Consider the following 72089-nt stretch of genomic DNA (forward strand, 5'->3'; position numbering starts at 1 on the left):
AATATGCCCAAAAACACAAGGGCCTTTCCAAACCAAATTTTAAACAAAGAAAGCCTTAAAATATAGTATCCTATCCCGAAACATCCATCAATAAAACCAAATTCATAACCATTCATTACATGAAATAAAATGTGAAATTTGTAAAACCTACCATCACTGTAAAATCGATTCAACAGAAAAAATGGAATTTGGGATTAGATAACCAGTAACCTGGCTCTAATACCCATTGAAGGAACTCTAACTGAGGAGAGATCTTTGAGCGGAAACAAGACCGACCAAATTTGCATTTTCATTGAATTTAAGTTTTACAAGAAAACAAGAACAAGATATGCATTTACATAACTATAATATGCAATAAATAAAGGAAAACTTAGGGTTTCAGAAACTTTTACCTTTGAAGAACACTTTCTTCAAGAATCCCTTAAACAAATCACGGAAGGATCTCCTTTTCCAAACGGGACACCACCATTTGAGAAGATTTAAGCAAGAGTTGTGAGTTTTACTTGAATTCTTGGAAGAGGGAAGGGTAATGGAGAGGAGGAGAAGGTCTTTTCAGAGAACTTTTCTCTTTTATGTGTTTCTTTTCAGAAAACACTTTTCTCTTAGTAAAAAACCAGGAATGAGAATCCTATCACCATCCATCTATAACCCCACGTACATGGCTGAGAGAAATTAGGGGGAGGGAGTTGTAACTCCCTCTTTTAATTAAATTAAATTAATAATAATTATACATATAATAACAACCTTATTATATGTATATAACCTATATGTCATATCCCATATAACACATAATCTATAGTTATATATTGTATCAAATACAATATAATCTATAGATGTATTTTTTTCTCAACCATACATGACATTTAATATAAATCACATTTATATTAAATTCACGTATATGAATCTCATTCATATAATTGATATTTGGATCATATCCAAATATTTAATTCCTCTCAATATAAATCATATTTATATTAAATTTAATTACATGAATCTCATTCATATAATTAGTATTTGAATCATATTCAAATTCTTTTCATATTAACTTATATTATAATATATCAAATATATTATATTAATTATATTTCATATATAATTAATTCCCTCAATTAATTTGAACACTTCAAATTAATCCAAAAATAATTCTAAATTAAAACCTTGTTGAGCTACAGAGTGGACCTTATAGACCTGTAGATTCAAGCTCCAACGGTACTCAGATAATTAATTAAACTCTTTAATTAAATTACCCAACACCCGTTAACTGCCGGTCATTCCGCTAAAGATCGACACCTGCACTCTTCGCACTACAGATAAATTTCTATGTCCATTGGATACAACCAATCAACAGTGCAATGACCCTTCAAAATTGCTCGTAAGTATAGCTGGCCAAAAATAATGTTTTGCCCCTATAGTGACATCTAACTTCCTTAAATACCACTAATCTCTCTAATGAATAATAAGTCATAGTCCAACTATGACCAAGTTCCTCTAGGGCCAGGAGAGGATGTTGCCACTATGTTCAAGCCCGGAATCAGCCTTTAAGGGAGCAATTTATCTACTTGCTTCTACATTGGGGAAGGAGTGAATTTCGTCTTGTGTAACTGTGTTCTCAGCTCTCCAGTCAAACGAATCCCCAAACTGGTAGGCTTGTTAAATTGACAATTTAGCCACTCTCACCCATACAAATCAAAGGACTGCCTTCATGAGCAGGAGTTCACAACTCACTTAGGATTCAGGTCATATCACCTATGATCATCCTAGTAAAATGTAAGTCTCTATTATTAACGGCGTTACATAAAAAGACTAATCATTTCGTGGTTCAGTCTTATACAAACTCTTTGTATAGGATACGTCTGCTCACATATCTCCACATGAATGATCGGGATTAGATCATTTGTAGCACTTTACAATACTTATAACACCTACAAAGCGGGTTGTATCTATAGTGTCACCAGGATAAAGTACCGAGCCTTATCCATTTACTACAAACCGTTTAGGTTATTATTTAAACAAGAACCACTTGTATGTCTCTACATACTTGTTTAAATTACATGAAATAACCTCAGATTTTAGTTTATTGGATCGAGTATATGCTTATAAAATAACACTTATTTTATTAAAACAATATATTTATACAAAGTTTACAAACTACGAGATTACAAGAGATTTAGGACACCAATCCCAACAATAAGTGTTATAATATATGTTTGCGTGCATATTAACATTGTCGTGCATCATTTATATTATAAGAGTTATAATATATAGTTGGATGTATGTATGAATTTTATTTTATTATTTCATTATTTTCATAAAGTGTTATGTATGTTTAGTAATGAAATGGAGATTGCATGAAGCATGACACTACTTTAGATAATTTTATAATTGTTATAATTTTACTAAGTATGCCAATAAATGTAATGTATGGTTTAAATTTATTTCATTTATTTTATAACAGTGATAATTAAATGAAATAAGAAATTAAAATCAATAAATCAGAATTGCATGTAAACTTAGATTTAAATCATTTTTTAAATAGTTTAAAATATGATTCATATAAACCTAAGTTCATAATATTTCTAGTTTGATTAGAAATTAGTTTAATATTTTTAATCAGTTTAATAAGATTAAATTAGTTTTAATAAAATATTAAAATTGTAGCAAAGGGACCTTTATCTAAGGCTAGTTCTATCTAGGTTGGAGTATTTAAATTGACAGAAACGGAATACCTCTACCTGGGAACTGACCTGAAAGGTGAATTAGATAGATTTACTACAAGCATGCAATAGTTGATTAAAGTTTGTTAAAACGTTTAATGAACATTAATTAAAATTGTTTAACTATCTGAAGTAAGTGTTACTTTTGAGCAAACTTAAACAATCACTTAGTAAAAATAATTAGCCGTATTTTTCTAAGTTAAATTAATCTTAGGTAAAACACTCAGTGGGAGGAAAATGAGGTATATGATACTTCATTTTTCTTTTTCATGTTTCTCTCTCATAGTTCACACCGTGAGATCTATACTCGACCTTGAGACATCTTTTTCTTGTATCCCATACGGGTGGTGTTTTTGTAGGTCAATACCAAGGTGAATGGAGAAAATGTTTATAGTAAATGGGAGCTGGATGTGTGTCAACACATCCCACCGTCTCTCTCATTAGTTTGTAGTAAATTTTCATGCTTGACCTCGAGGCACTTTTGCTTGTGTTGCCCTTTGGATGACATTTACATGACTCTTTACTCAAACTCGGATAGGGCTGCTTTAGTTTTTGTCCCAATTGGTTTTTCCCTACAGTTGGCTCATTGGGGTGTAGCTTTAATCTAAAATGAGGGGTTACACTTACAAGAAAATGTTAAGCTAGTTAACCATTTTTGGACCGAACAATGTTGACTGATATATACAAGTACAAGAAGTTGTTCTGTATATTGGTTGAGATAGTCTTATTTCAGTGAAGGAGTACCTAATCACCCTACAGTGGTTTTTACTTTGCCTTACTAAAACATAATTACAGAATAGATGTCACATAGGATGTATAAAATTATTTTACTAAATTTGATTGGTTTTTCTAACTAGGTAATGCATGAATACTAATATAAATAAATTGTATGTTTTAGCAAATTTTACAAAATGACTTCCGTTACATTAAACATATTGGGCGTCGATAAATTAACAGGCAATAATTACATCACCTAGAAAAACATGATTAATACAGTTATGATCATCGATGATCTAAGTTTTTTTTTTTTTTTTTTTTTTTTTTTTTTTTTTTTGCGGAGGAATGTCCTTCAATCCCAGCTCCAAATGCCGCTCGAAACGTTCGAGAGGCATACGAGTATTGGGTACGGGCAAATGAAAAAGTTCGAGCATATATCTTGGCAAGCATTTCTGAAGTCTTGGCCAAAAAACATGAGTCCATGCTCACTGCTCGTGAGATCATAGAGTCCTTGCGGAGAATGTTCGGACAACTGTCCGCACAACTCAGACACGACACTCTTAAATTCAACTTCAATGCCCGTATGCAAGAAGGGGCATTTGTTCAAGAACATGTTCTTAACATGATGGTTCACTTTAATGTGGCTGAGATGAATGAGTCTGTCATTGATGAGGTCAGTCAGGTTAACTTCATCTTGAAAACTTTACCTGAAAGTTTCCTATAGTTCTGTAGCAATTGGAGATTTAAATTTTTTGAGTCAATTTTTCTACTTGGTTCAAAACATTTCCCCTATCTAACTCAACCAATAAATATACTCACACCCTTCGTTCTTGGGGGCTAATATTAGAATTTAATATATCTTAAAGCAAGTTTAGTTCGATTCATTCACGTTAATTGTAATCTTCTTTTTCTATTTAGTTGTCAAACTTTCAACTTGAGTTTTGTCTCTGAGTAAACAAGCAATAGTAGGATATGGAGATTTGATTATCTTATTTTAAGAAAATAAGTAAATATCAAACTACTCAACTAAGCCCATGTTGCATATTTTGATTAATGAGATGATAATACTTCTATCATATCACCATATATTTGCATTCAAATTAACAATTAATTTGAGCGCCCTCATTAGTAAACCAGTTGCTCGCCATGCTTATTTTTCATGGTAATTGTCACACAATTGTAAGGACTAGTTGCAAGCATGCCAAAATAAATTATAAAAATTAGGCCCATATCTACACAATATAAATTTTTAAAAAACAACAAAATCGATTAACCCAGTCCAATTTAAATGAGACACTGAGAAAAGTAAAAAAAATGTCCTCATTGATTACCGTATAGAAATTGATTGCTATGCGATTGTTATCTGATTGCTACTGATTATTATTTGATTTTTATTTCACTTTCGATTACTTGAGCATTAGTTCTTTTCTTTTTACTTTTACACATTTCACCATTTCTATTACCTTCTACTTTTGTCAATTATTTAGTAATTTCTAATATTGCCATATGATTTTCTTTTGATTGTCATCTGATTATATTATATTTTTTTAAATCACATTTAGCAGTTTCTGATATTATCATTTCATCGACATTTGATTATCTCTATTTTTTATCACATACTTAGTAGTTTATAATAAGAAAATCGCATTGAATAGTAAATTAAATATAGGATTTATCAACCATATCATCAATTTTTCAAAAAATTTCAAATATGGAAAAATATTGATGTTGAAAATAAGAAGATATTTAGGTGGATTTAAAGTTAAGAGCACTTAAAGTTATTAAGTTTGATGGCAATTTTGTAAATATGTGGTTATTCCCCAACTTTAGGGCACCCATTGTGAAATACAAAAGAGAGAAGAAATTAGAGAGAGATCAAAGTTGATGTCGTCCGATTGGGTCTCGGTATAAGGGCTTCGAACGACAGGAGTATTTGACGTTGGTGGTCTCGAGTGAGAGGCATTTTTAACGTGGATGATCTCCAGTTTGTAGAGCGTTTTCAGCCGTATGGGTCTTCAGTGTGGAGGGATTTTGTCTAGCAGTTGGGTCGTTTCGTTTTAGAGACTTTTTCTGACGTTTGATTTTGGAGTTCGATTTTTCTAGTTTTCACTCATTACGTTTGGATTAGTAATCCTTTATTTCTTATTCCTTCTTCTTCTCCTTCTTCTTTTTTTTTTTTTTTTGTTTGAATCGTATATGCCTTAGTAATTTGATAAATCATGAAGTGTTTTCATATAGATTGCGGAAGAAGAAATTGTGTTAATTTTCAATACTAAGATATGAGATATAGTTCCCATGGGTTTTATTCCCATTAACACATATGTTACTATTTCCAAGTGTAAGGCTTTTTGTCCTTTCCCTTTCGCTCTTTATTTTCAGCCTCTTACACAAGATTTTGAAATTTTGAATACTACACAAATGAATATAACTGAAACTAAGTAATTTGTTGAACCTTCTGATATAATGATATAGTAGAAGTTCATATAGAAATTAGATAACAATCAAAAGATAATCAGATGACAATATTAGAAAGAACTATTTGCAAGCATGCCAAAAATAAGTTATAAAAATCAGACACATATCCACACAATATAAAATTTACAAAAATAACAAAATCGGCCAGACTAACCCAATTTAAATGAGGCATTGAAACTGAAAAGTAAAAAAATGTCCTCACTGATTACCATATGGAATTTGATTGCTATCTGATTGCTATGTGATTGCTATCTGATTTTTATTTGATATTGATTGCTATTACGGTTACTATTGATACAAATTGTTATCTGATTACTGTTTCATTAATATTTGATATTAATTACTAATTATATCAATTATTATTTGATTTGATTTAATTTTTATTCTCTTTTACTTTTAACATTTCGTCATTTCTATTACCTTTTATATATATATATTTTGTCACTTAGTAGTTTCTAATATTGTCATCTAATTAACTTTCGATGGTCATTTGATTATTATTATTTTCTCTAATTTTTTCGATGGTCATTTGATTATTATCATTTCTATTAACTTTCGATGGTCATCTAATTAACTTCAATCTCTCTCTCTAATTTTTTCTCTCTTTTGTGTTTCATAATGGGTGCCTAAAGTTGGGGAAGAACCACATATTTACCTAAATCTCATTAAGTTTAAACCCAACTAAATATCTTTCTATTTTCCACATCAATATTTTTCTATATTTGCAAAATTTGACAAATTGATGATATAGTTGCTAAATCCTATATTTAATTTACTATTCAATACAATTTCCCTAATCACAATCCTATTATTCAATTTTGTCCAAGACATCGTATATTAAAAGGCAAAAAATTTCTACTACTATGATAGAGGATATATTCCTTCCCTACAACATTTAATTCGTATTAATAATATATTATTTTATTTTAGAGACTTCATCACTTTTTTAAATACTTATTTCATGACAAATAATAAATTGAGATGGTATGAAATTTACCATAGTATTTTTCCTATATTAATGTATTGCTAAATAAACACTTAATTAGTAGTTAAGAACAATATTATTGTCATCCATAACTCACTTTTAATATGTAATTATTAATTTGTTTAGAATAAAGAGAAAACACTTCTTATGAAAACTTTCCAAACATATCTTTAAGAAATTTTGAACATTGCCTCAAGAAAAAAAAAATCCAAAGCAATTTCTATGCAATAATTAATATTGAAGTCCTTATCCTATCCTAGCAGTACCCCTACCTCTTTAATTGTAATTTACTATTTATAATGGAAAAAATACATAAAATATGGAAGGTGCAATTAAGATATTAAATATTTATGCTAAAATAAAATAAACATAGCTAAGTTGACATGATTTATATTATTGACTTCGAGATTAAGTATTCGATTCTCTCCTCCCACATATTGTCAAAATGATTATATATATTTCAATATATTGATTTTTAATATGTCAAAATGGGTATTACTTAATTGGTATAAAATTTATACTATTGACCTCAAAATTAAAACTTCAAAACTAAAGCTTCGTTTGGTAATCATTTCGTTTTTTTGTTTTTGGTTTTTGAAAAATAAGTATATTTCTCTCTACTTCTTAAAATGATTTGCATCTTTCTCAAGTATAAAAGTTGAATTCTTAGTCAAATTTTAAATTCCTAAAACTATTTTCTAAAAACTATTTTTTTAGGCCCCATTTGGTAACTATTTTATTTTTTTGGTTTTTGTTTTTGAAAATTAAGCATATAGAATTGTGAATACAATGGCCTCTACTTCTTAAATGATTTGCATCTTCCACCTCCAAGTTTCTTCCTTTGTTATCTACTTTTCACCAATGGTTTTAAAAAACCAAGCCAAATTTTGAGAACTAAAAAAAGTAGCTTTCAAAAAGTTGTTTTATTTTTGGAATTTAGCTAAAAATTCAACCATTGTACTTAAGAAAGATACAAATCATTGTAAGAAATATGGATGATATAGACTTAATTTTCAAAAACAAAAACAAAAAATCAAATGGTTACCAAACGACCTTAATTTTCGAAATTTGACCTAATTTTTTAAAACTTGGTAAAGAATAGATAACAGAGTAAGAAATTCAGAGATGAAAATGCTACTTATAGGCTTAATTTTCAAAAACTAAAAACCAAAAATTAAGACACCATTTGATTTTTGGTTTTTGGTTTTTGTTTTTTAAAATTAAGCCTGTAGACACTATCTCTACCTCTAAATTTCTTCATTTATTATCTATTTTTACGATGGTTTAAAAAATCAAGCCAAAATTTGAAAAAAAAAAACTTTTAAAAACGTGTTTTTGTTTTTTAAATTTGACTAAGAATTTGATCATTATACTTAAGAAATATCTAAATCATGTTGTAGATGTCTAGTCTATTTGTTGCACAAGCAAAAATTTATTTTCTTTTAAATTAGTGTTATGTGAGCCCAAAATGTCGGGTATATGTTTAGCCCAACTATGGCTAATTTTTGGGTTGGCTCATCTTGAAAGCCCTAGGTTTTTTATATGAGTATGATCGAAGGAGAAAGAGTGAAAAAAAAAATATAGAAAAACAGAGAGAGAATAGAAGAAGTTCAATTTTTCAGGGACAAAGCTATCGATTCCAAAGTTTTAACAGTTGGATCGTGCTGAATTTTACTCAATCTATTCGGTAGAGTCTTGTTTTGAATGGTTGGATTGTCGTTTGGAGCTATAATTTATTCATAATCACTACCGGATATTATCTATAAAACTAGGTGTTTTTCTTTCTTTTTATCTCTAAGTGTTGATCTCTTATGTACAAAAGTATCAATGAGTAGTAAATTTTTGTATGATTGATTTGGGTTCATTTTCTCTCAATTTTGTTATAATAAGAAAAGTTGACAAGAGCGGAATGTTCACAAGTTCCATGAACTCTTCACATTGAGCTTCACATTAAGAGAGTTTTTCACGTATAATTTGTGTATTATGTGTTTATCTTAAAAAATTTATGGTTTATTGTTGTCAATTATTGGTTGATTGCTTGGTGATAATTTAGTAATTAATTTGTGGTGTATTGGAGTATTATAGTTTGGTTGATTGTCTTGGAGATGATCTAGTGAGTAGTTGATATATTATTTAGGTCCTATTAAATCATTATAAGAAATGGAAAGAAACTAGGCTTAATTTTCAAAAACAAAAAACAAAATGGTTATCAAACGGGGTCTAACTGATTACCAAACATAGGTTTAGAAAATAAATTTTGATATTAGAATATAGCTATTCAAGTGTTTAATTAGGAAGGATAAAAATAATGATAAAGAAGTCGTAATGAAACGCATAAATTTCATAAACTAAAAATGAGAAATGAAAAAATTATCAATAGGCCACATTTTCTCAACCTGTTTGTCTTCTTCAAATGTCATTCTCATCCTTTTCAATATTTCCCATCAAACAAATTAGAGGGGGAAAAAAACCAATCAACCCAATAAAGCCTTCTTCACCCCAATGCAAATTATTGAGACCAATAACGACTTTGGAAGAAAGATGTGAAGCTTCCTCCTTTGTTTTCTAATTTTGTTTGGTTCAATTAATTATTAGTTTTAATCATATACTTATGGTTTTATTTAACGTAAAATTGGAAACTTAAAGCTTTCACTTTTAATAAATTTTTGTTTTCCAAATTAATCAAATAGAAGCTTTTATCATGGCTGAAAAATAAGAATGAACTAGAGGTTGTCTAACATATCTATCAGATGGAGAATTTAGATGGACGTTTATGTAATTTTCTTTGGTGGAAGTGGACTTGGCCATTTGTTAGTCCATACATACATATATATATATATATATATACTCGACCAATCTCATCCACTTGAAAATTTGTGTAAAAGTTGGTAATTCGACTTTCTAATAAAGTCGTTAGTTTCACAGCTCCAAGAGAGAATTCCATGATTTTAAAATGGTTTCGAGTCAAGGGAGAATTTCGCTACTGATAGATCTCGCCCATATCAAGAGTGGGCTTTTTTAGAAAGAATAGAGTGAAAGTAGGAGTTATTGCGGCCCTTGTTCTCTTGACTGTTCAAGATGACATTCAATGAGAAGTCCTTGTCACTTTTAGCCTTGATAACCGAAGCCTCGTCCAATAGCCAGCCCCTACACGGAGAAAGCTCCTCCATCTTTAAGATGATTCTTCTTTGACTCTTAAGAAGCAAGCTTTCTCGAAGAAGAAATGAGAAGTTGTCGCTCCTCCTCCACTTATTTCTTAGGGCGAACTTAATTACATCGACCCTTCCCCTCTCCCTGTTGGTCGAGTTCAATTACATCTCGCTCAGTAAAGCAGTTAAAGCTTCTCTCCTTATCGGTCTACTCAATTACATCTATATCATTCCTCTCCCTCGTAAACTTGGTCGAGTTGCTTTGCTCCTCTCCCTATTAGGGCGTCTTCGAATCTCTCCCAACCTTTCCATTCCATTTTCATTGCCACCATAATGATTCAATTCATAATAGTATCAATGATACAAGTCGGATCTTAGATGTAGAAGGAAGATCCTCTTTCCCATCGAAAGAAATGAGACTTTCGGGGGGATACAACACATACAAAATGAACCAAATTTTCCTGATGTAGAGGCAATCAAGAAAGAAGCATAAATCAATATATAACCTACAGAAAAGTGAGCTAGTCCAACTATTCTTGCTTGCACAATGGAAAGAGCCATTAGTTTATCTCTCCATTGAATCAAATTAGCCAAATGTGTGCATTCGTGAGCTCATGCTAAAGTTTCAATCAATTCTTACCAAGCCAGGAAATCCATAACATAAATCCAGTAGCCCAAACAAAATGTCCAAATAAGAACATCCACGCCCAGGCTGATAAACTATTCATACCAAAAGGATTATATCTATTGATAAGTTGTGAAGAGTTTCACCATAGAGAATCTCTTAACCATCCCATCAAATAAGTGGAAGATTCATTAAACTGTGAAATATTACCCCGCCATAATGTGATGTGCTTCCAGTGCCAATAAAAAGTAACCCATCGAATGGTATTTAACATCTAGAAAACTGCCAAATAAAAGGCGTCCCAAGCTTAAATATCACAAGTACCACCTCGTCCCGGACCGTTGCAAGGAAAACAATAACCAAAATTCTTTTTATCCGGCATGAATTTGGAACCACGTGCATCTAAATCACCTTTTACTAAGATTAATATAGTTGTGTGTAAACCTAAAGAAATAGCATGATGAACCAAGAAGTCTCTGGGCCCTACTGTTAAGGATAGTTAATTACTATTCTCATTATCAACATTTAACCAACCTAGAAACCATATGCTTTGACCCGCATTGAATGTTGGGCTGCTTATTGAAGATAAAAGTACATCGAACCCATAAGAAATTTTACCATGAGCAGATTGAATCAATTGCGAAAATATGGGTTTGATTAAGAATTGTTTCTCTGGGGTTCCAAAAGCAAGCATGACATCATTATGAACAAAAGCCCCCAAAGTATGAAACCCCAGAAAAAGGGCTGGCCCAACTTAAATGGGATATAAGAGCATCTTTATGGTCTAACATATCCTCATTCTATTCTGAATTGTAATATATACAAATATATATATATGCTTGTATATATTTGTATCATATAATTGGACTGGAGAATGAGGTCATTTGTTACATATTTTTTGTGCTAACCATGTAACATGACCATTATAGGGTCATCATAGTATAATTATATTTTAAGGATATTTCATTTATAGTATAAATCCAATTTTTTTTAATCCAATGAATTCAATATAATTTTGTCCAATTTAACTAGAAACGTCATATGCACAAATTTGTAAAATGATTGCTTAAATTATTTTTTTTAATCCATGATCCAAGAGTAAACTCTAAATTTTATTTCTCACAATTCCCAACATAACATGTGTACTTAAAAAGACCAATAAAATGAAATACAACAATAGTTCATTTTTTAAAAAAAGATACGTAAAATTATTGAATAAAAAATTTTAAAACAAAAATAATCCATCATAAAAATATTATTTATGTAAGAAAAACGGTACAAGATACCTCTAATATATGAATCCAACTCAGCACTTTAAATATAAACTTTCCAACTTAGACAAAAACAACTTTGCATCCTAAACACAAATATATGAACTCAACAGATATATAAATTATATATGAACTTAACTTACCGCCCCAAACAGCTTCTTAAAAGTATTTTTTTAATTGGGATGATTTGAAAAGGAAACCACATGCCTCTTTTATAGCATTTGAAACATCACTCATGTCTTAAGAGATATTAACAAAGGGACACTTTGTAGAGATCTACCTAAAAACTAAGCCCATAAAGTGTAAAGGAGCTCTTTGTGAGACAAACACCTTCAAATCTAAAAAGATAGCTAATAATTTCCTCTATGGATCATTTACTCATGTTGATTGTTGACTTTTCTACTTCACAATTTAATATTGCTATATTTAAATTTAACGTAATGTATTAATTTAAACTTTCAAATTCACTGATGATTTAAGATACCAAGAAATTTTACGTTGGAATTCTTAGAATCTCCTATTCTCCTCAATCAATATTGATTTTGACTTATTGACTTTTTTTAAAAGCAAATTTTCAAGTCCATAGTTAAGAGGGTGCATTCAAATATTAATATAATCAAATTTATTGTAACTCATCAATTTAAATTTTTATATTCATGGGTGATTTAACAATGATTTTTGCAAGCTAAAGACATGACATGTTTGGTATGTGACTTGGACCCCAATTTAGGTTTACATATTCAAATTGATATGCTGAATATTCGTTCGAAAATTTTGATATTCAATTTCCTGAATTAAATGATAATAAATACAATCGTGTGCGTTTTTTTTTTTTTTTTGTAGGCAATATCCAAAGTTCACAGAATGTCTCAAGTCCAATTGGGATAAAGACTTGCATTGGAGTTCGCACATCTCAGAAGAGAAGTCAATCCCTTGGGTTTTGGGTTAACTAGTTGAGCTAGCGAAATTTCATTAAAAGGAAAATGATCGAGTCAAACCCGGCATTGGCACCTTACAACCTTGAGAGCCACACCCATTTTGACACTGAGCGCTAGACATAACTTCAAGTAAATATTAGAGGAAGGGCCTTATAAATAGCCCCATACCGATAGCCTCAAGGGGTAAGTAAGAAAATCTAACTCTCTTTGTGCTTAGTTGAGCTAAATACTCCATATACTTAAGCATTATAGTGTACTCGACTCGACACCACACCGTACAAGTATTCTCATGTAGGTTAGTTCCATTGACAAGTCCAAGCCAGAGGAAGGACATTATAAATAGCCCCATATTGGTAGCCTCGAAGGGTAAGTGAAAAAATCTAACTCTCTGTGTGTTTAGTTGAGTTAAATACTCCCTATATTTAGAGTGTAGTTGGCTCGATACCACACCGTACAAGTACTCTCATGTAGGTTAACTCCATTGACGAATCCAGATTAGAGGAGCACTCAAGGCCCACGTGCGATTTTTCCTTGCAAACAAACAAGAATTTGTTTTTCAACTCCAAAAATTATAGACTAAGGATTTTAATGGCAACTTGAATACTCTCGCAAGATGTCTTTTAGTTTTTTAATATATATTTTTCAAAATACAGATACTCTGTAAGAATATGTTTTTGTTTATTACATTTTGGAGTGTTTCTATTGTTGATGCCAAAATTTGGCCAAGGAATGGCGTACCTGACCTCCACGTGATAACAATAGTAAAATTGTAATTTGGGAAAGAGAGGATTTGCAAAATAAAGAAAAAGAACTAATACTTAAGTCGATAAGAGAACTAGATAATAGAGAAGAAGTCAGAAGTTCTTAGATTAAGATCTAGATCCTAGATCCGGTTCAGGTTCAGGTTCCAGTTACCTTAAATAAAGTTATAATGATGTATTTATAAGGATAATGAGATGAAGTTTATCTTTTCCTCTAATGATATGGATGAGATGAATCTTTCCTTAAGCTAGGATTAGATATGATTAGATAAAACCACTTTAACTAAGATTTATCTTCCTCTATCTTTTCCTGATTTTTGGCTTATCTTGTGAGGTCCAAATTTACCCACAACATCAGCTCTCACTCCCAAGTTAGATTTCATGGTTTACTTATTATTATTATTATATAATATAAATTGGACACTTGGAACTCAACTTGGGAGTACTATTTTCTAAAGCACACAATTTCATAAAAAAGACAAAAGATTATAACAAAATAATCAAGTCCGACATATTTAGTTATTGATGAATAATATGAGCTAAATTTAAACAAAGTCGCTACTAATTTTCAATAGCATTAGAAAATTTCAAATCAAATAAAATTTATCTGAGATTCCATAATTTAATAGAAATTTTCAAGGTAGAAAGGTGTTTTATTTTTTTTTTTCAACCTAAGCTCCTAGTGTCTTGTATTCTTTCTTAATCTTGTTTCTTCTAGTCTTTAGGATTTTTCTTTTGACTGATTTTTGACTAATGGTTGAAACTCTCAAATGTCTTTTATCATGAGAGACTTTTCCCGCATAGGGTTTGTTGATCTTTTATTTGGTTTATGACTATATGATGTGAAATTCTCAATTTTTTTCCTTGGGCTAGATTGCAAACAAGTTCAACTGGTTTTGATTTTCTTAATTTTAGAATAAAAAAGGAGACCACTCTCGTTCTTCACAGATGGTGCCAACTGTTGATGCAAAATTTGGGACAGGGGAAACATACTTGAATTTTGTGTGACACTAATAGTTGAATTTATAATTTAGGGAAGAGAGAACCTGCAAAACAAAGAAAAATAGCTCTGATGCCTAAGTCAATAAGAGAACTAGATAATAGAAAAAAAGAAGTCAAAAGTTCTTAGATTAAGATCTAGATCCCAAATCTGGTTCAAGTTCTAGTTACCTCATATGAAGTTGTAATGATATATTTATTGGGAGAAGGAGTTAAGTTTACCTTTTCCTCTAATGATATGGATGAGATGAATCTTTCCTAATCCTAGTAAGTTAGGATTAAATATGCTTAGATAAATCCACTTTATCTATGATTTATCTTCTCTATCTTTTCTTGATTTTTGGTCTCTCTTGTGAGGACCAAATTCACCAACAACATCAATTTAGTTTATGTTGTTAAAAAAGTTTTCAACTTATTCTTCATGAATATTTTAAAATCATCTTCTCCACTATCAATGAATGTTAGAATTGATTGACGATAAACTAATATGATATAACATTTTGAATTAATGAATTTTCAGGGTAGAAAAAAGGTCATCCAAAAAATTTTAATTACTTTCTCCAAAATTCCAAGAAATGGCTACAAATTTTGATTTTTCATATTTTAAATAACCCATTTCTCTTCTATTTGATAATCAAGTAATATGATACATAAGTTTATTATCAATCAATTTTAATATTTACGAACCAAATTAATTTTTTTTAAACAATAAAGACTACAAGTAAAATTTAAAACATTAAAAACTAAAATATATTTTAATTTAGCCTTTAAACTCTACATTTATAATGGAAATTGAATTAAATCTACATGTCAACTCCAAAGGTCAAATGTTTTACTTGTTGACTTCTTTGAAATGTCCAAATATAATTCAACACCCAAACCTACTACCTATTTTTCCTTCCAACTTATTTATTGTAATCTTCCTATTCTTCCTGCTTTATGGATTCGAATATTTGACATATTAATCAAGGTTATATATTTAAATATGATGAACCATATTTATGTTAGTTATTAAATCAAGCTCATTACTATAGAAATTATCACAATGAAGTGCATTCTAAAATTAAAACATAAATATCGTTTAGAATATTTTTATTCTACTTAAACTTGTACTAAACTAACATAAAATATGTTTTATCAGCTTGAACTTTAAAATTAGAAGTTTGATTTCTCCATCGATGTATTGTTAAAAAAAAAAACCATCTCCTTCTTGAGAAGATGCTTATCCTCTATTTTTGTGAATTTTGATTCGAGGGGCGAAATTCTTTCATTTAACCAATATAAAGTATTTACTACGATTAGAAGTTTATAAACTCCTCAAAACAGAACGAGTTTCCAAAAAATCGCCGATCCAATTAACACATAGTGCCGATATTTTCAATCGCTGAAATCAGAAAGCCCTTTGCTTTGCTCCTTGGGGCCCTACCTACCCATCTCCACTTGCACGATCTTGTTACCATAATTATTATTTATTTATTTAATTAATTTATTTCTCTTTGTTTTCATTAAAAAAAAAAAAAAAAAAAAAAACCATTTCATTTGCATCAAATCAAAGTCGTCTCCAAGTCCATTCATAATTTTTCTGGAATTCTGGTTAAATTCCAGAAATAAAATTAATTTTCTTTTAAATTTTATTTGTTTTCTGTATTTTTAATAGCGGCGACGGCGAGAGATTCAATCACGAGAACTCGGAGTCAATAATTAGTTGGAAGCAAATTAAAAAAAGAAAAAAAAAGAGGTAAAATTCATTAATAATCACTGAAAGAGAGTCCAAATCTGAACCTTCATCGTCTATCTCTACTTGGACTCTGCAATCTGAATGAAAATCCACTTCGATTTCACTTTTCTGTGAGCTTCTTCCACTTTTTTCTTTCTTTGGAGTTCGATTTTTTAGCTTCCTTCGTCTAACCCTAGGTAAGTTTAACATTGTCGAGAAGTCAATTTCTGTGGTATTTTCTCGTTATCTACTTGCTATCTTCTTCTGTTTATTTCCAATCTGATGTAGAGTTTTTGAATGTTTGTTTCAGCTGATTTTTTCTGTATGATATGTGTCGGGTTCTACTTGCTTTGTTGTTGTGGAGTGTCAATTGTGCATCGGGGAGTTTGAATTATGTTGGTTTCATGTTGGAGTTGAAATTCGTTTGTTTTGTGGCATTTGAATGTGGTTTTTGGATTGGGGAATTGGGGACTGGGGAATTGGGGTGGTTTGAAGATTTGGAAATTGGGATTGTGGTCTTTGTTGAAATTTTATTGATTCTTATTGTTGTGCTTCAGATAGGATGTATTTACTAGTGAGTTGGGTGATCGATGGGTAGTTCTGAATCCAATGCTTGAGAAATTTTGTTTTGGAAAGCTAGGTTGGGTTTGAGGACACGGACGTAATAAGTGAATGTAGTTTTATATTTGTTCTGTAGATTAGCATCTTAATTCTTGTAGCGTGATTTTAGGAGAACCTGTCAAAATAGTCGGGTCTGGCATAACCGTAATCCTAGCCTCTACCATGAGATGACCATGAAGGATTATTTCCACACCCATTTTTTTTCTCCCTTTTATTTTAATGGTCTTGGATAAATATTTTTGGAAAAAAAAATAGTTTTAGTTTATTTTTAAATTTCCCTCCCGCCAATTGGAATCAACACCTTCAGTTAACAAAGGAAGATTACAAGAAAAGGGGAGAAACTTGTTGGGATTGGGAATTTTGGGTATGGAACTTTTCGTTTTACAATGTAAGAGAGGAGTTATACTTGGGCTGTATGATTTTAGCTTAGTTATGATGGTTGATGCTATTAGTAGGGTTGAACTTCTAGCTTTCAATGGGATGCGGGGATGTAGCAGAGCAATACTAATGCTACCAAGGTTGGAAAGAAGTTGACGTTTCCACTTTCTAGGCGAGATGGATGACATTGGAACGTAGTGTACTGAATTTAGCAAGGGTTATTGAGTTAGAGAATCTTCCTAAGCAAGCCACCATACAAGGACTTTTGGAACTGGGCGGGGTTTCAAGAGAGATGGAAGTAGTTGGAATTGGAGTTTGGTGTAGCAGTAGAAGAGAAGGAAAGAGGCTAATTATGAAGTATGTGGGGTTTTCTTTTCTCCTTTGGGAGCTGTTGTTTTAAAATGTTTTTGTTAATGAAAGTTACAAGTATAGCTGCAATGTGGCGGCAGGATATTGCCAATTACTGCCAACTAATTGTAGATGGTGTGGTATCTCAATGGTTGAGGGTGACGATGGAGAGGAGACAGATATTATTGTATAGTAATTGGATTAGTACGTTGAGATGATGGTATGCAAGCTGCCATTGCATTGCCACGGGAGGATGTTGGGTCTGGAACATCCTTTCAATCTCATACAATTTGTCATTCGGCCAAAACCTTATTTTGTGGTCAGCTGGCAAGCTTCCAAATCCATCACTTTGAATTTGGGAGGAGTTGGTGGCAATCAATTACTAACACTTGATGCACATCTTGAGGACAAGGTGCATTCTGGAGTTGAGTTATGATTTTTCATCAAGGTTGCATTAGTCATAATTTGGTCTTTGTTAGCCTGAAGATAATTATATAAATGGAGTATGCAAGACGAGGGGTGTTTGAGAGGGAAACAAAAGTTTCGTTGATGAATGAAATTAAATAGACCACAAAAATGGAGTTACAAGAAAGAATTCCAAATCCTTAGTAAAGTAGAGAGACTGTAGGGGTGTGAACATATACACCAACATAAAGCATTAAAGAGAGTAAGCTCAATGTACAATGATGTTAGGAAAGTTATAGTTTGGGTTGAACTTGCTCAAGGGGAGGCCATCCTAGTTCCTTGAATTACATGATTATTTTTCTCTATCTTTTGTTCTGTACAAACTCTATTCTAGTTTTATAGATCCTATCAATGTTTAACTTTCTTAGATAGTGTGGCTACTACACCCTTATGTATACCTTTTATGACCTTTGGACTTAGCTGGCTGTCTAGTGTTTTATGTGTCAAAATACAGGCATTAATTGCTTATTTTCGAAATCTGTCAGGAGGGACAATTTGAATCTACTTTTGGAGCTATATATGTTTACTTATGCATTTTCTACATGTAGATGTATGCTTAATAAAACTCACACAGGTCATGCTTACAACTAGAATAAACTGGGAAGAAAAGTTGGGTTAATAATTTTCGTTCTTGGCAAATCTGATTTAAAAAATTGAAATTTTGTTCAGATTTTTCAATCTGATCTGTTGCTTGTTTCAGATAGTTCGTGAAGTGAAGTAACTTTTGTCTTTTGCTTTGTCTTTGCTTATTTTCAGTTGTGCAAATCTAAGAGTAAGTCTCTGTTGGATTTTCTGCATTTCTTTCCCTTTTGAGTTTATTACCAAACTTGTTCTTTTTTCCTCTAATGTGACTTGTTACATCATGTTTATATGTGCAGAAATTTTTTCAGAGGTCTTGGAAGCTTTGTTGGTTGTTTGCTGGTAGATGGTCTTAGAACTTAATGTGCTGAAGGCTAAAGAGATGGCATGCTTATTGACATCAACTTTTTTGGGGTTCATTGGATGAACTCGTTTTCCATTTTTCCTGATGCAGTTACGAGTTATTTACGGTGTCCTGCTGATCTGAGAAAAATGCCATCAAAATGGAAAATTCCTTACATTGATTTGAAGATTATTTCTTCAGAATATATTTTATTTAGTTTTATGTCAGTTGGGACATCTTTGGGCAAAGAAGGTTCGCTGCTGTAATGTAAAAGGAAAATTATGGAGAATCCTTCAGAAAAAAAGTATCCAGTGAATGCCAAGGATTATAACTTACATGAAGAAGTTGGTGAAGGCGTCAGTGCCACTGTGTATAAGGCACTGTGCATTCCGCTAAATGAGATTGTCGCTATAAAGGTTCTTGATTTGGAGAAGTGCAACAACGACCTAGTATGTTTATTGATCTCCTGTAGATATTCCTTTCATTAATAACACATTTCTGGACCTTTTTTCCATCCTTTCAGATATGGTTTACCTTGCTTCATAAGTCATAACTGAAACTTTCAGAAGAAAAATTTATACATGTCTTTTATTTAGTAACTTAAATGTTTTACTTTATCTAGTGAAGTTTCCGTTCTCAAGAATTCATTGTCTTCATTTTGGTATCAAGATTCTGAAGGACCGTAAGAGCGGGGATTTTAAATTGATGGTTTTGTTATGTCTGCTTTATTGTGTTTCTTGATCTGATCTAGTATTTAACTCATTTCATCATTCAATCTACTTTGAAGAAAATTTTAAGGTCACTTGATTAGGGATACTGGATATCCCTCTGAAGATATTCTCTCTCTCATTCTTTCTTTTCTAATTTCCTTATGTATTATTCCTATATTTTTATTTTACATCAGGAACGTATTTGTAGACTTGCCTACTTAAAATATGACAAATTAAACAAACTCATTTTAAGCCAAGCAGATAATCCGTCTATTTCCCCCCCCTTAAATATGTATTCTGTCTTTATAACTAATGTTGGAGGAAATTGTCCAGGATGGTATTCGGCGAGAGGTTCAAACAATGACTTTGATTGATCATCCAAATTTGTTAAGAGCACATTGTTCCTTCACGGCTGGTCACCACCTCTGGGTTGTGATGCCATATATGTCTGGGGGATCTTGCCTTCATATTATGAAATCTGCTTATTCGGAAGGTTTTGATGAGCCTGTCATAGCTACCCTATTGCGGGAGGTTCTGAAAGCTCTTGTTTATCTTCATGCTCATGGCCACATCCATAGAGATGTGAAGGTTGTGTATAGCTCCTAGATCTTATCATGTTTTGACAAAGATATTCTTAATAACTGCAGATGGTTTTTTTCCCCTTTTCCCTTTCTAATTGTGCTGCTGGATGCCATTGCAATGTTCAGCATGAGAAGCGATGCTAAATGTCACATGTATTTAATACAAATTGTTCAAAAAACATGTGAAGTGTTTGCAAGACTAGATATGAATGCAAAACTTTTTTTTCTCCCCTAATTTTGTTTTTTTTTTCTATTAATGAACTTTTCCGGGGGAAGAGCTAATTTTTCATTATCCATATGAACTCCAGTAAGGAAACAAAGTTAGAGATGATATAGTTTTCAACTCCTTCCCTCTAAGATAACTGATGCGTTGCATTGAACTACATCTCCATGTAATTGCTATCAACAATGGTAGTTCCACATAAATCTCTTGAGTTTAGGGTTTAATGAATATTGAACAATCTAGCTTCTTTTTGTATTTTGTTCATTTGATGCATTGGAGTTTCTTCTTCAGTATATCAAGCATTACTCAAAACCTAATGTTGTTATGTGACTTTCTCCTTTTTTGGGTAAAGACATTTACAAGCCTTATTTTTTGGCAGGCTGGGAATATTTTGCTTGATTCTAATGGTACAGTCAAATTAGCTGATTTTGGAGTCTCAGCTTGCATGTTTGATACTGGAGATAGGCAACGCTCAAGAAACACATTTGTCGGAACTCCATGCTGGTACCCTTCCATTCCTTACTTCTGTGCTTTGATCTACAGCTAGAAATAAAAAGAACGAATGTAATTATGGACATTTCCTGTTTTGAAATCCTCAGGATGGCACCTGAAGTTATGCAGCAATTACATGGATATGACTTCAAGTGAGTAGGTTGCTCATCTGCATGTGATGTGATATCTCATATCTCATATATTAGTATTTCTTTCTTTTTGATTTGTGTCATGCAGAAGGGTGAGCTAGAAGATTTTTTCTGCAATATGTTTTATTTTATATATATCTTTTTCTTCCTCATTGCAATAGGGCAGACATTTGGTCGTTTGGAATAACAGCACTTGAACTGGCCCATGGGCATGCTCCATTTTCTAAATACCCCCCAATGAAAGTATGTACTCAATGTCCATATCAGTTTTTTCAATGAACGTGTAAACTTGTGAAATAAGTGTGTCATCTATGTTTAACTTTCTTATGTCACTTGTTCTTTGGCATGGTCATTTTCTCTATGAACATGGAAACCTTGTGAAATTAGTGTGACTGCTGTAGTTGACCAAGTTCAACTTTTGTATGTCCCTTGGTCCTTTGGCATTACAGGTTTTGCTAATGACATTACAAAATGCTCCTCCTGGTCTTGACTATGAAAGAGATAAGAGATTTTCTAAGGTATATAAACTCGTAAGGAGCTTTAAATACCCTCCAATTTGTATAGTTTTGTTTATATTTTCTTATTTCAGGAGCTTTCTGTATATTTTTCTCTCCCCTTTCTTGTTTATATCTTCGTTTTGTACTAAAAATTTCTTATTAAAAAAATGATTTCAGTCGTTCAAAGAAATGGTTGCTACATGCTTAGTGAAGGATCCAAAGAAACGGCCAAGTTCCGAGAAGCTCCTAAAGCACCCTTTTTTTAAACATGCTCGTTCAGTTGATTATCTTGCTCGAACAATCCTAGATGGCCTTGATCCATTAGGGGAGCGTTTTAAGAAGCTAAAGGTCTCAAGCTTATCTCAGGCTTTTCTTGTACTAGCTTTGATTACTTTCTGGAAGTTATGGATAGTTTGTTCAACCCGTTTGTTTTGCCATATATTTTTTACAGGCAAAAGAGGCTGATCTTCTGGGACAAAACAAGGCTTTGTATGGGGACAAGGAGCATTTATCACAGGTGCTAATTATAAAAACTTATTATCTGATGCATACTTGTGCCATTGTCTGGAGCCTTTGGCCTTTGGTCCCTATATTTCAAGTGTGTTGCACTCAACACAAATGCACGTGCTGATTTTTTTCCCCCCTAATATTTTCTTTCCTTATAATATTTCATTAAAGTGAGAAGAAAGTACGTAAGGGAAAGATAACATCAATCCTAAGCAACTTAAAAGGATTACAAAAAATTCCTCCCATTACTGTATATTAGAATGAACATTGGATAAAAGAAAACCCTCTTAGAGCTTAATGAAATGTATGATGTCCTTACAGTTCTCAAAATTTCTAGAAGCATCTTGAAGATTCAACAATTCTTTCAGACCAAATCTCTCAAAAAAGAAAAAAAAAAAAAATGCAAACATCACATTTTGCCAAAAAAGCCTAGCTACTTTTTTGTTTGTATGTTTAACAATTTTTAATGAAAGGGAAACAATTTTATTGATAAATGAAATGGAGGGAGAAACAAAACTCCCAAAGCACCAAGAGGCACAGTAATTGAAGCTTTCTAATTGGAAAAACATTTAGCTACCTTAAAATGGATGCCCTTATACAAGTTACTCAATACAACTCAGATTTCTTTGGGAAGCACGAAGAAATGCTAAGTCTTCAAAAGTTGTTGCCAACATCTGTAAGCAAATGGCATTGCACCAAAAGGTGGTGTTTGGTCTCCTGCTTATTTTTAACACTTCACAGCCATGGGGAGAAAGTGCCATATCCTGTTTTTTACACCAAGTCAGCCGTTCTGATTTCCTCCTAGGATCAAAGCCCACAAGAATAATCTCAACTCTTTGGGGATATAATTTCCAAGTTCTTAACGATGGTGCCACTGAAGATGCCTAAGCCAGAAGCTTTCTTATTTAAAAGTAGTTGGGCCACAGGAACATGACTCATGTCAAGAACCCTATAGAGATCCCAACTAGATCTTGATTTTCTAGTAAGTGCAAAGATGATTTATCAGACCTTTTGTGGGAGACAAATAATCTGTAAATGTAAGAGAATAAATGACAAATTAGTTCTACAGTCTTTTGATTTATTTGTGCATCTCAAGTCCTTGCATTGATGTACCTCATGTGTTAATTGTAAAAGTTAGCTGTTTGTGTCATTGTTATCTAAATTCCATTATCCTGTACAGCAAGAGTATATTCGAGGAATTAGTGCCTGGAACTTCAACCTTGAGGATTTAAAGAATCAGGCTGCCCTTGTAAGTATCAATATTGTCTGGTTTAGTATGTACATATATTTATCAGTTGCTTGCTTTTAGCAATATATATATATATATATATAGTTGCTTATGAGAATGGTTACTGCAGTCATCCTTTCATTTTGACTACTGAGTATCTTGCAGATTCAAGATGACGATATGTCAAACGTAGAAGATCTAGATGTACATACTACACAGCAAAGAAACAAGAATAATGAGTTTACCTTTCCAGTAGAGGGTTCATCCCTTGAAACGCTGAATTACCCTACCGCTGCAGCTAGTCAGGAGGTTCTACTGTCTATGATAACCTTTATTAAAATATTTTATCATTGACATTTAAAAACTAGCATTTGTTCTCTGAATCAATAGCTTGAATAGTCTGTTGACTTACTGAAATCATTTTTCTTGTTCTTTTGTTTTAGGATGGTTTCAATGATCTTCATGATTTGGAGAGTTCCCTTGCTTCTTTCCCTATGAAACCTCTTGAAGCACTCAAGTATGGTTTTTTCTATTCCCCGTCCCCCCCAAAGCAGTCTTATAGTTATCAGGAAATATTTTTCCCAAACATTTATCATAAATAAACTTTAGTAATAAAGTTTGAACTCCGAACAATGTCAGTTTTTTATTTTATACTGCATTTATAAAATTTTTAAAAACTTGAGGTGAGTTTTCATCTGATAATTTAGGAGAAATCAAATTGACAGTTTCTTGTTATTGTAACTAATTTTGTGTCTTGATACTCTGATGCAGAGATTGTTTTGACATCTATGAAGATGTAAGCACGGACAGTGTAAGGCCAGTGGATAGAGAAAATGGAAGAACCGAGGGTGAGAGTTCAGGGCAAAGTGGTTCCTTACCACGTCATTACATGTCAGAGAATAAGAGGTCTTTCAGCGGTTCACTAATTTCTGACAATGCTGTTTCTCCTAAAAAGATTATTGTAGATGGTGATAGGTATGCTTTAATCTGTTTTGAATTATTGTACATGCATTATGTTTTTCTGAACATGGTTTTATAGTTCCTGAGAAGTCGTCCGTCTGCCCTCACTCTCTGTATTAGATATAATCTTGTTACAAGCTTGTTAATTGAGAATGGGCTCTGTTTGTTCTACTAGATTTTTGAATTTGTGCTTCGAGTTAAATGGACCTTTTATTTTATTTTCTTTATCTCAAGTGCAAGACAAAAGGCAACCAGTATCTTAATGAAATCTATGCTGTTGCTTTTAATTTTAAATTTGAGAATGAGCAATGAGGTTTATCAGCAGAAGATACACGTTTTCTTCTGGTTGATTAAATGTTTCTGTTTTGGAAGTTCAGAATCTGGTTAGGCAAGTCTGACCCTAACTTGTTTTGTTTTTTTTCCTTTTTTTGGGTTTTTTTTTTTTTCAAACTTCAATAAAGGGACTATTTGCAGTCAAAACTTCCATCTGAGCGTAATCACAGTGGTCCACTATTATATCGCCAGAAAAGGGATACAAATAATGTTTCATCTGGTACGTTTTTAGGCTTCTCTGCCTCTCTAGGCTTAAACTATTTCATATTAAGAATATTAAGGTTATAAAATTCTTACATGTTTTATTCAGTTGAGGATGCATCAGATGGAACAGTTGTGCAACGCAAAGGGCGGTTTAAAGTTACTTCGGCAGAGCTTAGTCCGAAGGTATTTTTGCATTAATTTTGAAATCTTGTACAAAACTCAATCACCTTGCAGGTTCTGATCATGTCTAGATTCTAGAAGGGAAGTATTGTGTAGATATAAATTTTAGTAATTTGCAACATATTTATCTGAAGTGAATCGGCCCTTGATAAAAAGCATACTATCTATTATCTTACCATTTTCCTTGGAAAACCATCAAGTTGGATCCTCATTGAATTTGACCAATTATGCGACCATGTTAGGGAGAAAAGAAAACTCAAGGTCAGGTGGTTTGGTCTCTTCCTTCTTGTGCTGCTTGAATATTTTCAGAAAAAATGAGCTTCCTTTTTCAAATTTTCATTATGCTCGTGAAAACAGTTTGGCTTCCCAAGTTTAAGATAAACTACTTCATAATTGTGATCCATGAATGATTTATTTTGGTTTTTTTTGGTGCAAAAATTTTGACATTAAGTTTCTCTTTTCTCATAAATTGGGTTTTATTCTCTTTTAAGTTTCTTTTTTACAGTGAAAAAATGTTGTACTTGATTTCGTTGCCTGTTATTTCCATTTCATTTCATGCATGCTGATCATGCTTGCTTTTGGGACTGATTGAATATCTTGCATTTCCTTCTGCATTTATTGACTACCGTTGAGGCTCTTGGTACTTTTGATTGGTTGAAATTGTCCCGGATCAAAGTTAGCCCTGTTTTTGAGTGAATTTTTCATCATGTTAATCTTCAACTCATTTTCCACTTTATCAATTTGGGTTTGGTGCAACTTAAGATACGACTATTTTGAACTGCTTGAGCAAATATTTTTTACTTAAAACATTTGTATATACGCAGAATTTGGAGTATGCCATTTGTCTAAGTTTTTATATGTTATGATGAACAGGTGGCAGTACCTCTGGATTTGTTACCTGTTATTTTGATTTTATACCATGCATGCATTCATGTTAACATTTGAGTTTTCTACACTTTGTTCTGCATTTATTGACTTCTTATTTATGAGGCTCTTCGCACTTGTGGTTGGTAGAAAATTTTCCGGCAAATGTACTATTTCTTTTAATTGGGCTTACTATCTTATTTCCTACATAATCAATTTGGATATTGTATGCCTTAGGATTTTGTGCATTCGACTTCTCATATAACCAATGAACTTAGACATTTACCTTTTAGGCAATGGCTTTGTAACCATTGCCATTCTATTTTTGTATTTAGGGTCCTATGACGGGCTCATTCAGCCCTGTCTGTGGAGGGACGATAAGTCCAACATCCCTGAACCTCACACCTGCTCTACTCCTGCCATCAGTGCAATGCATTTTGCAGCAGAACATCCTTCAACGGGTCTGTTTTGCTTGCCCTTATTTGTATTGGCAGTGCATCAAAATAAATTTCTTATTTCTATCCATTATTGTTGGCAGGAAGAAATTGTTAAATTGATCAAGTATTTGGAACAAATGACTGGTATTTCTCCTCTTTTTGTTGTTATGATATGCTTTTTGGCACCTTTTCTTCTACTATATGTTTGACTGACACAGGCAAGAATCCAGATGTATCAGAGACGGTCACCAGTGACCTTCTGCAGGTACATAGATGAATTTGATTTCTTTATTAATTTTGCAGAAAGCTACTAACTACTGGTACATAATCGAGTTTGTATCTCCAAAAAGAAACTATGAAAAATCCAACTTATTGTAAATTCCATAATGAAAAGAGCAAAAAACAACAGAGAATAACAAACTCACAATTACAGAAAAGGCTCCAATTTAAAGAACAAGAGATAAAATGTAGTCATAGAAATCCTTAGTAACTAAGACCAAAAGGGAGACACTGAACATAATTAAGGTCCAAACCCTCCAAGAGCTCTTCACATTTCTGAGTACCCATAATTTAGCTATTTATATGCTTTGGCTCTACTGGAATGTGATTTTAAATTTTTCTGTACAAAAAAATAATGAAGAATAACCAGCATGATAACAGAAGAAAGTACATCATTCAATTAGTTTCCTTCCCACCCGCCCGCGCCCCCCCTCTCTCGTTTTCCCTTTTTTATTAGACTTCATCATCGCATTTGGAAGTAGGGTCAGGTTAAAATATCTATGTATGTTTTTAGAAAAACAGAAAATCTCATCTTCAAGAAGATAAATTACACTTTCAGACCATAAACTGGCACATACTTGTTGTATGGCTTTATCAGTACCTGCTATTTAATACCTTCCAAACTTGAGTGTTGATGAAAATATCGCTTTGATTTGTTTCAATGGTAGGAGATGTTGATATTAATGAATATTTTTCCCCACCCCACCAAAGGATATGAAGAGTAAAGAGGCTCTTTACTCTGGTTTTAAAAACAATTTCTATGCTGATGTTGAATCTGTATTACGGCACCATTATTCTAATATATTACCTAAAGAACGAACTGTATATCATCTATGCCAAGCTTCCTTCCAAGTTATCTAAGAGGAAACTGGCTCTGTTCATATTTCATGCCAAAGGTTGCCAGATCATGGCCATGGCTCATTATCAAATTCAGTTATTTGTGCTTTTAATCTGACAATTTCTAGACTACCCCATCATATGATAGTTTCTATAATGTCCAGGTACCACCAACTTCCTTGAGGGAAAGAGAGTTACAATCTCAGGTCGTCCATCTGCAGCAGAGGTATAATTTCAAGTTCAAGGAGTTCCATTTACCTTTTTATTTCTAACCAAATTCTCATGAAGCTTGTTATTTTCTAATTTCAGAATTGATCATCTTGTTGAGGAGTTAGAGAAGCAAAAGTTGAAAAATGCCGAGGTATTGTTTCATACTTGATTGGAAACTCAATTTTATTCAGTTTATTTGCCTTGAATCTGTCTCCCAAAAAAAAAAAAAAGCCTTGAATCCGGTACGCTTTGTGATGAAAAACAATCGGTCTTTATGTATTTCTCTTTGGTTTTCACAGTTTGAAAGACACATGATTTCTATGACAAATAAAGAGAAAACATAAAAGAAAGCTCGTAAAGTGGGTATAGATCATCCTGATGCCTTCAGTTCTTGATTATTCTTTAGCAATTCATGTGTGGCTGTCTCTGTCTGGATGATACGAGCCAATCGTTATTGTATTTGTAGTGTACTATACGTGTGATGTCAAAAGGCAGACACCAAAAATTTTGTGTTCTTTAATGTATTCCCTATGTATCTTTGTAATGCTGATCTTGTAATATATTGCGGTATCTGTGTTTTTCCCCCCCTTGCTTTCTCACAGTTCTTATAATGATATGTCAATCTGAACCTACAGTTAATATACATAATATTGAATGATATCCTTTAAACCATTGGAGATATTGCCCTTTTTTCCCCTTCCAATATGTGCATATGTTATCATCCTTGCATCTGCGATCCATGGCCATTTGGCTTCGATTCGTTGGATCAATTCATTTATTGTGTTGAAAGGATACCTATAGATTTGTTTGAATTGACTTTCTAAGCTAACAAGCTCTACCTCTAACATATTACCATTGTTATCGATTGGTTCAAGGTTATGTTCGTTGCACTCCTATTGATTCCTTGTGACTTACTCTCATAGCTCATGATTTGTGCTAAATATTTGTACTATGAGGGGCAACATTTGATTTGAAGTAATGTCTATTTTAGATGAATAAAGTAATAGGGACTCGGTTCTTTAATCTTGGAAAAAATAATAGATATAAATTAGGAGGGAGATTTTTAAAAATAGAAAAATAAGAGAAATTATTTACATAAAATAATAAAATTTAAATTTTCTTTGATAGAGGTTGATAGAAGTCTATCAACGGTAGACACTGATTAGAAGTCTACCCGTGTCTATCAGTATTTTTTTTTTTCTATAAATATTTTGACATTTTTTTTATCTGTGGAATTCTTCATTAAAAAAGTATAATTGTTTCTTTTATAATAAATGAAGAAGTGAAGTTAATAGAAGCCTTCTGCATTGGGTTATATTTAAAATTGTTTTGTTTTTTTTAATTATTATTATAATTTATGGAGTGAAAAATTAAATTTGTGACTTTGAAGTTGATAATACATGTGTTATACTATTGAACTATACTTATTTTGGCTTAAATTTGTGTCTATGGTTACTTTGAAGTTAATAAAATTGTTCTTTTATTATTATAATAAAATTGTCTATTGGTTGGTACCATTTTTTTTCATTAAATATATATAAAAAAAATTGTAGTTGTATTTTCGATATATTATAATTTGGTGACTCAAATAACAATCTTCGTGACATACGCAAGTATCGAAGTTTTTATCGTTTTAACAAATATTTCACCGTTCGAATTTTTCTACTATTTCAATTCAAAAAAATATATATTTATTAATTAAAATATAATTCACAACGTATATTTATAAATTATTCTTGTTTTTTTTTATTTTAAATTATGATATAATATTTAACTTTTAGTTCACTAAACAATATAGAGATATAGAAATATTTTTTTAATCTTTATAAAATTATTTTACGAAAATTGATTGAATAATTTTTTTTTTGTTTATCTATCTAGGTGAATAATTTTGTAAAGGTCTATAATAATTTTTTAATTAGTATTACTTAATATAAATATCATATACTAATGAATTTAAAATTGTATTTATATGGAAATTAAATTACAAATTTAATCATTAAATTTTAAAAACGGATGGGACTATAAATCTCTAAATTTTCAATTTTGACTATATTCCCTTAATAATCCTATAAATTACTTGAATTTTATATAATAGATCTCATTGATGTTTAAAATGTTTAAAAATTAATCAGTTTGTAAGACAAATGGTGTGTCTATTTGCAAATGTTAAATTTTGTGATTAATAGATACAACAATTTTAAAAAGATGTCCGATCAAATTTAATATTTAATATACCTTTTAACTTTTAAAATATTAGTATATAAGCGACATATTAGATGTAAAATTGACATTTTATTAATCTATTAAATAAAAATTAAAAAATCCGTAGATCTATCAGACAGTTTAAAAGTTTATAAATCATGTAGACACAAATTTAGAAATTCATATGTTAAACTTTTAATCTTATATTCAAATGTGTTCTCTTTTCGTGGATCCGTCACCCTATCCTCTTTTTCGTTAAAAATAAATAAATAAATAATCATGCATGTTATACCCTTTCTACAAGGATTTTCTTCCTTATGAGCACGGTTCACGCAATTAGTTTTTAATATTTAATTAATTTACTTATTTTTGAAAAGTCACGGTTCACCTCATGCAATTAAAGTTTTTTTAAGATTGTGAATACTTCTATATCCATCCTTGAAATTGTTAAATAGTTAGGAATTATTATCTGAGTTCCGGAGAAATAGGAGTGAAAAGGAGCAAAGCTCAATTGACATAGTGTTCATATTATCAATCTCGAAGTTAGATATTTATTCTCTCTCCGTATATTTATCTAAAAAAAAAAAGGATATTACATCTAAATGTTAATAGAACATTTTTATTCATCTAATAAGATTTAGGGTTATACCAACAAATCTACCGTTAGAATCTCCCTATCCCTATTGTACTAAAAAAAATAAAATAGATAATTTTTCTTGAAAATAATAGATATTTTAGACAATTGTGATAAGACACTGTCTACTTCATAAGTTTGAGCAATTTGGGATTTAGACGAGAGAAACCACACACTTGAATATTCCACTACTTGTGATTGTTTTGATTTTGATTTTTTTTGTTTGTTTGTATCTAGTAATGGAGATGGAGGAGAGACGACGAGAAAGAGAGGGTCAAGAGAGAGGAGAGAAGAAGAAAGAAAGAGAAAGATTGAAAAAAGAAATACTTTTTTCCATGTCATCTTACCACGTCAACATCTATTACTTTTTAATATTAAATTTAAAGGTTTTTTTTTTTAGAGAGAAACCTTTTAAACCTATTATTCAAAATTCAAAGACCAAAATAGTCAATTTCAAATTTTAGAGACTAAATGCAAGGGACCAAATAGGTATTTTTCCGTTCTCTCTTGAACCCCTATTTTGTCACACCACACCATTCCACCATTCAATTTCAAGTACAAAGAGCTACATGTAGAAAGAAAATAAGCCACTGATGGGTGGGGTTGCTTTTTAGTATTATTATTATTATTCTTTTATTCTTTTTAGTAAAATAGGGGTGGGAGGGTTCATACCACAGATCTTGTAATTAATAATACTCTTATATACCAGTTGAGCTATTCTCGGTTTGGTTTGGCATGGGTGGGGTGACTTTCAAACCTCCATTGTAGTGTTCTCACCCACGTGATTTTTGCAGTAATCTCCCCCAAAGTTCCATACCCAATTACTAAAAACTAATTTCAGCATATTTCAATTGGACAAGACATTATAAACCATCTTAAAAGATTAGATTTTGGAATTTTCAGATAACTCGCACAGTCTACCATTGAAGTCTCATCCTTGTCTATCATCTTCAAGACAACAAATCTATAATTTACCAATAAAATCTTCAAAACCACCCACCCACCAAAAAATATGTTACAAAAGTAGGAATATAAAATGTGAACAAAATGAGGGTTCAAGCAGCAAAAGTCGAATATTACCAAAGTCTATTCTCAGACACAGCAGTAACAATGCCTCTCATTGTCTCCTGCAAAACATGAATAATCCATTTAAACTCATTCAATTTACTAAAGCTGGAAAGAAAAAGGCATAATTGAGTAATTACCACAGAGTGATCTTTAAGGCCAAGAGAGATTAATAATGGTTTGTATGAACCTGATAAACTGCGGAAACAAAGGAATAATTTCAGCTTGTTATTTGAATATGGCTATCTTGATGGGAAGTTAAAAGTTCTAAGCTTCAATATTTAATCCATCAATAAATGTATCCTAAGAATTCTACATGTGGTTCTACTCCATGTAAATGTCTGAAGTAGTAGTGGAAACCCCTTGCATTGCCATAAACTTCTATCTTCCAGAGAAAGTGGAATTACCAAGCATCACCACAAAAGATCCTACCCCTCTAGTTAGTCAGTTTCCACTCAGAAAAGTTTAAGACCTTGGACTTTCTATTGAGACTTCAGAACTAAACAATGGGCTGAAAGAGATGAAAGCTAAGAAGCACATATACAGATACGGATACAGACACGGACACAGCGCCATGTCATTTTCTTTAAAATTTAGGACACAGACATGACAAGGACACGTTTATTAAAATATACATTCTTAAAAATATAAATCATTTTTATACCAAAAAAAAGTCAAAGTAAATGGGCTGATTCATAATGTGTCTTTTCAGTCTACTCAACAAGTTATCTATGCATGTCTAACACATTTGTTGCACTAACAAGAATCCAATACGTGTCCAACTAGTATCAAAGTGTCCAAGTGTCTGACACGTGTAGGACATAAACATGCTAGCCAAACTAAAATATTCCTAAGAAAGTGATCCTCTCTTCTCAACCCTTCTTTGTAGAGGGGATACAACTGAAGGTTGGAGACACAAGGAAATGCTCCCCCCAATGACAATGTCAAGATAGTTGGATTTTTCATTAAGCCTTGAGCCATGTTAAAGAAGCTTTTAGAGGCGTCGTTTGAAGGACAACCAACATAGCTCAAAGACACCAAATATGAAAAGTAGTATTTCCATAAATTAGAAACTGACAAGTCAAGATCCCAAACTTTAAGACAGGTTATCTACTTAATAGAGATATAGCAAGTTTTGGTTATTGTTGTATATACTATACTATCTGCAGATTTCCAAAGAGCTGTTCACACGTCCAGATGTCAGATCTTTAAAAGGAGTAGAAGTGTTCAAAGTTCAAACTGTAAAGTTCGAGGATGTTGAATTGGAAGGTTTACCTGATTTGTTCAATCAACTGACGTGCACATGCGACCAGCATCGGCTGAAAATTCCATGCATCAATCATAGCATTATTCAGTAACAAACTACTATAATGTAGCTGACTTACCTCATCTCTTTTGCCAAAAATGGTTGACACTGAGAAGGTTGAATGAATTGCCATCCCCTCTTCCTTCCTGCGAAATGTTACATATAGATGTCTAAGAACCTTCAAATATAGCATAACCAAAATTTAAAAAATGCTATATTTTAGCCCTTATTGCAATGTTCAATTTGTACCTATGAATCTCAATATACTATCAAGTCATTAATGTAGGTCTTTCTCCCATACCATTTCAACCATTTTTTAGTTCAAGATTTGTGGGGTCGAACTATGTAGAAATGACCAGCAATTGCTCACCTGGCTTGCAACATAGTCCCCATTGCTCCAATTTGAGTTGCAATAACCTTAAAATTAGTTTCAAACATCAGAGATGGAAATAACACACACTAGTAGATACCAAAAACCCCATTTCCCCTTCCTCTCCCAACAAAAACATATGCACTAGTAATAATAAAAACCGAATTCCTACTGACAAGAAAATGATCGTCGTGGCGACAAATGACAATATCCGTTTTGATTCCCTGAAAGCAGAAGATATATGAGTGAGATTACCTACTGCCTGAGCTAACCAAGAATGAACAGTAAGGTACCTCGAACTTGACCTAGACCATAGACAGTGAAAACCACAGAATACTAAGAAAATAGGAATACAATAACAGACGTAGAATCTTGCAAGTGATGCATTGCTTCATTGAAATCAAATAACCGTAGATGAAAGCCAATCAAACATTTTCTTCCAATGATTAATTCGAGAAGTACTAATAAAACAGAACCCCTTTAACCGATTCTGCAATATCAAGCAGAAAGAAGCTTATTTAATATAGGTACACATTCTGCATATCCCTAATCCAATTCACAAAAGAAGAGAACAAATTTCCCATTTAAAATTTCATATCACTTAACCCCACTTTAAATTCGTTTATATATCATCCAAATTCAAGCTTCCCATCTGCAACTCGCAGACATAAATCACCAGTCTGTTAAAGGTAATAAAACTAGTAGCGGCATTAAAGCAAACAGGTTGTGGGCAAACGTGAATCATCTAATTAAAATTAACCCTTCAGAACAACGCTTGAACAGGGAAAATCAGAAAACCCAAATCCCGAATTCCTTCAGGGACTGTGGAGAAAGGATTAATTCAATCCATAGCAAGTAAACGATACCTTAATTTCCATTGAGGCCTGTTTGTGGGAAACCGGAAAGCGGGTTCCCGAGTTTTCCATGGGAGAAGGAAGAATCAAAGTCTTCTGACTGTGGTCAATCGAATCAAATTGCTTCGCACACTAACTTTGAACTTTTGAAGTCAATGCACCTACCATTTTTTTTTTCCCTTTTAGTTTCTTCTATCCCCATCTTTTTGCCTTTCACCCAATTTTTCCATGATACTGCGTCCCCTGACAAATTTTCTTGTTTCTTTTCCTATAGGAAAAATATCTTTTTTATGATTAGATTTTGCTTCTAGTTTTTATTTAGTTCATACATTTTAAAATATTATATTTTTAATCTTTAAAGATATGTTCTCTCTTCTATAGTAAAAACTATTTTGTATTTTCAATAAACTACCGTAATAATATTTCAAAATCTCTATTTGTTACCGTATTTATTATTTATTACAATTTTTACTATTTTACGTTCATTATTTTTTATTCTTCTATAATGTTTATTATTTTCTCCTAAAACTAAAATAGTTTATACCTCAAAACCATATTATTATAATCCAAACTAAAATAATCTACAACCCAAACACAACTATTATAATCCAACTATAATAACCTAGGATTATACTAACCAATTCCTTATCCCAAACACCTCCTAAGGATATTTAGTTTATCAACTTGAGTTGCGTTGGTAAAAGTTATCAACATAATGTTCGACCCACCAACTCTCACTCCCTCAAATATTTTCAATGACTCCACAACCATTTCATACCATCAGCAACTACTGACACCTCGCTCCGATGACTATCTTCATGCGACCAACTTCAATGATTAACTTTGGCAAAGCTCACATCTGATGATTAACTGCGGCAATTACTACCTTTGAAAATCAACTCAGGCAACCAACTTCGTCGCAACCAATTCAACTGATCATATACTAAAAAGAAACAAAAAACAAAAAACTCTGCCGATGTAAGTATTTTAAAGTACAAAATTAAAATGATTAGTTCACAGGCCACGTCTTTAATTTAAATAATTACTAATAAATTTGAGACCAATTACAAACTTACATGTGTCCTCAAGTTAAAATAAAAGACATGAAAGTTGGCAAATCAAATAATGCCACTTGTCTAAGTATGCAAGACAAGAAAATAGGTTTATGTCGACGCTACTATTGCCAACACTACAAAAAGCGTTGGCATAAGTCATATATGTCGACGCTAATATGGGTGTCGGCATATATAGTTTTTCTCATCGGCGTCGAGAAAAGTTATCTATTCCGAGCTCGTGTTATGGCGTTGGGATAGGTAGCTTGAAAAACGTCCCCGTAAATTCTATCTCGACACTCATTTAAAATGACATCAGGATAGCCTTCCATTCCTGAGGCCGTATTGGCCCATTGGGAAAGAAGGTCTTTCCTGCCGTCACATTTAGGCATCGAGAAAGACCCAATTTTAAATCTAATCTTCTCACTTTTCAGATTTCACTTTCCTCTCCCTCTTTTGTCCAACCGCATAACCCCCCTTCCTTAAAGTAAGGGTGAGCATGTTAGACCGAAAAACCGACACGACCAACCCAAACCGGCCAAAATGGAGTTGGACGGTCGAAAAATCATAAAAAGCGATCGATGTCGGTTTTCGATTTCTAAAATCAATTCCCGCGGCTGTCAGGGCGAGTTATTGACCCGACCTGACTGACCTATTATTTAAATATATATATATATAACGGTATTTAAAAATTTAGGGATCTTCCATTTTTCCATCATAAGTCACGGCGCCAACCATCTTCTTCCTCTTTGTTCAGCCGGTCGTTCCCTGCAGATCCGTATCGTTCTCTTCTTTTTCGTTCTGTAATTCGTACTGTTGAACGATTCCATAAAAGGGTCATTTTATATTTGGCCAGTGTTATATACGATTCCATATATAATAAAATAAAATATAAATACCCACTTCGGTCGGTTTGGGTTTGATGAGTTCTGAAAAATGTTGTCGAGTCCATAAAAGGGTCATTTTATATTTGGTTAGTGTTCATAAAATGTTGTTGACTTCTGAAAAATGTTGTGGATAGAGATATGTTAAGTGTTCAATATTACTGTTTAGTTCACAATTTTAACAAATTTGAGTTGCATAATCTCTTGTATTGAAAGTTTACATTTATGTAATAAATTGGGGATGAGTGTTAGTTGTTGTTCTACTGAGGTGAAGCAGTGTACATGAGGATTAGAGGCACTGTTACTCCCCTTATTATCTCTTATGATTCATTTGTGAAACTTGTTGAGATATTGTGTGTTCTAGCACGGATTCCTTATTTGCTCATGTTTCATGCATAAGGTGATAAGGGTATGGGTATCTGAGTTTTTGTAAATACTTTGAGACTTGATTTTCTGTAAAGCTGAAATACTTTGAGTTTTTGTGAATTGTGTGATACTGACGTCTGACATGGTATGGTTCAGCTACATGGATTCAACGGATATGAAGTTTGATGGAACTGCAACTGATACTTTAAAAAATGAACGAGATGCAAAAGCGGATGTCAATACAAATATCGTTGATGTTGATTCAGCAAATAAGACTTCAGATGTTCCAAATCCACCAAAAGAAGGAAGGTTGTGAAAAAATCCATGGTTTGGGATCATTTTGAGTCCTAAAGACCCTCATGCTCAATGTAAGTACCGTGGAGTTGTCTGTGCATGTCATTCTAAACGTAATGGTACTGAGACTATGAAGAATCATTTGGAAAATTGTAAACGAATACCCTTACCAGAAAAAGTGAAATCCAACCCAAATGACATTAGCTTTCAAAACTAAAGACAAAGATAATGTTAGGGATAATACGTCACAAATTGTATGTGAGTCATATAGTTTAGAGAGTTTTCGAGAAACGTTGGTTGAAATGGTAATTGTAGACGAATTGTCATTCAAGTTTGTGGAGGGTAAAAGATTTAAGAAATTTGTCGATAGATTAACATGTGCAAGTCAACCTAGATTTGTTGTTCCGTCTCGGTTTACTATGGCTAGAGATGTGCTTAAGTTGTATGTTAATGAGAAAAAGCGTTTGAAAGACATGTTTGTGAACAAGAATTATAGAGTTTCTCTCACTACAGATTGTTGGACATCGGGACAAAATATAAATTACATAGTACTAACTGCCCATTTCATAAATTCTGATTGGAGATTACATAAAAGGATACTTAGTTTTTGTCCAATTGAGAATCATAAAGGTGGTACTATTGGTAAAACCATTGAAAAGAATTTGAAGGATTGGGGCATTGAAAAGGTAATGACTTTGACGGTTGATAATGCAAGGTCGAATGACACTACCATTGCTTATCTTCTGAAAAGATTCAATAAGGGATGATTGTTTGGTGAAGAATTTCTGCATGTTCATTGTTGTGCTCATATATTAAATCTCATAATATGTGATGCTTTTAAGGAACATAATGATTGCATTGAAAGGATTCCATATGCTGTACGATTTATAAGATCTTCTCCTGCACGTTTTTTGAAATTTAAAAAGTGCATTGAAATTGAAAAAAATTCTTGTAAGAGTTATGTGTGTCTTGATGTTTCCACTAGATGGAATTCTTTATATTTGATGCTTGAGGCAACTGTGAAGTTTGAAAAGGCTTTTGATAAATTAGAAGATGAAGATGCTTTTTATAGACACGATTTGTCACCAAATAAGGAAGATTGGACAAATGCTAAGATGTTGATTTGATTAGGTTTTTAAAGGTCTTTTATGATGCGACGTTGAAAATTTCGGGGACTTTGTACACCACTTCGAATATGGTTTTTCATCAGATTACATTGGTTCAGAATTGTATACGTTTGAATGCTGGTAGTACAAATACAATGCTAGTTGGAATGGCCAATAGCATGAAGGCCAAATTTGAGAAGTATTGGGGGAACAATGAAAAAAATAATCTATTGTTGTATGTTGCTATTGTGCTAGATCCTTGAAAAAGCTAAGGTTTGTATCTTTTTACTTAAAATTTTTTTTTTTTAGGCCAGAGGTTGCCAAATCTATAGGAAATGTAGTGGAGTAATGTTGTAGACGTCTCTTTCATGAGTACAGTACTACTCAGAGTGGGAGTGAGAGTACTACTAATAATACACCAATTGTATTATCCTCGGAGACCATGATTGATTGTGATCCAACTGAAAAGGTGGGTGAAGACTTTGTCTATGATACAATTGATATTGATTTTGAAGGCGATGAGACTACACCTTTCGAACATGGGTTAGAGATTGATATTTATTTGTTGGAAGCCAATGTTAAAAATGAAGGTGATTTTGACATACTTCAATAGTGGAGGATGAACAATCATTGGTTTGAGGTTCTTAGTCGTATGGCTATAGATATTTTAGCAATTCTAGTATCTACTACAGTGTCTGAGTTTACTTTTAGTATAGGGGGACGTGTTGTTGATTCATCATATTGTTCATTGGGTCCAAAAACAGTGGAGACTCTCATTTGTACTCAAAATTGACTAAATTCTGGTCCAATAGATCTTGAAGTTCTTGAAGTTCAACATGACATGGAAGAACCTTCATTATTTGAAGAAGGTATTTATTCAATTGTTTAACTTTAAACTTTAAACTTTATTAATTTGTGTTTTGTAGTTGTAACTTGTTAGTTTAAAATATTAATGAGGTTGTCTTTCTCTTCTTAATCTTAATTATATAGGATTCAGAGCAGTTATGAACAATGAAAAAGAGATTCAAGACCTTCCAGATTTTGCAAAGTTGTCAGTTATCGATTAAGCATTTATCATTTGATTTTATTGTAATTTGGTTGTATTTAACAATTGACTTTATGTTTTATTGTAATTTGGTTGTATTTGACAATTGACTTTATGTTGTAATTTCTAATTTGATTGTATGTGGCTATGTGTCATGTGACATTTCTATTTGTGACGTACACTCTCGACTCTCATATTAGTTTTATCTTCAAATATACATGTAACATGTATTAGGGGTTCTTTAAGCAATTAAGCGAAGCGAACACAATCCCAAACAATGGACATGTTAATTGTTAAATATTAAGGGTTGTCAAATCAAATCATATCAATATTTTATTTTTAATACCTCTATTCCATAAGTATTAAAATGTAAAATAGTATCTTGAATTCTGAATCACAACCACAAATTAAGAGAGAAAATTAAACGTGATCGATAAGGAAGTTAATAAATAGTTGATTTTTTATTTGTATTAAAAAATTCTTATTTATAATGATAATGATTTATAACTAAATACAACTTTTACCTAATAGCAAACTTTTTAAGAATTTTAATAAATAAATACATTTAAAAAAAAGGAAAAGAAAAAGAAAAAGGAAAATGCTCATCGTAATATTGTAATTGTTTTGGTTCTGAATGTAGGGCTAGAATAATATTGTTGTTCTGAATATAAGGTAAGAATTGTTTTGGAATGTAGGGGTGAGATGTGCTGTTGTTTTGAATGTGAGTTGACGTTGTAAGTTAATAACTCTCGTGATGTGGTTTTGAATATTGAGTTGAGAATTATAAGTGTTGGATTTTTGTGTTATTGCTTTTTAATATATGTTAAAGAAATGTTAGTTAATGATTTTTGTGATGTTATATTATTATTCTGAATGTGAGTTGAAAATTCTGAGTTCGAATTTTTGTGTCGTAATTGTTATTTTGTATACGTATTAATGAAATGTGAGTAGATAACTTTTGTGTTGTTATTATTGTTTTGAATATTGAATTGAGAATTGTGAGTTAATGATATTTGTATTGTTCTTGTTTTGAATATGTGTTGATAAATGTGAGTTAATGACTTTTGAGTTGTTTTTGTTGTTTTGACGCAATGGATGTGTTTTAATTATAATTTAAACTTTGTTTTTTTACAGGAGGAACACTATGTCTGTGACTTTGCAGCCGAACAAAGACTCGTATTAATGCTATGTTTGTTAAACTTGTTTTTTTTTTTAAATTTTTTATCAAGACTCGCGAGTTTTGATACTTTTAGTTGATATATGTTTATTTGGAACAATATAAATTGTAAGCATATTTATCCGTTTAAATGAAATTTTGTTATTTTTTCTTTTTAAATATTTTGATTTATACAAAATACTTATATATACTATCAGGATAGCTACAATTGAAGCTAAAACAAATAAATAGTTTTTAAAAATAAATTTATCTTTTTAAAAAAATTAAAGTCAATGTCGACGCTTAACCGACATAGACAAAAGTTATCTATTCGACACTGCATCGAAAAAAGTTTGATGCATTTAAAAATAATATATCCAGACGCATACATAGACATCATGAAAGCTCACTATTGATGCCTAGCCATGTGTCGACATAGAGGGGCTTTGCCGACACCCTTAAATTTGACGTTGACAAAACCCAATCATGGACCTCCAATTACCTAGCGTCGGTATAGACTGTCTATGCCGACGCCTATGAAAAAAGCGTTAGGATAAGGTATCCCGACTGACCTATCCCGACGGTTTTTGTCAACGCTAAAAAAGCATCAACAAGAGCTTTTACCAAAAACTTAGGAGGGCTATCTCGATGCTTTATGGCATCGAAAAATGATTTCTTTATATAGTGATGGATACAATGTCAACCCATCCAATCAAATTATGTCACAGGGCAATTGAGCCTAAAGTTAGGTTAGCCCGAATTTATTACAATAAATTGGGTCAAATTTAAATAAAATTCTATCTAGAGAAATTAAATTAAGTTTAAGTCTAAAATAAGTTAAGCCCAAGTCGATATAGTTTGTATCCCAAAACTGATTTATAAATAGGGGAGACCACCTTTCATTTGAAGCATCAATAAGTTCGAGAATTCAAAGAATTTTAACATTCAAAGTTCAGAAGATTCAAAGACTAGAAGACTTCAACAAATTACTCGTCTCTTCATCATCTACAAATTGAAGACTAATCTCCCCTTATTTGAGAACGAGCTCATCAACCTTCATATCAAAGTCAACGTTTAAGAGGATTATACATTAGAGACTATAAGATTACTATTACAAATCAATAAAAACAACTTCATTTCCATGAATCAAATTCCTTTTATTGACATCTCATGTGAACAATGTTTACTAGTTGTTTTTTTATGTAGTAATTTGACATCAAAAGAAATACTTTGAGTATCTACCAAACCAAATAACTTGTGCATGTGCAACCCTAATTTCATTATGCAAATGTGAAAGTATAATGTAAATTTGTTGATCTTATGAAAAAAATAGTATTTTGTCTACCTTTAAGTATAATGGTATTTTGTCTACCTTAAAATATATATGAAGTTTTAAGTTGATATCTCAATTGAATGTTGAAAATCAGGAGAAATATGTGTAATTGAATAGTTCAAAAAAAGTAAGCAAACAAATATATGTAACAGAAAAGCAAACTTATTTAGGTTACAAAAAACTACTCCAGATACCCCTAACAAAATAACCCAACTTAGTTTAGCACCCAAACACAAACTTCCTAACCCAACTCAACTTAATTCAACATCCAAAACACAGACTTTTTGATTCAACTCAAGTCATCTCTACATCCCAAACACAAACTATATTACTCCAAATACAATTTAGCTCTATATACAATTATTTCCAACTCAATTCTACTCGCCAAAAGTCCCTTATATTTTGTTGATTACAATTTATTTCATTGGTTTCAAAACGTTGTAGTTTTATCCTTAAGATTTGAGTTTTATTTTAATCTAAACATCTAAGTTTTAAAACTTAAGAATTAAAAGTATATTTTGAAATTTAAGGGAAAAAAAATGTTTTCCCTTTTACTTAAATACTTTTAAATTTCTTTTGGTGTTTGGTTGGAAGGAGTTGTAAATAGATTAATAAAGTTTAGGAAGCACCCAACTCTTTTACTCCACTATTTTCTTGGTCCAATATGTTGGGTCCCTCCCTTTAGTTCAATAATATTTGAGGTAGAGGATTCTAACCTATGATCTCTCAATGAAAAGTACATATTCATGTACATTGAACTAAAACATATTCAATTATGGTAAGAGTATATGTCTTAACAAGGTGTACAAGGGATTTTAGTATGATTAGTTAATATATATTCATTGTGTTGGTCTTAACTCCAAACTCAATCGGTAGATTTATTTATATAATATGTGTTCAAGGTTGTCCAAGATAAGGTTCAAAGCCCATGGGTGAGCCCAAGCTCAATGGGTACTAGGAGGAGACATAGAGGAACGCTTGTCCTAAAAGTAAGAAGTTAGTGTCTCGGGATTTGGGTCAATAGTCGAACTAGTAAATATCTACCAATAAAAATATAACCAAGTTGTCATTGATCTGACACCCTGCAACCTCAAGCACTAGAAACAACCCTGATATTGTCAAAATTACAAGTAATCACAAGCGACCGTAAAAGAAATGACATTTAAATAACCTCATTTGACAACCCAAAAGGGGGTGGAAATCCCAGACCTTGCTTTTTGTGTACTTAACTATATATTTCATGTACTAACTTAAGCATCAGAGTGTGATAGGCTCAGCACCACATCAATGTTAGGATCTCTTACGCATGTCAACTCAAAAAGCAAGATTATATCGAAAGAAAGCAAGGCGAAGGTCAAACCCACAACAGGCCACAATGATAACAAATGTAGACGAGACTCGAACACCAACAATATTATTTCATTTTAATCTAGTGTTTTAATCCTAAATTTTTATTAATTATAATTTGATCATAGCTATTACTTTATTGTTAATCCTTAAAGACACGATACATCATTCAAATTATTAAAGAGAGCACAAAACGAAATAAATAATTTAATGAATCACCTAAAAAAACTTATTAGTATATATATTTTTTTAAGTTCAACAACGTATAAGAATGGGATGAACTTGAATAATGTCTATTTAATATCTTAATTAATCAAATTATATATATAGGTTGGCTATAGGTCGACTATTAATTTAAAGAAAATTAAATTTCAACCTGTTTCCGTAACCATTTGATATTTTATTTTTTATTTTTGAAAACTAAGCATATAGACACTCATTCCACTTCTAAATTTTTTGTTTTGTTATTTTCTTTTTTGCTAATAATTGACATACATTTAAGATCTAAAAAACATATTTTGAAAAATAGAAAAATAAAATTTAATCTTCTTTGATAGAAACTGGTAGAGGCTGATAGAAGTTCATTAGTCTATTAGTGATAGAAATTGGTAGAAGTATATAATTAATACTATGTGATAGACGTCGATAGAAGTTTATTAGTGTCTATCTTTATTATTATTATTATTTTTTACAATTTCTAAAAATAGTTTGACATTTTTTCTATATGTGAAACTCTAAAAAAATTAAAGTTCCATCCTTGAAATCTATAATTATTATGAAAAACATGACCAAACCAATCAAAAACACAAAATTGTTTTCAAACTAAATAACAAGAATGCTTATGTAGTATGGACAATTTTTCATATTGCTTCAACTTATTATGTGTCACGTCAACATGCTTTTATAAATAACGTGGGACCTAACGACATTGATGTGGAATCCACAAATATTTATAAAAATAATTTTATAGTGTGAACAAAGAAAGTATGATACTACTGTAGTACTAGAAAAAAATTTGAATGCTTATAGACAATTTTTTAAAAAAATCAAATCAATTTATGCCTGTAAATTTCTTGAATTGTGTCAATTAAAACTTTAATTCGTGATTATATCAATTTGAACCTAGAATAATCTAAATTATTAATGAACAATGTATAACTATGTTTACTAGATTCCATTTAAAATAAACTCAAACTCACCTGGTAAGAGTAGTCTTCTCAAAAAAGAAAAAAAAAAATCATACCAAAATAGCCAGTTATGATATAATTCATCTTTAGAAAAATATAATCAAACAAGAAGATAATCAACTACTACTATTCATTTGATTCAAATATTTTGATCTAATATTACTTAAATGCCTCATTAAAAGAAGTATAGACATGCAAAAAATTATGAATTAACAATATTAAAATGAAATTTAAACTTAAATATCTAAATTAATTCATTTACAAAATACTAGAATTTTAATCCATACTTTTATTAATTTTAGATTTTAATTGGGATTTTGAGTATACAACCCAAAATTTATAGGTATAAATTGATTTAATCCTATAGTTGAAGAAAAAAAATTGATCAAATTTAACAAGTCATTTGACTATTTATTCAAGTTTTAAAGTTGAGTTTAATGCTTTATAAAAAAATATATATTTGAAATTGAAAGTTTATCTTAAAATTTGATTGGAGACTTTATTAATTTAAATCCTAAATTAATAATTGTATCGATTTAAACTGGAACTTTCATAAATAAGTCGATTTAAACCTCTCAAATTATTAAGTATATTAATTTAAATCTTAAACTTTTATAAGCGTATAGTTTAAACTGTCTATTTTGTTTTATTTAGAAACACTTACGAAAATTCAGAGTTTAAATTGATATACTCACAGAAGTTTAAGATTTAAGTTCATATACTTATGAAAATCCAAAGTTTTAATTGATATAATTATTAATTTGAGGTTTAAATTGATACAACTCCAAAGTTCAAGATTTAAATTAATATTATGAATGGTTCGGAGTTTAAAATTATACAACCTCCAAAGTTCATTGTATAAATTGATATTTGCCTTTGGTTATATCTTTTCTATTTATTTCTAAATATGGTTAATTGATATGAAACTACTATCAAATATACTTTTGTAAATTGATATTTATTTATGTCTATCATTGATACTAATAGATATTTATCCGTGATAATAGACAGTGATATTTTCAAATATTTAAAAATATTACCATCCTTTTTGTTATTTAGAACAATTACCTCTGTAAAATTTGTATTTGAAGAAGTAAAATATCATTTTTTTAGCCAACAAGAACGTAGTTCAATTGGTATAGTACTTATATTATCGATCTCGAGGTCTGATGTTCAATTCCAGCCTCAAAATTTAGATGAAAAAATTGAAAATTTTCTAAATTAAAAAGGTTACTAAGACATTTCAAAACAGTGTTAAATGAGTTGGACTTGGCATTCACAGCTAACCTGCTGGACTTTATCCACTTCATTTAAAATAAATTTAAGGTTAAATTAAACCTTTGACTCTTGAAATTTATATAATTAACCTTTTGATTCACATGCTTATTTTTTCTTTTTCTTTTTTTTTATTGGCAAAGGATGACATGCTTATATCTAATAATTTATTATTCATAACAACATTATAAATAATAATGGTCACTTAGTTAATTTTTTAAATTAAAAAAAAAAACTACAACAAATTTATGATTTTTTATTAAACAAAAATAGAAGGTTCAAAACTTTAATCTCTTAGTACTATTCCGTAGATTCGTTAAAAATGATGGAGATAATATTATTGAGAAAAATATCTTTCTAGATTAAAGAACAACCTTAACTAGACGATGTCAAAATCGCAATAACTTGGATCATTTTGAGCTAGAGCAAATTGTAAATAAAGGATTTAAACTCTAGAGCTATATTTTTTTCTTAAAATAATAATAATAATTAAAAAAATCTAGATTCATATTATAAAATATTATATTTGACCACTTAAGTACTAAAATAAATACTTAATTTCAAAATGTGAGTCACACCCAAGTAATTTGAATATTGTGTCTATCATGTCATTCAACCTTTAAAAAAACTCTAAATCTATTAGACAATTTATAAATTAAAAAATATATTAAAAATTTTCAAAGTTGATTTATTTTAAAAAAAAATTCAACAAATTTTGAATTTAAATATATCTAAATCTGTTAGAGAACCTAAGAGTTCAATAATGTTATTAAATTTTTTTCCAAAATATGCGATTTTCTTTTAATCTAAATATACGTAGAATTGAGAAGATACAAACTTCTAATCTATTGAATAGACAGTAACACATATTTTATAGCGACTGTGTTAATATTAGGATATAAACTTGAGATTAAAAGCATATATAACTTCTATTCTAAAATCAAACTCCTAATCTAACCTACAACTTTAAAAGTACGAGCAGTGTGTTTATTAATTTTTTTTTTCTTTTTTGAGTACAATAATAAATAAAAATATTAAAAGAACAATTGTTTTAAATGGTAAAATTGTTAAAAAATATTTCTAAGTATAGCAAAACATCACAAATTGTTATAGAAGTTTATTATGGTCTATTTCAATCTATCGACAGTGACATTGTGCTATATTTATAAATAAATTGATTCATCTTTTTTATTTTAAAAAAGAAACAACTCATATTAGAATTTGAACCTCCGACTTTACGAGATATATGGATTGTACTAGGGATGTTCATAGATTGAGTTTGGTTGGGTTGAAAAACTTTTTAGACCCAACTCAATTGTTCAGATTGTAAAATTTTTTCAACCCAAATAACCCTTATTAAAAAATGAACCTAACCCAACCCAACTATTAAATATTTGGATTGGGTTGGTTCGGGTTAATCAGATCATTTATTTAAAATTTTGTTATAAAAAGAAGCAAAACGTAAATATGTAAAAATCAAATTTAATTATTTTCATAAATTGAATTAAGATTAACAATTTAATTTTAATTTATATAGTGAAATTTTCTTTGTAAAGTGCAAAAAAGACTACTTTTATGTTAAAAATAAATTAATCAAAGAATATTAGAATTAAATAAAATTAAAATCAATATATGTATAAATAATAACAAAAATATATTTTAAAATTAATAATAAATTTGATCAAAGTCATCGAATTTTCTGAACACTCCTGAGTTGTACTCACTTTGGCGCAACGCAACGTTAGAAATTTGGAAATTCACACATATAAAGTTTGACTATGAATTTTAATTTGTACATAAATTTATTTATTTTTATTTATTTGTTTCTAATGTTAGCTCTTTCGAGGAAGATGAAATTTAGAGATTGGCTTGGACCAACGCGCAAAAATTCCAACGGCAAAAAGAAAAAAAAAAAACCCTTTTATTATTATTATTCCGCAGTCTAAATTGAACGCACCCAAATTTATTTATTATTATTAATATATATATATTTTTCTTTCTATTTTGTCTCCTCCGGTGGGCTCTGTTTGTTTTGTTCTATATATAATTGAAACTCCACCCAGCTAACCACCGCGAACAAATTCTGTACCACCCAATTTCTCTCTCAATCTCTAGATTTTCAGTGTAATCACCGGAAATGGGTATTGTATTTCGTTCAGAAGAGACTTTCGTATCGGAATTAGAGCAGCTCCGCCGTATGCTGGTCGCCTGCGGCGGCGTTCAGAGGAGGAAAGACGGCGAAGATTTCAAAACCTTGAAATCGAAGCCGATCGAAGATGCAGAGGAGAAGATCGTGTGTGTAACTAGCGGCGATTCGTTTCTCGGTTCCGCCATCGTTAACGAGCTATCAAGTCACGGATACTCTGTTCGAGTAATTGTTGATAATCCTGGTGAGTAAATTAGTAATTGAAGTTGTTTGATTCTTCAAATTGATTGTTGTTTTAGAGAGTAATGGAATTCCTAAATGACAGAGGATGTGAACAAATTGGAAGAGACGACGAACGGGCGCCATAATGTGACGGTAGTTGTAGCGAAGCTTACAGATGTAAATAGCTTAGTGGAAGCATTCAATGGCTGCCGTGGCGTTTTTCATACCTCTTCTTCCATTGATCCTGCTGGTGTTTCTGGTTACACGGTGAGGGCTTTTTCTTTGAACCGAAAGTTGTTGCTATTAAATGATGAACCCTTAAATCATCCCCATCCTTCAGATTGGATAGTTTTCATTTCTCTCCATTTGCTTTAGGGTTACGATTGCTTTCATTGTCAAGCGATTTCAACCTCGATCTCGTCGTTTTCTTCTTCATTAATATTAACTTGTTCTATTATAAGTTTAATCTCGATAAAAACTTTGAGAAAAACTTTTAACCAAATTGTTACATTTATCAAAGCCTACATACTAGAAGTGATTTTTAACCCAAATATTTATTTATTTAAACTCTTTTGAACTATTAAAATTATGTTTTGGATATTTATCTAATATTTTAATTTTTTTCAAAATAACTTATTTTCAAAATTAAATATTTAAAAATTTTAACTAAATACACCTTTAAATTAGTTAAAAATCACGTTTGATCCTTGAACTTTTACAGAAGTAACAATTTAGTCTAGAAACTTAGAGTCCGTTTGGATTGACTTGAAAAAAATATATTTTTCAAAAAATTCATTTTTGTTTAAATACTTTTGATAAAAACTTATTATAATATGCTTGAAAAGTTATTTTAATAGCTACCAAACACTTCAATTTCTTTCAAAATGATTTAGGGCCCGTTTAGGTTGATTTAAAAAAAAAAAAAAGAGTTTTTCAAAAAACTTGTTTTTATTTAAACACTTTTGATAAAAAAAAACCGATTAAAATACATTTGAAAAACTATTTTGAATGGTTGTCAAACACTTCAATTTTTTTTAAATGACTTATTTTTTTTTTAAATTAAACACTTGAAAATGTATTTCAAACACACCCTTATTTTTTAAATTAAACACTTGAAAATGTATTTCAAACACACCCTTAGTCTTTAACGATTTAGTCCCTTTATTACTTCTAAATTTATAACAATTTAGTCCAAATACTTCAACAAGTATCAATTTAGTCATTGTACTTTATGATATGTAACGATTTAATTTTAACGTGAAAAACACTATTAAGTTTTTTATAATTTTGATAAACTAATTAATGGTCAAATTTTATGTTTAGTAAAAATTTTAAATTTTGTGTTTAATAGATCCATGAATTTTAATTTGGAAAAACTTGGTAACTAACCCGACACAAACCATTTAATCTACATTCTCTAAACTTGTAACAGTCCAAAGTAGAATTTGATGGAATTGAATGTTAAAAATAGTAAAAATGGATACTTATTTCAACATTTTTGAAGTATTATGTCAATATTTTGAAACTCTAGAAACCAAATCGTCGAATTCAATAATTTAGATTCTGTTTGATAATCATTTAATTTTTTGTTTTTGTTTTTGAAAATTAATCCTATGGATACTACTTTAATCTCCAAATTTTTTTATTTATTTACTTTTTTTTTTGTTTAGAAAACCAAACCTATTTTTGGAATTTGGCTAAAAATTCAACCATTATATTTAAAAAAGATGCAAATGATTGTAAGAATTAGGGTGAAAATAGTTTTAATTTTCAAAGACTGAAAACAAAAATCGAAGACTCTATTTGGTAACCATTTTGTTTTTAGTTTTTGTTCTTCTTAAAATTAAGCCTATGGATACTACTTTCACCTCCAAATTTCTTCCTTTGTTATCTACTTTTCACCAATAGTTTAAAAAACTAAGTAAAATTTTTAAAACTAAAAAGGTAGGTTTTAAAAAGTTGTTTTTGTTTTTGAAATTTCAGTCATTTTATTTAAGAAATATGCAGTAAAAAATGTGGATGAAATAAACTTGATTTTTAAAAAATAAAAACTAAAAACTAAATAATTAGTGAATAAGGTGGAAATGATTAAGAAATGGAACCTAAACTTGAATAGGGTGGAAATTGATATGCATGATAGGTGTAAGTGTAAGAGTAAAAGTTGGCAGATCAGTTTTAAGGATATTTTGGAAGTATGTTGTGAAGAAATATTTTGGGGTTGGACTTTGTTACAGAAAGTAATGAGTGAAGTGGAAATGAGGACCACTGAGAATGTGATGGAGGCGTGCGCAAGAACAGAGACAGTACGAAACTGTGTTCTTACATCTTCTCTTCTTGCTTGCATCTGGCGGGGCCAACCTGATGAAAATGAAAGCATTGGAACCTCACAAATTGTCGACCAAACCTGCTGGAGTAGCTTACAGCTTTGCCAACACAAAAAGGTTAGTTCATCTTCATCCATCAGTGTGAAATTCACCACTAACATATGACTTTATTAATGATGATCAGAAGTTTGGTTATGACCTAGAGTTTAAAGTCAAGAACTTAGTTGAAAAACTTACCTATACGCCTAACATAAAAGAAGGCTTACATGTTTTGGAGTAATTTGATTAAGATCACTTTTATCACGTTCAAAGTTACTTTCTGACATGTTTTTTTAACCATTTAAAATCAATTTTTAGTGTTGAATGATTAAATTTTTAGTGTTAAGTGTATATCTCGGAGTGATTTTGAAATTGTTAAAATAACTTTTGTCCTATTTAAAATCACTCTGAAACACAAAATCAATTTGTTGTTTAATTTAAAGTAAAAAATTGCCTGTACGTCAAGATCATCGAGACTAATATGTTTGAGATTGATTTTAAAATGGTTAAGATTACTTGGATCATGCTCAAGAGCATTCTCAATTTTGATTTTAAAAGCATTTTCTAGATAGAAAATGACACATTTTAAAATCACTTTCAAACATGTTATAAAAACATGTTTCTTAATGATTTGAATATAACAAAAGTCCAATACCTACCAAGAGAAATTTGAAAAGAATGGGATAGGATTGAGATTGGGTGGAAAAGTTATGTCTTGAAACCAATCATATTGTGTACAATTTAGTCGAAGAAAGACAGAGACAGAGTTTTATGATAATGATTTTCTAACTAACAAGTTGAAATATTATACAGCTATGGCTTGCATTAGGGAAACTGAAATCAGAGAAAGTAGCATGGAAAATAGCACAAGAAAGTGGGCTAAAACTGGCCACTATTTGTTCTGCTCTCATAACCGGCCCCAACTTTCACCTTAGAAGTTCAACTGCAACAATGGCTTATCTCAAAGGTAAAACTTACAAAACCAGTGCATTTGGTTTAACTTTTCAAATGTGTAATTTGAAAATAACTCATTTTGAAATACTTTTAAAGTGTATTTTAAATAATTTTTATCAAAAGAATTTAAATAAAAATGACTTTTTTTTGAAAAAACACAATTTTTTTCTGATCAATCTAAACGGGTCATTAATCAATATTTATATGAATATTAAACTCAAAACCTCTATTAATATCAATGCAGGAGCTCGAGAGATGTACACAAATGGTCTACTGGCAACAGTGGACGTGACCAAATTGGCCAAAGCACATGTCCTTGTGTATGAAGGAATAAAAGAAAATGCTTCTGGCAGATACATTTGTTTCGACCGTGTGATTTCAACGGCGGATGAGGCAGCAACGTTGGCAGCAGAGATCGGAGTCCCCGTCGGGAATATAGTCCAAACCGATCCTCCAATGGACTGTACGATTTCGTTTCAATTGTCGAACAAGAAGCTCTCTGATCTAATGGCTAGAAGCAACCTTCAACATAGGTGTTTGAATGAAAACAGATATTTTTGAAGGAGAAACTCCAGGAACAAAAATATGAGTGGGATCTATTTATTTGATAAATATGATATATATAGTCACATAAGATTAGATTATAGAAATGATCCTCTTGATGAGGATGTAAGTTTGATTCGTTTTTTTGAGTATCATTGATATAGAATATAAAGATGTATACCATTTTTTATTTTCTTTGTCTAAATTGAAGAGTGAATGCAAATTTTCAATCTTCCTCCCGTTTGTCTTCGTAAAAAAAAACAAAAGAAAGAAAAAGGGTTGTTGCAATGGGATAGTGCTAACAATTAAGTATATAGTAACATTTTTAAATAAATGCAAATATAACGATAGTGATAGATTCTATTGTTGATAGAGTCTGAGAGTTGGATTTAAATTTTAGAATATCTACAAATTCTTTTTCTTTGTGACATATTTGCTAATATTTTAAGATTGATTGTTATATTTGTAAATGCCTAAAGAAAAATGAAATAATTTAGGCTTGTTTTGATTAAGAATTCAAGTATTACTTCAAGAAAGACGAAAAACTATATTGAGAAATGGAGAAAACAAACATAAATTTAAAAACCAAAAATGATATCAAATAGGTCATAGATTTTAATTTGGCTACATGTTTTGGATTTCTCAATTTTTCCCTACTAAAAGTTATCACCTTTCTATACAAAGAATTGTTAAAAATGGTTGAGTTACGTTTTCACACTATTAAAAGTCATGTTTTGTTGTGATTAAGGAGCACAACGGAAACACGGATATCAATAAAATATATAAATATTAAAATAAATAAAACAACAAAAGATTAATTTCTTCACTTTTTCCAATCTTTTTGGATTGGTCACCTATATATGTGTCTTCCAAAACCCACCAAATGTCACTATTTATAGGCAACTTGGCAAGTAAGAGGTGGGTCACATGGACACTAATAGTGTGTAATCTTAAGGCACATGGACAACACATGGGATAATGGTTAAGTGACACATGACCAATGAACACAAATAGTGGACATCTACATTACACCTAATTTAACATATTTATAATACTCCCCTTAGATGTCTATTATATATGAAATATGCCTTTGTTAAAACCTTAATAGGAAAAAATCTCATTGGGAAAAAAATCACAGTGAAGAAAAAAGAGTACATATTTCATATAATCTGATACTTTTAGAAAGAATACAGTATATTTACTCCTCCTCATGGAAATGTCACTTGAGATCTCTGAGTCGCCGAATTCCAATGTTGTGTACAGATTTTCAAAGATTGTGGTTGGTAATGATTTTGTAAATAAGTCTGCCAGGTTATCTTTCGAACAAATTTGTTGTACAGTAATGTCACCGTTTTCTTCAAGATCATGAGTATAGAAAAGTTTTGGTGAAATATGATTTCCTTTAATGTATCCTCCTTTGATTTGGGATATGTATGTTGTGTTGTCTTCGTATAATATCGTTGGAAGATTTTTACTAGAAGACAAACTATATGTTCTATAAATGTGCTGAGTCATTGATCTTAGTCATATATCTTGACTAGCCTCGTGAATTGCAAGAATTTCATTATGATTTGAGAAAGTGGTTGTTATGGTTTATTTCACCAATCCCCATGATATAGCAGTTTCTCCACATATGAATAGATAACCTGTTTGAATCTAGCTTTGTGTGAATCAAATAAATATCCAGAATATGCATAGCCAACTAGGTCAAAATTTGGTTTATTTGAATAAAACAAACCCATGTCGATCCTTCTTCGGAGATAAAGGAGTATATGCTTAATTTCGTTTCAATGTCTTTTTGTTGAACAAGAATTATATCTTGCTAATAAATTTACTGAAAATGTAATATATAATCTTGTATTATTAGCAAGATACATAAGTGCACCAATTACAATAAGATATGGTACTTTAGGTCTAAAAAGTTCTTCATTATCATCTTGAGGTTGAAATATATCTTTCTTCACATCTAGTGAACGAATTTCCATTGGAATGTTCAATGTATGAGTTTTGTCTATATAAAATCTTTTCAAAATTTTTCTTGTATAAGTTGATTGATGAACAAATATCCTATCTGTTAAATGCTCAATTTCCAAGCCAAGAAATTTTTTTATTTTTTCAAGATCTTTCATCTCAAATTCTTTCTTAAGATATTTTATTACCTTTAAAATCTCTTCAGGAGTTCCAATTATATTTAAATCATCAACATATATAGTTATAATAACAAATCTTGATGTGATTTCTTTATAAAAACATAGATATATTGGATTATTTTGATATCCTTCTTTCAACAACTATCCACTCAGGCGATTGTGTCACATTCGTCTTGATTGTTTCAGTCCATATAATGACCTTTGTAACTTTATTGAATACAATTCCTAAGAATTTGATTTATATGTTTTAGATACCTTAAATCCTTCTGAGATTGTCATATAATTATCATTATCAAGAGATTCATATAAATATGCTGTGACTACATCCATAAGATGCATATCCAAATTTTCATACATAGTCAGACCAATTAAATATTTTAATGTAATTGCATCCACCACAAAAGAATATGTCTCCTCATAATCAATATCAGGTCTTTATGAAAAACTTTGTGCAACTAGTCTTGCTTTATATCTTGTGACCTCATTACTTTCATTTCTTTTCCTCACAATACCCATCTATATCCCATAGGTTTGACACCTTCTCGTGCTCAATGCACAAATGGTTGAAGGATCGCCTATTAAGGAACATGTCCTTAAATTGATGAACCATTTCAATATCGCTAAAATGAATAAAAGTCTCATAAATGAACCTAATCAAGTGAATTTTATCATACAACCGCTGACGGACAACTTTCCGCAATTCCGTAACAATTATGTTATGAACAAAATTAACTACAACCTCATCACTCTCCTTAATGAGCTACAGATTTTTGAGTTTTTAATGAAAGGCAAAAGAAATAATAGGGAGACAAATATTACTTTCTCCAACAAGGAAAAGGTTCATCAGAGGTTTGATCTCTAGAACTAAATTTATGTCTCCCTTTTCATCCAGTGTGAAGAAATGGAAAAAGAAGAGTGGAAAGAGGAATACAGCCACCATTACTGCTGCTGCACAAAAGGACAAGAAGGTCAAAGTTGAAAAAGAATCTATTATCATTGCAACCAAAATGGGCATTGGTAAAGGAATTGTCCAAAATATTTGGCTGGGAAAAAGAAGGAAAAGGAAGATAAATATGATTTACTGGTTCTGGAAATGTGTTTGGTGGAAAATGATAATCATACTTGGATACTTGATTAGGGAGGCATTAATAACTTTTGTACTTCTTTGCAGGAAACTAGTTCCTAGAAACAATTGGTGGCGAGAGAGATGGCTCTACAGCTTGAAACAGGAGAGATTGTCTCAACGGTTGCAGTTGGGAGTTTGAAGTTGTTTTTTGAATCAAAGTTTCTATTGTTAGACAATGTTTACTATGTTCCTAATTTTAAAAAGAACTTAATTTCAATTTCATGTTTGTTAGAACATTGTTTTAATGTATCTTTTATTCGGATAAAGCATTTGTATTGGAAAATGGTATTGCTATTTGTTCTGCAACAAACGAAAGCAACCTATATGTACTAAGGTCGTTAGTATCTAAAATGTTCCACAATATTGAAATGTTCAACACTACAACCACCAAAATTTAGAAAAGAAAAATTTCTCCTAAAGATAATGCTCATCTTTGGCATCTAAGACTAGGTCACATTAATCTCAACAGGATTGAGAGGTTGGTCAAGAATGGACTTCTAAAAAAGTTATAAGAAAAATCTTTATCTATATGTGAATCTTGTCTATAAGGAAAAATGACAAACAACCTTTTACTAGAAAATGTTATATAGCCAAAGAACCCTTGGAGCTTATACATTCAAACCTTTATGGTCTGATGAGTGTAAAATCCAGAAGGGGGTTTGAATATTTTGTCACTTTTACAGACGATTATTTAATATATGGGCATGTTTACCTAATGCAACATAAGTCTGACACACTTAAAAAGTTCAAGGAGTATAAGGATAAAGTTGAAAATTTGTTAGGTAAATAAATTAAAACACTTCGATTAAATTGAGGTGGAGAGTACATGGATATTGAATTCCAAAACTATATGATAGAACATGGAATCACATCTCAACTCTTAGCACCTGGTACTCCTCAACAAAACGATGTATCAGAAAGGAGAAATAGAACTCTGTTGGACATGGTTCGCTTTATAATGAGCTATGCTTCTCTACCTATCTCGTTTTAGGATTATGCAGTGGAGACTGCAACTTACTTTTTAAATCAGGTTCCATCAAAATTGTTACTGGAATACTTTTTGAATTATGAAGATGTCGTAAAAGTAGTTTACGACATCTCAAGATTTGGGGATGTCCAACGCATGTGCTTGTGGCAAATCCAAAGAAATTGGAACCACGTTCAAGATTATGCCTATTTATAGGTTATTCTAAAGAAACAAGAGGTGGTGGTTCTTCGATTCAAAAGAAAACAAAGTATTTGTATCGAAAAATGCTACTTTCTTAGAAGAAAACCACATTGGAGAACATAAGCCAAGGAGCCAAATCGTATTAAATGAAATTTCCAGAGAAACTAATGAAACTTCAACAAGAGTTGTTGAAAAGGCGAGCACTTCAACAAAAGTTGTTGGTGTTGCTTCGTTAGGGTTGATGCCTTAAATCTCGTAGGGTTCTATAGTTTGTAAATATTATTGAATAAACTCATTATGTATTTAATAAAATATATGGTATTTTATTCATTGTCTATAAAATATATAATATTTTAGTTGCATTAACCACAAACTAATAAACTAACATCCAATGTTATCTTTATAACCTAAACATGTATGTAGAGACATGCGGGTGGATCATGTTTAAGTGATAACATAAATGGTCTATAATAGATGGATAAAGTTGGGTACCTTAACCTGGTGACACTACGAGTATGGCTCGTTTTGTAGGTGTTACAATTGTTGTAAAGTGCTACAAATGATATGATCCTGATCATTCATGTATAAACATGCGAGCGGGGATATTCTATATAAAGGAGTTTGTATAAGTCTGGACCACGAAATGTTTAGTCTCATTATATAACGCCATTCATAATAGAGACTTACATTTCACTAGGATGACCATAGGTAACATGACCTGAATCTTGAGTGAGTTGTGAACTCTTGCCTATGACGACGGTCCTTTGATTTGTATGGGTGAGAGTGGCTAGATTGCCGACTCAACAAGCCTACCATTTTGGGGATTCGTCTGATTGGGGAGTTGGGAACACAACTATACAAGATGGAATTCACTCCTTCCCTGAGGTAGACGTAAGTAAATAAATTGTTCCCTTAAAGGCTAATTCCAGGTCTTGAACAATGTGGCGCCACACCCTCTCCTGGCCCGAGAAGGGTTTAGTCATATTTGGACTATGATCTATTGTTCATTAGAGGATTAGTGGTACTTAAGAAGTTAGATGTAACTACAGGGGAAAAATGGTAATTTGGCCCAGATGTATTTATGAGCAATTTGTGAAGGGTCATCGTACTATTGATTGGTTATATCCAATGGACACAAAAATACATTATAGGGCAAATAGTGCAGTTGTTGGTCTTTAGTGGAATGCCCGATAGTTAACGGATGGTGAATAATTAATTAAACTTGGTGAATAATTCAATTAAAGAGTTTAATTAATTATTCATGTACCATTAGAGCTTCAAGGTACAGCTCGATACAGCTCCATGAGGTTCCCTTGGTAGCTCAATAGGATTAATTGAGAATCCGTTTTTGGATTAATTTGAATTATTCAAATTAATAGAAGGATTTAATTATATATGATATAATTAAGTTGTTTCAATTATATGTTATATAATTGTTATAATTATTTGATACATTATAGCTTAATGAGAGGAAATAAATATTTGAATGAGATTTAAATATAGATTCTATGTATTGGATTCATAGTTGTTAAATTTAATATAGTTTATATTGTATGATTTATAAACTATATTAAATGCCACATAAAAGAGAAAAGAAACTATAGTTTATATTGTATATGATACAATAATAAAACTATAGGTTATATGGATTTACAAGAGAAAACTGGGTGTAAATGGAAAGGTGCAAACCTTTAAGGCTAGACTAGTAGAAAACGGTCATATCCAGGTTGAGGGAGTGGATTATGAAGAAACTTTCTCACATGTTGCTATGATTAAGACTATAAGATATGGCAAATGGATGTCAAGACTATCTTTTTGAATGGTAATCTTGACGAAACCATCTACATGATCCAACCAGAGGGATTCATTGAACAAGATCAAGAGCAAAAGGTTTGCAAGCTTAATCGGTCCATTTATGGATTGAAACAAGCATCTCGATATTGGAATATAAGGTTTGATGCTGCAGTGAATTCTTATGGCTTTGATCAAAATGTTGATGAGTTTTGTGTTTACGAGAAGATCATTAACAGTTTAGTATCTTTTTTTGTCTTGTATGTGGATAATATCCTACTCATTGGGAATGATGTAGGTTACCTAACTACAATTAAAGAATGGGTAGATGCTCAATTCCAAATGAAAGATTTGAGTGAAACACAATTTGTTATAAGGATCCAAATTATAAGGGATTGAAAGAACAAATCACTAGCCTTATCTCAGGTATCTTATATTGATAAAGTGCTTGTCAGATATTCGATGCAAAATTCTAAGAAGGGTTTGTTACATTTTAGGAAAAAAATTATCTTGTCTAAGGAATTTTGTCCTAAGACACCATAAGAGGTTGAGGAGATGAGATAAATTTCCTATGCATCTGCAGTGGGTAGCCTTATATATGTCATGTTGTATACTAGACTCAACATCTATCATGTAGTGGGAGTAGTCAATAGATATCATACCAATCAGGATTTAATCATTGGACAACAGTTAACGTTATTCTCAAGTATCTTAGGTGAACGAGAAACTATATATTTGTGTATGGTGCTAAGGATTTAATCCTTACAGGATACACTAACTCTGATTTTCAGATCAATAAGGATTCAAGGAAATCCACATCAGGATTAGTGTTCACTATGAATGGAGAAGCTATAGTATGGTGCAACATTAAGCAAGGTTGTATTGTAGATTCCACCATAGATGTTGAGTATGTAGTTTCCTGTGAAGCTGCTAAAGAAGTCGTTTGGCTTAAAAAATTTCTCACAAATTTAGAAGTTGTTCTATGTATGTTCTTGCCTATTACACTTTAGTGTGATAATAGTGGTGCTATGGCAAACTCCAAGGAGCCTCGCAGCCACAAACGTGGAAAGCATATAAACTGCAAGTATCATCTTATTGGAGAGATTGTGCAACAGGGAGATGTGATAGTCATAAAGGTTGCCACGGAGCACAATATTGTTGATCCATTTACAAAGGCTTTCACGACTAAAGTTTTTAGGATCTTCTGGAGGATCTGGGTCTACGAGATATGAGTCATCTAAGCTAGGGCAAGTGGGAGATTTTATTGGGTATGTTATATACCCTAGTTTATTGTATTGTATATTGATACTTTACTTTACATTGTATGTTGATACTTTACTTTCCCACTTGTCTTTTATTGTATTTTGATACATTCCACTAGCTTTGGACAAGTGGGAGATTATTGAGATTGATGTCCTAAATCTAGTATATCTCGTGGTTCGTTGTTTTGTTAACACAAATTATTTATCTAATAAAATTAAAGGTATTTTATTTGACATTTAGACAGCATTAATTCAATCCAATAAACTAAGATCTAAGGTTATATGATGTCACTTGAACAGTATGTGGTTGACATACAAGTGGTTCATGTTTAAGTAATTGTTGGATGGACACCATCATACAACGGAAGAAATCAGGATCCATAAGCATTCTAATTCATTAATTTTGGTTGAAAAGAAACATGCTAAAAACAGAGTATAATGGGTTTTATGAATATACCTTGGCCAAACCAACGAAATCTCCATTTCCAACTGTAAAATCCTCTGAATCCTTGTGTAGACCACCACAAGATCTTCCCTACTATCCTCTTAGTGCTCTAGATTGAGTTGTGGGACTCAAAATAAGTTGGAATCAAAGGGAATATGGAGAAAACTCACTCAACCAACCCATTGAAGAACACCTTCTTCAACGAATTTTTCAGCAAAAATTCAATCGGTTCTCCTCTCTTTCTTCACTCTAATCTCTTCAATATATTGCAGACTATCATGCAAAGAGATGTATTACATGGGATGCAACTCATGCTTGGAGTAAACCAAAGGAGAAAGTGGGTTCCTTGTAAGCTACTTGAAGATGAACTTTGAAAAATCCATTTTCAAGTTTTGTGTATTTTCAATTTCCAAAATCCATTTTGATTTTAAAATCATATTTTATTTCTAAAATAAAAATTGATTAATTTTACAAATTAATTTTATGATAAAATTAATAAATAATTATTTAAACAATTTAAATAATTCTAATTAATTTAATATCTAATATTAAATTAATTTTTACACAAATTCATCTTCATATATTTAAATCATATTTAAATATATTTTCTCCAATTTTTGTTTGATTCTAATTTGAACGTTTCAAATTAAAATATCACACTACTCTAGAGCTAATCTATTTCCGAGCTAGTAGGGGACCTCATGGACCTACAAATCATGGTCTCCAACGATTCAAGAATAATCGGCTAAACTCATTAGACCGATCTAACCCCCATTCGTTAACTAATGGATCACTCTACTAAAGCTCATAGTTGAACTCCCCTCACTGTAGATATATTATGTCCACTCGATATAACCATGATTAGTAAGTTAAACCTTCACAGGTTGTTCGCAATAACGGTTGGGTCAAATCTCTGTTTTACTCCCGAAATTTTCTCTTGTTCCTTAAGTACCCACTAATCCCCAAATGAATAATTATTTTGTGATCCAATCACAAAACTGAGTCCCTTTCATACCAAATGAGAGGGCGGGATCCCTTGTTCAAGCCTCAGAATCAGCACTTAAGGGAACAACCTCTCTACTATCCCTAAAGCGGGTAGGAGTGAATTTCCTCTTGTACCCTATGTCCACAGCTATCTATCCAGTCTTACCCCTGAAATGGCAATCATATTGAGCCCGCGCTGTTGAGCCAATCCTCACCTATGCAAATCTAAGGGCAATAGTAGATAAACAAGAGTTCATGGTTAGCTTAGGATTAAGGTCAAGTTACATAGGTTACGCTTTGAAATAATCAGTCTTAAATAGTAAACAGTGTTATAAAGTAAGAGTGACTCATTTCGTGGTCCGATCTTGTACAAACACTTTTGCACAAGGACACCCCCACTCCTCATGTCCAACATGAACGAATTAGGATCACTTCGTTTGTAGCACTTTACAACTCCTTGTAACAACTACAGAGCAGGCCGTATCCAATAGTGTTACCAGAATAAGGTACCCAATCTTATCCATGTACTATAGATCATGTTGACTATTTGCTCGAACCTGATCCACCTTTATGTCTCCACATAAAGTTCAAGTACTCATCCAATAGTCAAGGGACTTTTAGTTTTATTGGATTTCTATTCAAGTAATAGATCTATTCAATAACACCTTTATTGAATTTTCAAAATAAGCTCCATTGTTTACATACCACGAGTTTTAGGACATAAAACCCAACAGTAATAACCTAAAAGGTCTGCAGTAAATGGATGAAGGTTGGGTGCCTTATCTTGGTAACACGGCGGACACAATCCATTTTGTAATTGTTACATGAGACGTAAAGTGTTACAAACAATATGAACCAAATTGTTCATGTAAAGACATGTGAGTGGGGGTATCCTGTATAAAGAAGTTTATACATAAACCGAACCATGAAATAATTAGTTTCTCTTTATAATACCATTACTTAAAGAAACTAATATTTCACTAGGATGACCATAGGAGACTTGACCTTAATCTTGAGTGAGTTGTGAACTCCTGTTTATGATGGCAATCCTTTAATCTGTATGGATGAGAGTGGCATGATAATTGACTCAATAAGCCTATCATTTTAAGGATTTTTCTGATTAAGGATCTGGGAACACAACTACACAAGATGAAATTCACTCATTCCCATTCTTTAGGAAAGTAAATAAATTTCTCCCTTAATAGCTGGTTCTAGGTCTTGAACAATGAGGCCTCAATCTCTCACTGGCATGAGAGGTGTTCGTTTATAGTTTGACTATCAATTGTTTGTTCACTAGAGGAATCAATGGTACTTAACGAGTTAGATGCAACTAGAGGGGTAAAATGGTATTTTGACCCAGTTATAGTTATAAGCATTTATGAAGGGTCATCGCTTGTAAAATTTTTATGTTGATTTGATCAATGTAAGGGTCTATTATCTGAACATTTTATTTTTGCAATCAAATATGTATTTTTTGGGTCGTCCGAAGCCCGGATTTTCAAAGAAAAACAAAGGATTTGCTTCTGTCTCGCGACACCTGGTATCTTGGCATGCGATGATGGCTTTCGGCGAGATGGCATGCGATGATGGCTTTCGACGAGATGGCATGCGATGATGACTTGCGGTTGGACGCATTCCATGCGATGGGGTGATGGCCTTGCAAAGTAGAGGAGCTTGAAGATAAGCGCATCAATGTATACCATGCGTCGACACTTACAAGGTTGAATGCAAACCCATGCGGCAAGTAGCATACCTATACAGCGAGTTTATGTCCATGAGGTGAAGAGACTTAGGCGTGGTGGATACAACGCCAACGATCGCATGTGGAGGGACGATGCCCATGCGATGAACTTCATTGTCCAACGCATGCGGTACTCGAAACCCATGCGTTAAGCACTTTGTCTATCATGTGTGGAGTTCAATAGAAACCTCCTGTTCATCTCGGTTTGTGCGTTATGGAAGGTACCTGGGAGATAGCTAATCGCAAAAGTTTCTTTCAATGCAAGGATGACAACTTTTCTTTGTAATTTTAATTTTGTTAAAATTAGGGTGTCAATATTTGGTCTATCATAGCTTTTATATAGTTTTATATGCATGCGATGTATTATTTAACTATATGTTTTATATGTTACATAATGTATGCCATATAGTTTTAAAATCTCATCTTAGGATAAACATGGTCATGCATCATATAAAAGTTATATGGTTACATGATTAATATAAGCATGCTCATGCATTATAATATAATTGTTATATTATTTGAATGCATGTTTTTAAGTAACATATTCATGCATCATAAATGTTATAAAATATGATGTAGAGAAATGAATATGTATGTTTATTTTTCATGCATGATAATTATAAGCGTTATAATTAAATGAAAAATGAACTTTGCATTGAGCATGACACAACTTAGATTATTATAAACATTATATTTAATCAAGGTCATCATAATACAAACTGAAATGGAAAAAAAAAAAAAAAAAAAAAAGAGAGAGAGAGAGATTTTGACAAATTCATTGTTTTATAAAAGGCTACAAGTTCGGTGAATTAGAATTAAAATCTAAAATCAAGAGTTGCATGCAAACATAGGTCAAAATTAATTTTAAATGGTTTAAAATTAATTCACCTAAGCTTATGATAAATGCGTTTCTAATGAGATTAGAAAGAGATTAATCTTTTAATTCGTTTTAATAGGATTAAAATGAACTCCAATTAAAAGATTAAATTTATAAAATGATTGCACATAAGGGATCTTTTTCTAAGGAACGTTCTGTCTAGGTTGAGGTTTTTAAGCAGACAGAAATGAAACACCTTTACCTGGGAACTAACCTGGAAGGTGAATTGGGCAAATATTTTATAAGCATACAATAAGTGTTAAAGAGTTTAATGAATGAGATCACATATTGTTAAAATATTCAATATAAGCATTATATTGAGCAAATTAATAAGGTCTTAGACAAAAATTGATTAGTTAATAAACCCATCTTCTGGAAAACACTTAGTGGGAGAAAAAAAGATGTATATGATATGTTGTTTCTTCACCCACGTTCTCCCTAAAAGTTCACAAGGTGAGATTCATACTAGGCCTCGTGGTGCCCTGGGTCACCCTCCTTTAGGAAGGTATTTGCATGGATCAATATCAAAGTGAATGGAGAAACTGGTTATAGTAAGTGGGAGAAGGACGTGTGTCAACACATCCTGTAGTACTCTTCATTGGTTTGTAGTTTTGTTAACACAAATTATTTATCTAATAAAATCAAAGGTATTTTATTTGACATCTAGACAGCATTAATTCAATCCAATAAACTAAAATCCAAGGTTATATGATGTCACTTGAACAGTATGTGGTTGACAGACAAGTGGTTCATGTTCAAGTAATAACCTAAAAGGTTTGCAGTAAATGGATGAAGGTTGGGATTATCCTGTATAAAGGAGTTTATACATAGATAGAACCACGAAATAATTAGTTTCTCTTTATAACACCGTTACTTGAAGAAACTAATATTTCATTAAAATGACCATAGGAGACTTGACCTTAATTCTGAGTGAGCTGTGAACTCCTGCTTATGATGGTAGTCCTTTGATCTGTATGGATGGCCATGATAGCTGACTTAATAAGCTTACCATTTTAAGGATTTGTCTTATTAAAGAGTTGAGAACACAGTTACACAAGATGGAGTTTCCTCCTTTCCATTCCTTAGGAAAGTAGATAAATTGCTCCCCTAATAGCTGGTTCCGGGTCTTGAACAATGAGGTCTCAATCTTTCATTGGCCCAAGAGGTGTTTGTTTATAGTTGGACTATAAACTGTTTGTTCACTAGAGAAATAAGTGGTACTTAAGGAGTTAGATGTAACTGTAGAGGTAAAAATGTATTTTGACCCAATTAATCTTATATCATTAGAGCTTCTAATTTGTAAGTCCATAAGGTCCTCTTGTTAGCTCTCTAAATGATAGTAATCAGGAACAATTTAAATTGTTCAAATCAGATGAGAGAATCTTATATTATTGAGATTAATATATGATGGTTAATTATAGATATGATCTATAATCCAAATTATGTAAGAGAGATATATTTGAATAAGATTCAAATATTAGATTCATATGAATTGGACTCATAAATAGATGTATACATATAAATATATGATATTTATATGTTAATTAACTCCACATTAAATATGATTTAATATAGTTATTTAATTTATTAATTAATAGTTAATTAATTAATTAAGAAATAATAGAGATTGGAGGTCAGTATAAATATATGATATTTATGTTGATTAATTAAATGTATATCAATAGGATTTATTATATGGTCATTTCATTAATGTGCCAATTAATTAAATAAAGATTATTTAATTAATTAGCACTAAGGTATAAAGGAAAATACTTGGAGAAGAGGTTAAACATTTTCCATATAAATATATTCTTATAGCCTAATTAGGCCAAGGGTTTTTTTATTACAAAAAACCCACTTCCAAGCCTCCACTTTCTCTCTAACTTCTCTTTAAAAAACGGTAGAAGAGGAAAGCTAGAAGAATCTTCAAAGGTGAGTTATGATTTCTTCTCTTCTTCCTCTTTTCTAGCATACTTATAGTTTTGTTTGGATGTTTATTCTTATGTTTTATTTTACTATTTTTGTTTCCATAAAAATCGAAAGGCATTCATACACTTCCGTGGGAATTTGATTCCTTCAATTGGTATCAAAGCCAATGTTTTCTTCCATTTTAATTTTTTGGTTTTTGAAACAAAAATAAGTTCAAAAAGTGGGTTATTTTTTCTGTATTTTGCTTGAAAATGTATGAGGTTTGCTTGATAGATAACTTCATTTATTGGCACAATTGTAAAATTTTGTGTTGATTTGATCCATGTAAGGGCCTATTGTTTGGGCATTTTATTTTTGCAATCGAGTCCGTATTTTTTGGGTCATTCAGGGTAAAAAAACAAAGCAGTCCGAGCCAATATTTTCAAAGAAAAATAGAGGATTTTCTTCTATCTCGCGACACCTGGTATCTTATGGCGTTTTTCCTTTGTGACATCATTTTGTGTGGTTCTTTTAAAATTTGAATTATTAGAATAATCCCCACGAAAATAATAATTATTTCTTCATCTGCCATGGTCACAACCTCAACCACAACCACAACCTCGATCACGATTATTATTAAACTTCACAGCATTCACTTCAAAGAATGGTGCCGTTTCGGTTGGTCGAGATTCATGATTTCATCAATAACTCGTTATTTTGTTTGGTCATAATAAGATATGAAATTAGTTCATAATATTGTTTAAAACCTTTCTCTCGATATTGTTGTTGTAGGAGCATATTCAAAACATGGCATGTAGAAAATGTCTTCTCTAACATATCAGCATCATTAATTTTCTCTCTACATAACAACAATTTCGAACTGATTTAAAATGATGGGAGTTATAATCAATTACTGATTTGAAATCTTGTAACCTCAAGTGCATCAACTCTTTCAAATTTTTCCACAAGATACAAGGATTTTTTATTGTAAGATACTTTATTTTCAATCCCTTATAGAGATGATGACGAAGGAAAATCATAGCTTTTGCTTTCTCCTGACTGGATGTCGTTGTTGAAGGAGAAATTTTGGACCAATCACAAAGTGCCACGTCATTTACCAAATTAATGATGAATTTACAAATCACCTAACTTAGGACTAATTAAAAAATTGACATGTGTCCTGAGTTAAAATTGAAGACATATATTGGCGAATCCTAAGAATACCATATATTTTTGTCATGAACGTTGGATTGGATCAAATAATTTGATCTAATTTGATATTATTTTTTGGGCTAAATTCCATGAGCCCAAAAATAGGCTTAGTTTGACCCAAATTGAAAAATAGAGCCCAAATCGAATCAGTTGTGTCCAAGGTCCAGGTCCATGGACCAAGCAAGCCCAAGCCCGCAAAGCCCACCTGTGAACTCCATTAATAGGGGAGTTCTCTTCATTTATAGGGGTCAACAATTTTACACTCCAGAAAACCTGGAGAGAATTCTCTACGATTAGAAGATTCCCTGATTCCTGAAGCTGTACACTTCTTGAAGACACAAGTCTCCTAAAGATTCAAAGTTTCTTCCAAGACTTCAACTTTGAGAACATAATGCGTTCCACTTCATAAGTCCAATGTACACAATCAACTAAGAGAGAATTAGAGGACCAAGTACTAGAGATCGAACCACATCACATTAAATCAACATCAACGTCAACATCAACACAAGTTCAACTCCACGAAACAAGTTTTTTCGAAAATCTCGTGTGAATGAATTGGCACATTCAATGGGACATCTCTACCTCTCATCTCTCTCAACATTCAAACAAATCAATGGCACTAAAGAAGACTGCATCCAAAGTAATTGTTGCAAGCGACTCCTACACGGGACCTATCAACCGCAATCGCTCAAAGGAGGTTATGCAGAAGCAAGAGCAAGGTTCCATTATTGTGCATAACATCCCGAAACAAATGACAGGGTCTCCTAAAGGCGGGATTGTCATGAAGGAAAATTCCTTATTTGATGACTCTACTTCTACCTCTAGCAAATCAAAAAGGGAAACACACTTAAATGTGATGGCTATCATGATGACAGATGTAACAGTCGATGCGGTCATTGCAGAAATGGAAAGAAAGATAAATTTTCTAATGAAAGTTTTAGAGGAGCGACATCATGAGATCGCTGCCTTAAGAGAGAAAATGCAGGCCCGTAAAACTTCTGAATCGAGTCAAATTCCTACTGTCAAGGCAAATGACAAAGGGAAGACCGTGTTGCAGAAAAACCAACTGCAGCAATCAACTTTTGTTGCCTCTTTGTCATTCCAATAGCTACAAGATATTATCATGACCTCAATAAGGTCTCAGTATGGAGGCCCATCTCAAACCTCTTTTATGTATTCCAAGTCGTACACCAAGAGAATTGACAGCTTCAGGATGCTTGCTGGGTACCAGCCCCCAAAGTTTCAATAGATCAACAAAAAAGGTAACCCGAAGCAACACATTGTTCACTTTGTTGAAACATGCAAGAATGCAGGAACCAAAGAAGATATGTTGGTCAAGCAGTTTGTCAGAACCCTGAAAGAAAATGCTATCGACTGTTCAGACTTTATATGCTTATCGTATAATTAACCAATTAAATTATTAATAAATATAATCATATTATATTTTTACCCTATAGTTTGGTATTACATATCTACTATAGTAATTTCTCCTTTACTTGATATAAATCATATTTATATCTAATTTCCTCCAAAATAATATATCTCATACATTTAACCAATTATATCATATATAATTAACAAGTTCAATTATATCATATATAATCGAACTTCCTCTTGTCAATTTGAACATTTCAAATTAACCCAAACACTGATTCTCGACTTTATCCAAGCTACCCAGGGGACCTAATGGACTTGTGACTCAAAGCTTCAACGGTCCGTGAATAGTTGATTAAACTCTTTGGCCATGAGATCCATCATCCGTTAACTGTCAGACATTCCACTAAAGACCAACAATTGAACTCTTCTTACCACAGATATATTTATATGTCCATCGGATATAACCAATCATGAGTACGATGACCCTTCACAGATGCTCGTAAGTACAGCAGGGTTAAATTACTGTTTTGCCCCTGTAGTTATATCTCACTCCTTAAGTACCATTGATTCCTCATGAACAATACAACATAGGCCAACTATGTGTGAACACCTTTCGGGGAAGGAGTGAATTCCATCTTGTGTAGCTGAGTTCCCAACTCCCAAATCAGACGAATCCCCAAAATGGTAGGTTTGAATCGGCGACCTGGCTACTCGCACCCATACAAATCAAAGGACCGCCCTCAATGGCAGGAGTTCCTAACTCATTTAGGATTGAGGTCATATTACCTATGGTCTCTTAGAGAAGTAAAGTCTCTGTCATGAACAGTGTTATATAACGAGACGTTAACACTTCGTGGTCAGATCTTATACAAACTCTCTGTATAGGAAGCCCCGTTCGCATGTCTCCAACACGAATGATCAGGAAAGACCATCTGTGACAAGTTACAACACTTATGACCATTCCACAAAGGGGGTCGCATCCATAGCATTACCAGGATAAGGTTTCCCTCCTATATCCATATACTACAGACCATTTTGGTTATCACTCAAGACATAATTCATTTGTATGTCACTACATACATGTTTGAGTTACATACATAACCAGGGATTTTATGTTTATTGGTTAGTGGTAAAGCAAATAAAACAAGCAACTGAAAAAAATACAAGATGTGAAGTAAAATATTATATATTATACAACACAAGCATTCGTACAAACTGTTTACAAACTATAGGACACGAGACTTTAAGGCATCAACCTCAACAGATAATTGGTAAATTGATTTGGAAATTAGAAATTTGGCTAAAGATTTAAAAAGTTGTGTAAAATTTTGATATAGTATTTAGTATATATAATCGAATTTGGAAAAAATTTTAAAATATATAAGATTTGGTATAAGATTTAGGAAGATTACATAATCTTTTGGAAAAATTACTATAATCTTAGTGTAATCTCTCCAAGATGTACCAGAGATATTATGAGAAACGCCCAAAAGGACAAAACAATTGATAAGTTAAAAAAAGCTAATTTTTTTAACTAAACCTCATTGGTCAATCTTGTCAGAGATGGACCGGGAAAAACTATTTGAACGATTTTTCAACAAAGGTGCTACTTTTGTAAGGTGAAAACTTAAATGTATTATTTTTTACAATTTCTCGTGGATAAGTGACACATGATCAATTGACACTAATAATAGACATCTACATTACACCTAATTTAACATATTTATAATATATTTTGAATTGTATTATTACATTTTTTGTTTTAATTTTGTACGTCATGTTAATTAGTCACTCGAATACTACTAAACATATAAGAAAAATTTACTTCTTCCTAGTGTCATGTTTTAAGTGGCGGCCAACATGTTCAAATATATTCATAAAATAATAATTTAGTGATGGCCAGTTTTCAAATATAGGAAAATGAACTACTTATTTATAAATATAAGGAAAGGCTAAATTATACAAAATACCCCTAAGCTTTGCACTTTGTGTCAAAAATACCTTTAAACTTTAAAAGGTTTAACAATACCCTTAAACTTCTAAAATGAGTTAAAAAAATATTCTTACAGTTAGTTTTGAACTGAAACCGTTAGTGTTTTGTACAAAAAAATTAGTTTCAAAAGTATTATTAAACTTTAAAAAAATTAAAAAAAGAAATATCCTTATTGTTATATGAACAAAAACCGTCAATACCTTCTTATTTCTCTATTTTCCATGTTTTTTTCTTTCATCCCTTCTTCAATACTCTCGTACTCCCATTTTTTGTTAACATTTATTTATAAAAAAAATAAATAAATAAAATTGCACACCTCAATTCAAGTATATGGACTATAATAAGAAGAAAGAGAATAAAGGAAGCACCAAGAGATTTTAGAACTTAAATGTTTTAACAAAGTTATACGTTAGTAATTTAGTATTTGTGTTAATAGCCAATTACATTTTTTTATTTGATTATTTATCATTTTGATATATTTTAAAGGGGAATTTTGACTTTGGATTTTGTGTGATTTTGTGAGATTTTATGATTTAACTTAAAATTTTAGTTTATGGAAAAATTGGTATAAGCTAAAAATTGGAAAAATTAAGAGAAAAATAAAAATATCTATATGAAAAAAAAAGAGGATATATGTATAATTTATTTTAAAATTTGATTTTTCGAACTTAAGAAGACTTCAAACAATTGATCACCATATTAATGGTATGAGTATTTTTAAACTTTTTTTTTTAATTTTAAAGTTATTTTTGCAACGAGGTATTAACCATTTGTGTTCATATATTAACGGTGAAGGTACGTTTGAACTTTTTTTAAGTTAAAGATATTTTTTAGCTTTTGAAAGTTTAGAGGTATTTTTTAAACAAAACTTTAACGGTTTCCATTCAAAACTAACGATAAGGCATTTTTTAACTTTTTTTTTTTTTAGTTTAAGGGTATCTTTGAAACTTTTGAAAGTTTATGAACATTTTTTACACAAAGTACAAAGTTTATGAGTATTTTTTTTATAAATTAGGATGTCGCTGTTTATAAATGAAGTGATAGAAAGTGATAGATATCTATTAGTACTGTCTATTTTACTAATAGACAGTAATTTTTTGCTATATTTAAAAATATTTCTGGTAGTTTTTCTTTAAAATGAATACCCTTTAATGATATATTAATCTTATGTTATCCAATTTTAACAAAATAGTCATAGAATGACTAATTAATTGAGAGTTTTTAATATCATAAAGATAGTTATGAATAAATAAAGAAAAAAACTTGTCAAAGTGAGCAAAATCAATTACTTTTTTAAGGTTGTTTATCCCATGTACGGACCTGATAAAAGAAAGAAAAATAAGGTAAAATGTCACAAAGAAACTATCCTCACTATCCTCTATGTTCAATGCAATCGATTCAAATGTGAATCCTTTTTTTTCTTCTTTTTGGTGAAACTATATGATTCATGTCTAAGTTTTTGGCCTCAAAGAGTATTACTCTAGAATATGCCAAGGAAATCCGTTTATAAATCTAAATTAATTAATGATATACATCCATAGTTTGCTACGAGCTATATTGTGTTAAGTCTTATTCAATAATTATATTTCTCTAAAACTTACACTACTATGATCTTTATAACGTCCCAAGCATAGGATTCAGATCAAGATTCGACACCTGATGGCACCAATCTAGGTTAACTTTGAAGTTCTTATAATCGAGTCATCGAAAATGAAGGTATATCTTATTAGTATATAGATAATAACTTCTCGAAATCTTTGTCAAACAAATCACTATTTAACATCGACCACAAGATATATGCAAATTTTAATTTCTACATTTTTAAGTACAAATATTAATTGAGTTAGAAAATTTTATAAAGAGAACAAGTTCGAATCATGTTTCTAGAATAATGATTTGGCTCCAAAGTCAAATGGAAAATATGAGAAGGAAAATGAAATGAATAGTAAATGTTATGTCATTGATTTGTGTTGAAAAAACAGCCATGTTTGGTCCTATTATTCATAAATGGTCTTCATAAGACCACATTGCATATGCTGTATATTTTGAAACATTGAGAGATTCAAATTCAAATCATATTTATAATTTAGTTGAGATATCCTTATAGTTTAAGATAACATTGAAAAGATATTTGACTTTACATTTCAATAATCCTTTTTTTTTCTTAAAAATAAAGTACAATTATTATGGATTAATTATACCATAATGTCTCATGAATGGTCGTATTTGTCATTGGTCAAGGAAAAATTTGAAACAACAGTTTTTTGCTAACAAGAACGTAGCTCAACTGTCATAGTGTTCATACTATCGACAAACAGTTTATGTTGTAAAATAGTAACATCTTGCATTGGTGGGTACTTACTGCATTACCATTAACACACCTTGACAATCAAGTCAATAGCAATTTTAGATAGTAGATAATAGATAACTTAAAGTATTTTTTGGTATACCCCAAACGTATTCTACTCTTGTTTATATAGAAATATTATTTCTTAACGGTCATTTGCCTAATTAATTTCTCAGGTTAATTAAATCGTCACTAACCGTTATGTAACAAAAGATTAAATTATTA

The 72089-nt window shown here is 31.4% G+C and overlaps 3 protein-coding genes across 23 annotated transcripts; 2 read left to right on the forward strand and 1 right to left on the reverse strand.

Moving 5' to 3' along the window:
- The first annotated feature begins 16079 nt into the window (after positions 1-16079).
- LOC120080508 (Protein kinase superfamily protein) lies at positions 16080-28448 on the forward strand. 19 transcript variants are annotated; one of them, XM_039035188.2, is made up of 22 exons: positions 16080-16548; positions 18864-18935; positions 19042-19534; positions 20129-20383; positions 20979-21103; positions 21199-21243; positions 21402-21483; positions 21690-21758; positions 21915-22085; positions 22189-22254; positions 23425-23493; positions 23638-23781; positions 23916-23989; positions 24244-24447; positions 24894-24985; positions 25076-25152; positions 26349-26474; positions 26552-26594; positions 26681-26715; positions 27731-27792; positions 27876-27927; positions 28076-28448. In XM_039035188.2, the coding sequence occupies exons 3-22, from the start codon at positions 19367-19369 to the stop codon at positions 28118-28120; spliced, it is 2004 nt and encodes a 667-aa protein (XP_038891116.1). In that variant the 5' UTR covers positions 16080-16548; positions 18864-18935; positions 19042-19366; the 3' UTR covers positions 28121-28448. The 19 variants fall into 19 exon arrangements, 12 of the variants coding, with proteins under 12 accessions (XP_038891116.1, XP_038891111.1, XP_038891110.1 ...); XM_039035183.2 differs by having other exon boundaries at positions 16090-16372; positions 26669-26715; XR_016530310.1 differs by having other exon boundaries at positions 16102-16482; positions 26307-26474; positions 26669-26715.
- Positions 28449-31478: 3030 nt separating this feature from the next.
- On the reverse strand, positions 31479-34498 carry LOC120079484 (proteasome assembly chaperone-like protein). Of its 3 annotated transcripts, none has more exons than XM_039033684.2 (7): positions 34223-34498; positions 33533-33580; positions 33357-33403; positions 33066-33132; positions 32956-32999; positions 31821-31878; positions 31479-31742 (listed from the first exon to the last, which is right to left on the reverse strand). In XM_039033684.2, the coding sequence occupies exons 1-7, from the start codon at positions 34280-34282 to the stop codon at positions 31692-31694; spliced, it is 375 nt and encodes a 124-aa protein (XP_038889612.1). In that variant the 5' UTR covers positions 34283-34498; the 3' UTR covers positions 31479-31691. The 3 variants fall into 3 exon arrangements, with proteins under 3 accessions (XP_038889612.1, XP_038889613.1, XP_090170845.1); XM_039033685.2 differs by having other exon boundaries at positions 32956-32972; positions 34223-34468; XM_090314719.1 differs by lacking the exon at positions 33533-33580 and having other exon boundaries at positions 34223-34453.
- A 12649-nt stretch (positions 34499-47147) lies between these two features.
- On the forward strand, positions 47148-51713 carry LOC120079506 (cinnamoyl-CoA reductase-like SNL6). The gene is made up of 5 exons (XM_039033716.2): positions 47148-47645; positions 47727-47890; positions 49858-50064; positions 50800-50953; positions 51185-51713. Exons 1-5 carry the CDS (start codon positions 47393-47395, stop codon positions 51499-51501), a joined length of 1095 nt encoding a protein of 364 aa, XP_038889644.1. The 5' UTR covers positions 47148-47392; the 3' UTR covers positions 51502-51713.
- Positions 51714-72089: the final 20376 nt, after the last annotated feature.

Source organism: Benincasa hispida, chromosome 6, assembly GCF_027475165.1.
Source record: "Benincasa hispida cultivar pf3 chromosome 6, pf3_genome.v1.1, whole genome shotgun sequence".
In the NCBI taxonomy this organism is placed as follows: domain Eukaryota; kingdom Viridiplantae; phylum Streptophyta; class Magnoliopsida; order Cucurbitales; family Cucurbitaceae; genus Benincasa; species Benincasa hispida.

Bases quoted from the DNA above. Each gene is read 5' to 3' on its own strand.
- LOC120080508 (XM_039035183.2), top strand. From the start codon at position 19,367: ATGGAGAATCCTTCAGAAAAAAAGTATCCAGTGAATGCCAAGGATTAT. The intron at 26,716-27,730 runs GTACATAGATGA...TATAATGTCCAG, and splicing joins TCACCAGTGACCTTCTGCAG to GTACCACCAACTTCCTTGAG. The intron at 27,793-27,875 runs GTATAATTTCAA...TTCTAATTTCAG, and splicing joins GTCGTCCATCTGCAGCAGAG to AATTGATCATCTTGTTGAGG.
- LOC120079484 (XM_039033684.2), bottom strand. From the start codon at position 34,282: ATGGAAAACTCGGGAACCCGCTTTCCGGTTTCCCACAAACAGGCCTCA. The intron at 33,404-33,532 runs GTCAGTAGGAAT...ACTAATTTTAAG, and splicing joins GCCACGACGATCATTTTCTT to GTTATTGCAACTCAAATTGG. The intron at 33,000-33,065 runs GTAAGTCAGCTA...TGGAATTTTCAG, and splicing joins TTTTTGGCAAAAGAGATGAG to CCGATGCTGGTCGCATGTGC.
- LOC120079506 (XM_039033716.2), top strand. From the start codon at position 47,393: ATGGGTATTGTATTTCGTTCAGAAGAGACTTTCGTATCGGAATTAGAG. The intron at 47,646-47,726 runs GTGAGTAAATTA...CCTAAATGACAG, and splicing joins AGTAATTGTTGATAATCCTG to AGGATGTGAACAAATTGGAA. The intron at 50,954-51,184 runs GTAAAACTTACA...ATATCAATGCAG, and splicing joins AACAATGGCTTATCTCAAAG to GAGCTCGAGAGATGTACACA.